We start from the raw sequence: 70,834 nt of genomic DNA, 5'->3' as shown, positions 1-70,834 counted from the left end.
TTGAAAATAAGCTACATTGACTTTTTCTGAACTTAAAAGTGCACAAACAACGATTCTACACGACTGTTTCATTTAGTATTGTGTCAAAAATACTATTGATTATGAAATGTGAAACATTTAATCTCATTGAATTGTCCTTGTCATTTCTCACTATGCCTTTATGAAGCTGTCTTCCAGCTGTGAGAACAAGGAGCTGCTTGTTGAGTTGTAGCAAGAAGAAAGGTCAGCTGGTTATTAATGTCAAACGGGCTCATACTCTGCAGAGCAGATGGTAATCTGACCATTTAATACTTATAATGTCCCTGTAGGATTAATTCGCTTTTGACACGAAATGTTTACAGAGCATTTTACAGAAATGTGGACAACTGATTATTTGATATAACGTGTCATGGTCAAAGCAGGTTGAGAGGAAATTTTATCTAAATGGTTACCCTGGTGACAAGATCATAGGAACATTAAAAATCAAAATGTTCATCATCTGGGCAGCATTAATGTTTCATTAAAAAACATTTTCATTAAAATCTTAATTTTTCATGGGTTCAAGAATGGAAATTTTAGACCAAAATATTTAAGTAAAGTTTAAAAAGTCACATGAACAATTGATAATTGCCCACTGGAAGAATGAGAGCCCATACAAAAAGAAATAGAACCACAGGTAGTTTTCAAAATACCTTGATGGGGACCAAAGTAGTGGTCAAGAAGAACAAGAAAAAGGTTCATGCCCTGTGGACCATTCATTTTCATAGTAAATTTAAGGCCAGTCCCCATTTTTCTACATGGAGTGGTGAGGTAGTAAACAATAATGTTTCTGAGGTTCCTGAATATCCGCAGCAGAACATTTTAAGGGAGTCATCAAAATGAATAGTACTAATTGTCTTGAAATCCAAATATATCCAGTAAATTCCATGAAATCTGCCGTTAGCTGTCAAGATATGTGTTTCTGTGACTTTACAGAAACTCTCTGAAACTGTAGGCTCCATGGATACAGCCGTGATTTGAGTCAAACGAGGATGTCAGCATGCTAACACAGCCACAGTGGCAATCCTAACATGCTGAAGTTAAAGAGGTGCCATGTTTATCATGTTCACAGTTTACAATGTTAGCACTAAACACACAAAGTGGGTAAGAGTAGGTAAGTTGGGAATTAGCAGGTTGAACGCAAAGTTCAGAAACTGCTTCTATTGCATGTGAACGGTGGAAGGGCAAACTTTTTCAAGTTTTGTCACTTGACATCAGCACCTGGGTCACACACGTTTTTGTGAGCGCTGGTTGCAAGGAGTCAGGTTTTTGTTTACCCTTTTTCAGCCACTGTGAGTGGGTGTGTTGTCATGTGCTATCGCACCACACTTCATGTCGTTTGCACCAAATGTTTTCCCGCAGACAGAATGTCAAAGGTGAAGTCTGACCCTGATATTGTCAACCTGTTATAGGATAACCACCATAAGTAGGGTTCATCCGCTGGGGGCCAAAAATATCTGTACAAAATATTATTACAATTTATCCATTAGTTTTTGAGGTATGACATTTCCATGCCTTTGACCAAGCTAAAACCACAGTGGTCCTTTAAGTGTATGATGTAATGCACATATAAATTAAGAGCATGTATGATACCATCTTAATATAACATATCTATATATTTCAACATGATACCAATGTTATGAATAATGCAAAAGGGCAGTAAATATTGTGGGAGAAACAAGTCCTTCGGGTCTGCATGATAAAGCTTGAGGCAGCAGCACATTACTCAGACGTATGATAGCTTTAAATTCATACCTGGGGAAATGGTATGTGCATCTCTTGAGCTTTTCTCTCTCGTTGCCTTATGGTCTAAGATGAAATTTCCCCGGCATCTAAATTATCCACTGCTTTATTATAACATGGGCTCTTATTCAGCCTTTTCTTCCAGGACAAATGTTTCATGAGCGGTCATTAAAATTCAGTTAAACATATACGACGAACTCTGTGGAGAGGTGCATGCTAGTAGCATAAAATATGACCATGACATGTTTGACTTTTGTGGGGAAACGAGGGAATAAGCGCTAACACTTAGTCTGATGTTTATTTGACAAGGCTGTCACTCCAAAAGGAACCCCTGGACTGACCTATAAACACACATCACCTGCAGTTTAAACAATGTCTAGGCTTTAACACTTCATTTTTATGTGAGAACAAGCCTTCCTTTTATTTTCTTCATTGTGTCACTAAAACAGCAGGGTGACGTTTATTTTGAAAAGAACAAGTAGGAACACATCTTTGAAATGACTTTGACCTATGGCTTTCTGTTTAGTTTAAATTAAATAAGGTGGCAGCGGTTGTATCAAAGAGGCCTAGAAGGCCATCAGTAGTGCGTCATTATGTCGGTGGGAAAATGCGGAGGGGGAAGTAAGAAGTGATGAGGGTCACAGCAGGGTCATGACATGAGGAGCGGGGCCAATTGAATGAGAGGACCCCGGGGGCTTCTGCTCATGCATGAACCTTCTCAACCAAACAAGCTATTTCTTCTGAGCACCTCCATTCCAAAACACATACATATATCCAATACGTGGACATCTTAATAGGTCATATCAGTCAAAACATTGGAAATGGTAAATTGTGGTATGTGAAAAAATATGTTCATCTTAAAAGCAAAGACCAATGAAAACTAAAAAAAACCACACTTTTAAAACAAAAGAATTATTAAAGGTCCCATATTGTTTAAATTCACCTTTCCATTTTTAGGCACCTGTTCAAATAAATACTGTTTTTGAACTTTTACCCGAGTCTGTGTCTGCGTTTGGGTCCAATCCAACTCCACCTCACAACAATGTGTTTAGGACCAAGTACAATAACTTCCATTATGTCTGAATTTAGAAGCAGGAAATTGTTGGTCAGCCAGGCGTTTATGTCTTTTAAACATTCTTCAAGTTTTACCAACTGATTTGTTTCATTTGGTTTGATAGAAAGATATAGCTGCGTGGCATCTGCATAACAATGGAAGTTTATGTAGCGCTTCCAGATGATGTCTCCTAATGGAAGCATGTACAAAGTGAAAAGTATTGGGCCTAACACTGAGCCTTGTGGAACTCCATAGCCAACTCTTGTTTGTCTGGAAGAGTCATTGTTGACATGAACAAATTTAAATCTATCTGATAGGTACGATTTGAACCAGTCTAATGCAGTTCCTTTGACCCTTGTAACACCTTCCAAGGATTCTTGTGATCAATTGTATCAAAAGCAGCACTGAGTTCCAGAAGAACAAGTACAGAAACGAGTCCATTATCTGAGGCTATTGGAAGATCGATAGTAACTTTCACCAGAGCTGTTTCTGTGCTATGATGAACTCTAAAGCCTGACTGAAAATCTTCAAACAGACTGTTTCTCTGTAAATGATCACAAAGTTAATTCGCAACAACTTTTTCAAGGATTTTAGAAATAAACGTCAGGTTGGAAATTGGTCTGTAGTTTCCTAAAACAGCTGATCAAGAGTCGGCTTTTTAAGTAAAGGTTTAATTACAGCCACTTTAAAAGCCTTTGGTACATAGTCGGTTACAATAGATAGGTTGATCTGATCTAATATGGAAGTATTAATTAAAGGGAAGGGAAGGCTATGGGATCCAAGACACAGGTAGATGATCCAGATGAGGGAAATAATTGCAGTTAGCTCAGAGAGCTCAACAGGAGAGAAATGTTTAAGGTACAAATTTGGTCTCACTTTCAGGGCTGCTGTGCTGAGCAACACATCAGTGACAGTGGTAGGAAGGGTCTGCCCAATGTTTTCCCTAATGGTAACAATTTGTATGTTTCTAATGACTTTGATGATCCCTTTATCTTTCTTTTATTGTTACCATAAAGTTGACACGATTGGTTTCAAGCAAAATGTTTAATCCACTACTGGATAGATTCCCATGACATTTTGTACAAACATGCATATATCTGCCTCCCCAGGATGAATTGTGATTAGTTTAGTGATACAATGACTTGTCATCTAAAATCAACATCATGTACTGGTGGTAGGAACCATCACATCTGACAAAAGAGTTTCTGTTACGACAGAGCAGTCAGACAATATCAACCAGAAGGATTCTGAGGAAAACTGTAGAATTACAGGTGAAAATATCAATTTAATTCACTACCAGCCATTTCTTCAGCAAAACCATAATCCTGGCCCTTATTTTTTACTAAATGTAAATCTGGTTCATCCCTTTTTGATACACTTCATGGCTGCTGTCTCTTCAAATGTCAACTTTTTGTGAAGTAAGAAAAACTGTTTTGTTTTAATCTTGGTGACAGCGAGTTTTCTAAAAAACCCTTTGACACATCTTCACCAGCAGAGAACAGAGACCAATGAGAGGTGAAATTCTTGGAGCAACATCGAGGTCAAAGTCTGATAAGCCAATACAGTGTTTATGATATTAGTAAGCTAAACTTGCAATAATAAATGTCATATCACTAACCATTACCTCTATTCAAGGACCAACAGACATTTAGCTACATTAGATTATACAATGTAGCAGCAGCTTGTGACATCAGCAACGGCGGGTACGATGGGAAGTAGCCAACATGTTGCACTCTTCTGCCAACGATTCAAAATACACAAGCAATTAAAGAGAATATCAAAATTGAAAATGTGGAAATATCGATATTGAATATTTCTGACTGTGGAGCAGTACAGTACAGTGTAAATGTCTGTAAGTCATCAGTCGGCTCCACTGGTGACCACCTGTACAGTTATTGCCTAGTTGAACTGATCCTGGTCCTCTCAGTGTGATTCCACATCAGAAGCATACCCTTCTCTTTGTCTTGATGTGAACAAGCGCTCTATCAAACTTGCTGTGATGTTCTCTTGCCCGTAATGTTATTACTGCGCTCATCGTATTTCTCCCGGCAGTATCTGCGTCGCCTCTTCCTGCCGAGAACTAACTAAAAACATGTTGGCCTGTGATCTGGCGTACCGGGCTGAACCATTATTTCTTCATTAAACACAGAGCTCGTTTTGGCTGGGAAGAAGATCTTGGAGGTTCCTGTGCAGGATCAGATATCGGTCATCCCGTCAGTATGGTGGAGTCTCTCTGGGTCGCCAGAAGGGGAGAATTCCTAAGAGGAAAATAATGTGTCCATGTCAATGCCAGTCAAGTGTGTCCGCTGATGAGAAAACATGTTTTTAGTTAGGTCTAGACATAATAAACGATGATTAAAGGCCCATAAACAGTCTGACTATGATGGTTAAACAGGAATAAGAAAAATGCAACACACTTAATCGACTGTAACTGCAACTTTGAAGATGAGCTACACAGAGGAAGGACAGCAGTTGTTATAAAAAGTGAAACTGACCCTGCTGGAACATCATAGTAACATATTGTATCTGCTGAGGATATCATATCTGCTATTCATCAAGGATCCTCTTGGCTGGAGAAAATACTTATATTGCATGAACAGCCACCAAAATCATATTTTTAAATAAAAAAAAAAGCTAAACAACAGTTATTTTCAGACAGTTTTAACACTTCTCTTAACAATGGTCTCATATATCATATACTGTGTATATAACTACTGTAAATATTGTATATTACATTATGTAACAAAGGAAAGGTGGGAAGCCAGTTAGCTTTTTTTTACAGTAGACTTTTTGTCATCTCAGAGTCGGATAAGCCAAGGTCTTTATAATAAAATGAATGATGGACATCAAAATACCTAACTCTATAAACTGTCTGTGCATCAGGGCCATATCAAACAAACTTTATGTATTTTTGTGTTTTAGAGTTTATAGCAATCTTAAATAATCACATTCATATTCAGATGTAAAATTTAACCAGCAAATCTGCCAAGCTTGTGGCTTGATTGTGAGCAAGCCGAACCTCACTCCTATTAGAGACTTGAATCTGAACAAATACCTGCTGCCATGAGATGGCTGTGATGAGAGGCAGCAGTGTAAAGGAAAGGGTATCAGTACACTGTACTGACTGCTGTGCATAAAAGAGTTGTCTTCACGCTGTTGTAAATGGCTCAATCAGGTCTGTTCTGTAGCAAAGTAATGCATCAAACTACCAGCAAACATCTCCTGTTGAAGCCAGAGGCATAAATTCTCAAATTAATTTAGTCATATGATTTAGACCATGTGTTGGTGGTGGCCATGATAGATCAGCGCAGGATGCTGTCCTGGGTATTTGTGAATAATTGGGCAAGATCAGCAATAATTAAAAAAAGATCAAGTTGCTGCCTTGTGTGACAGCGCATCTGTCACCAAGGTGGAGTTGTTTGAGGAGGACACTGTTAAAAGGAGACCAGGTAATAACTATATTATAAGGGGTTACACCCTCATGGGGCAGTCTCCACCATTTAGAATTAAAATGAACAAAACGACTCCGATTTTCCAGAGCTATCCAGTCCCAGTGAGTAAGGAGTTGGTAGAGGCCTTGCTGAACCCCTCTGCTGCTGCGACAGCCCTGAGCCAACGCCACCAGGCTCAGGGCTTCATGACTGTCGAGGGCCAGGTCACCGAGGTACGTTTTTAATTTTACTGTGATGAACTGACGGTGACAACCGATGGGTCTGCGGTGTGTATTCTTCTGTTTGTGCTGATCTGGTGCTACTTGTATCCTGATAAGGGGTTTGTGTTGTTTTTTGGGCTAATGTGGTCAGCTGTACAAACTGCGTTAACATCTGTGAAAGACCAGTGATGATTATGCATGCCTTTCGTTTAGTTTTGTTTAGTTAGTTTTAATTTAATGTAATTATTCTATTTTATTTTATTCTATTTTATTGTATATACTGTGCATTTTTATATTTAATATTTTTTACTGTTATTTTATTTATTTTCTGTATCTATAAATGCTGCTGTAGCGGAAAACAAATTCCCCTTGGGGATTAATAAAGTATCTATCTATCTATCTATCTATCTATCTATCTATCTATCTATCTATCTATCTATCTATCTATCTATCTATCTATCTATCTATCTATCTATCTATCTATCTATCTATCTATCTATCTATATCTATCTATCTATCTATCTATCTATCTATCTATCTATCTATAACTGTTTACTATCATCAGTCTTCAGGATCTAGTAGAGGTGTGTATTACTGCAGTAGGCCCAGTCAAAGCTGAACAGTGTAGGCAGAATACACCCACATATATCTGGATTGACACAGACAAGTCACAACAGCGCAAATGAGACACCACCCCTGCAGGAATTAGTGGTAGTCATTTCCAAAGTAGTGTGGTAATCATGCTTGTAAACTTTATAATGAGCCAATACACACAGCAAGAACAAAAATCATGAAAGAATTTAGTTTTTTTTATATCCTAACAGATTTGTTACCAAACAGGAATGTTGCTGTTCAAGTCTTGTTTTCTTGTTTAATCTGAGTTGAAAGGAAATATACTGAAAATACTTTAGAAAAAGAAATTAAAAAGAAGAAATCCATAGGCCTGTGAAATTAACTCATGATCTTTTTGAATGGCTCTCTGTGGTGAAAATGGTTTCCAGTAGGAGAAACACTGTCCCACTGAGGACTCTGACTTCACAGCAGGTAGGCGGTCCATCTCATGTTACTGCAGTTCAAACGTCAGCTGTCATGATGTATGTGTGTGTGTGTGTGTGTGTGTGTGTGTGTGTGTGTGTGTGTGTGTGTGTGTGTGTGTGGACAAGAAAGTACCGACAGTGAAAAACTGCCCTCAAAGAACATATGCACCACATACACAGTGACAGGAGGAAGTGCATTTGCTTAAGTACAATTTCTGAAATTAACATTGGTGTTACTTATATGCACCGAGCGGCCACCAGCCGTGACATCACCCATTGGTTGCCATTGGCTGACATTCTGAAGTTCGCCATTTCACCATCGGCATCTTGCTATTTGGAGCCAGAGGTGTCCATATTTGGACGAGCTGCGGAGGAGCAAGCAGTGGATCTGACTCAATCTGATTGGAAACCCGACGATACTACGTCCCGCCCACGGATAGCAAAACCTGACTGTACCACAGGCCTGTCAATCAAACAGACACGCCCCCAAATATACCACTTTTTGAGGCCTGATGTAATTACTGATGGGATTATTTTCAGATGGACTGCCTGAAACAGAATAATGAGTGACTTTATCGAATGACACCATTATAACTTGTGGACATTTTTTTTTTTAACTTTTATGAGAGAAGTTGAATTGGAGTCTATGTAACCAGAGCCCTCATGGCCCTCGGTGGTATTGCACTATATAGCACTTTTCCATTGGCCTCACTTGTCAGACCCAGAAGCTATGTCCACTTTTATAAACAGTCTATAAACTGCACCTTTTAGCTTCTACATCATTCCATCTCACAGGGGAATACTTTACCTGTTACTGTTACACATCAATTGACACCAGCTGCTGTATTTCAAAATTCAAACATAAAAAACTGTGTATTGAGATGCAGTTATTATAGCATACTCTCTTACTTCCCATAGGACACAGAAAGTGTCCCTGTTGTCCTCTGACTGTCCTCGCAGTCGTGCTGGGGAGTTACATCCAGCTCTCACATCTGAGAGGCGTGAGGTCCGGCTGCAGCTTTAAGCTGCATTCATCGACCTTCACAAAGTTGGAGGTACATTTTTTTAAAACAATTATTCAAAACAATGAGTGTTTGTGAATTATAAAAGGAACACACACAAATGTCTTTGAAAATGATTACACAAAAATGTTTATGAAATGTACAACAAAATGAATACTTAATAAATATTTAATCATGTCACAAATGAAGAGGTAAAGATAAACAAGGTTTTGCATGCAACCTATACTTTTTTTTTTACAATTTAATAAATAAAGTATATATTTTCAAATTAACAGGAAAGAACTTGTTGTCATGAAAGCATATTTTTACCAAGTGAAAACAACTGACCTTATTTCTTATAAAGTCAACTGAAGACATTTTTAGTTGTTTTTTTTAAAATATGTAAACACTGATTTGAAATAATATCAATGGTGAAACCTACATTCTTCTTTAAGGTTAGAAAAAGATTTAGGTTTTGATGTTTGGTGAAAGAAGGAAAATATTTAATGATAACAATGATCTCTCCCTTTTCCTCAGAGCCGTTGCCAGGAGGCTGACAAGAGTAGCAGCAAATAAATGTTCTTGTGTTGAGGGAGAAGTGCACCGAGTCCCAGAACTGAGCTTTGTGGAGCTCCAGGCAGCATAGTTCAGGCTCGGGCCCTTTCCTTGTGTACTGTATCTCTCAGTGTTGGTCAGTTCGATCATGGTAACAACTATCACATGAAATGCAGTTACATGTTGTCCAGACATTCAGAGTCTAAAGAGTATGAATCTCTCTGAATTTGGTGATTTTCCTTTTGCACCATCAGCAGGTCAAAGTTTTCACTTTTACAATCAAATATTTAAAAATCTGCTGAATGCGTTGACACTTAATTTTGCACGCATATTCCTTTGTTCCCAGATGATGCGTCTTATTACCTTCTGAGCAATATTCTATACTATAGTAATGTATACTATTACATACAATATTAATACCCAAATTATTATCTTGCCCCACCAAAAAGTTGACATTTGTGTTTTTTATTGAAATATGTCAACAGCTATTGGAGGGATTCCCATGAAATTTGTTGGACATGATCAAGCCCCCCTGAAAGGACTCAATTTATTTGTCCACTACTTTGATTCATGACCAGATTCCTGCAAGACTGATGACATTGAAACCAAATTTGTGTTTAGTGCTAATTACTTCATGGTAACATGCTCAGAATCAGCATGGATTTAACATTTAACAGGGCACTATAAATTTGAGTTTTGTTTAACTAATATGTTGTTAGTTTGTCTGTGTGTAAACAAGATCTTTATCGTCGCATAATAGAAGTATATTTGTGCTCCTGCAAAAGTCTTTCTAGATTTTAAGGACATCAACAATGATGTTGCAAAGTTCAAGAGAGAAATAAACTCCTTTGTTTATACCCAGCAGTGAGACTCACCCTCAACTCTTTTAAAAACCTCAAGTCGAAGTGCAAAATAACTTCCAGCCTTCCTTCCTCGGGGCTCTGGAAGTGCCGGCGCCTCGGGGCCCGGCCCTCCCAGTCCTGATTGATTCTCTAATAAGGAAGGAACAGCAGCGCCTGGTACTTTAGGTAATTGTCATATTTGTCACCCTCAGAGGCAAGCTGAGGCAGCGAGCCTGAGCAGCTTCTGGCATCTAATTGGACAGAGTTATCAGACGGCGAACAGCGGCAGCCGAGCGGCGAGCGCCTGTGATCCATATCCTGCTCACAACGAGAGTGAAGAGTCGTTAAGAGAGACAGAGAGACATTAGGAGCATCACACACATGCATCACTTCGCACACATCCTCAAAACACATCCACACACACATTCAGTGTACCCTATTGGTTTCAGTGCCAATATGTCAACTCAGATTTATAGCGAGGACTGGTTTATAAATCTGCAGCTGGGATTTCATCCTCTCCTGAAATTTACTCCAGCAGCAACACGTCATTGAAACGGGTCCTACAGGAGGCTCCACTGCTCTCCACGAGGATGACTGAGATCAGAAATATTACCAGACCTTCAGTGTATCAAATTACAATTGTTACATCCAACCAAGAACTGAGGAGTCAGAGTAACAGTGAAAGTGAGGAGCACTTCTCAATACCTTAACATAACAAAGGTTCTTGAAACATGGCCAAGGAAGAGAAGAAATTACTTCACTTCTTACTCTTAAATCAGTGTAATGAATCTTATGTTTAAAAGCCATTCCAGGTAAATGTGGAGGGACATCAGACCATTTCACACTAAAGATTTACAACTGTTTCAGAACGTTGCAGCAGTAAAGACTTTCCTGTCTCAGCTCAACTCAAGCCAGCTCAGCGTGTCACCTGCGACTCAGCTTGTCAAAGTCTAAAGTGGGCAGATGGCAGAATGGGAGAAACGACAGGTCATGTTTTCCTGCTAAGTAGAGAGACACCAACTGCTCTGAAAAAAGAAGGTGGGGATTGACAAAACAAAAGGAGGATCTTCTGTGTCAACTTCATGCCACGAATTAGCATTAGCCCCATGAGTATTCTGTGGAAAAACAGGAGTTAAAAAGAAGTACATTGAGTTGTAACTAACGAGATGATACTCCGTCTCGTTTAGTTGCTTTGGTGTAAACCAGCAAGTTTTGAATCATCTCTTTGTGACTCTTTGGTTTAAACTGGGCTTCAGACATAATGTTGCCTTTTTAATAAACGTATATCATAAGTTTCCCAACATAGTGGAACCACTAGTCAGAACTTGGTGTCAAAGCCTCAAAGGTTCTCAAAGGTTTGCATGATGGAAGGGAAACAGGGCTTTTGTACTCTGTATGTTTTTTTTTTTTTTAGCACTGAAAAATTATGCTACATCTATCTTTGCTTTTTAAGTATGTGAATATGACAGTTTTATATGAAATGGATGACGAGAAGTGGTGTCTTAAATACTCCAGAGAATAAAGTAAGTGTGAGTTGACTGTTCAGTTAAATAAATACATACAGACATAGAATAAAACGAGGTGGAGGAAGCAGCAGAGAGCCTCCTCGACAACATGGAAGGAAGGAGGAGGCTACCTTATTTGAGACTTTGTGATGAAAGAGTTGAACTAATGTGCATGTGTCCTCTGTAATAATTTATGACCCCCTGCAGCTGTGCAAATACCAGTGTCGAGCAACATTCCTCACTGCAAATGACGGCCTGACTTTCGGAATTATAATGACGGATCAGCGCTGGATAATTCATCCGAGGGCCCTAAAATATGCAATTACTCCGCAGTTGCTCCGGATCCATTTGTCACAGCGCTCAGAGATTCGCCCACAAAAGGCAGCACTTTCATCAACACCGCAGTAAAGTGAAGCAATGTTATGGACCCGCATGTTTTGTTGTTTTTCTCCGAGACCAAGACAAAGATCTGAGACAGAACGCATAATGGTGGGAGGAAACTTTGACGAGTTGCAAAATCCCCCCACAGGGAAGAGCCAAGTCTTGAGTTTTCACCTCTCACCCACGACAATAAGGAGCCAGGGAGTAAATGAACAGCTTCCAAACTGCAATCAATCCATCATGAAACAAAGAAAAATCATTCCCCAAAGAAATCCACTGTCCAGGTTTCTTAATGTCTCATTCTGTCAACAGCAATTCTTGGCTCCTGCTGTCTGTTAAGAAATTAGCCTGACTTGACTTCATTTTATTAAAACTATCCATCTTGTGTTCACATCAAATATCTTGTTTTTGGAACAGAATTCTTCTATTAAGATTCACTTAATGACTGTAATAAACAGAGATAATAATCAGCATATGTGCCAGAAGAACTGTTGCCTTCTCTTCTCCACTGCAGGTCGAGTCTCTGATTGTTACATCTTTGTGTCTCAGAGGGACGTAGAAAGTATGAAGGCTGAAATCAACTGATTGCTTCTGTTACTGTAGGTGATCATCTCTTTCTGGGTCAGTGCTCCTCAAACGTTTTCCTTTCCCATTACATCCATCATCCCAGTGAATGGCAGCATCATTAATCGCTGAACATTTCAGTGATGGTGATGGTAAACATTGAAATGTCAAGGAAATTTCAAATTATTTCAGATTATCTTACACATTCATTTAATTAAAAAACAAGTGCTTTTGTATACATTTCCATAAAATATGAGGAAAGGCCTCAACTTGAACAAGCTCTTGTAGCGCTAAAATTTTTAATCTTTTTATCAAAAAATTTTAATCAAAGAAAATAAATCCTCTTTGTCCTCATTTTCTATTAAAGGTCTTCACGACAATACAATCTCATCAGAGGCTGAATTATAAAATGAGAGGGGGATGCAAAAGACTGAAACTAATTTAGCCATTAAATATGAAAAAGAACACTACCAACCCAGTATCATGTCAACACATGTTATACACCCAGCGGTCCACTAGAGGACAGCATGTTAGTGTCTCTGTTTTGATTGGTGTGAAAAACCATGTGGTTATTTAGGGGGGAAAAAACACTCCTAATTATCATGAGGAAAACAAAACCAGGAGAGTTACTCACGAAAAATGAAGATTCCGTTAAAAGAAATATACGTCATTGACTGCTGGACTCAAACTCTGTTCTCCTGAGAAAAAGTCTGTTTTTTTACTGATCCAATCTTCCTGCTTCCTCACAGACTGTCGCACTTTTGTACCTCATCAAATGACCCGCATCGGATCACCTTCGTGCGTCTACTTTTCACGCCAAGGCGAGGCCAACCGTCACACTGACACGCTGTCCTTCTCGTGGACTGGCGGGTGTATTGCACGCTGATCGCATTTAAATGTCAGTGGCCCTCTAGTCATTCGTTCTTGTTCCCCGTCAGATTAGTTTACTTTTATCACTGGACAGGTCATTTATACTTCTTCAGCATTGCCATTGATTCATAATGCAGTTATTGTAACTTCATATTTTGGCACTGAACTCTCCTTTGGATACAAAATGGTTTCCAACAATAAAAAATATAATTTGTGTAAATCCAAGGAAAAATGGAGGTCTTTAGATGCCAACACAACTATGAAAAAAAAACTGCATCCAAATTGTACATATAACTTCACATAACCGAATCATCGCTACTTTGAAATACTCCAAAAAAAACACTCGCTGGCAGTCCCAAATGTCGGTGCACATCTCACCTCTTAAACCTCAGGCATTGTTTTGTTTATTTCTTTATTTTAATTTCTACCTGTAAACGTCCTCAGATTCAGTCAGTGGCAGCTCCACAACTGTAGGGCCCAACCATCCGGGGCTCTATGGATAAGAGGTACAAATTTGAAATTGAATAAGTCTCCTCTTCCTCATCAGCGGGCAAGAGTGACACTTTCAAACCTCCAACAAAACAAAAAAAATTAGATTTTGAATTGTGTCTAATCAAAACTGTAAATTAGAGAACAGATGACAGGCTCAGGGAGGTTTATATAACAACATCTCTCTGGGGTGACTTTTCATCGTTCGAGTTACTGTGTTTTTATGACAGTTATGACTTCCTGGTACAAAAACCTCTCGGGTGGAAAGAGTTGATGGACTCAGGGCAGCATCTGCTTGAGATAAACTCGTCCTAGTGACATAGATAGAGTGAGAAATCACACATTGAGATTATGAGGTGAAGAAAACACATTATCTCTAAATTCTGTAAAACATCAGTGTCCAAAACCTTCGAAAGAGATGAAAATTAAATAAGGGCACAGAGTTGAAACCAAATCCATCCATCAGTGTGTTTGTTGTTCTGACCTCTGTGGAGTCTCAGCAGTGCTATAGACCAAAAACAGCTCATCAGCAAACACATCAGAGTTTATTTACTCCTGCTAACCCACTCAGCGGCGTCTCCATACAGCAGATGAAGCCTGCTCCTTTGATATCCATTACCGTATTATTCGCCAGTAATATCTCTGCCGGCATTATGGCTGTAATTATGACTGTCATTCAAGCCAGGCTTTTAACATAATTGAGTCATAAGAAATTAGCATAAAGGCTAATTTGTTTGATTATGCGTGAATTTGGGGAATTATGGGGCTAAATGATGACGGCTGTGTGGCAGGTTAAAAATGAGCTGCGGGGAAATAGTTTAAGGAGCTCTGAGGAGAAGTGCAGCGATGCAGCCGCTGTTCATAATGTGTCCGTCATGCTGGCAGATCACCGCCGTCCTGACAAAACCTCATATATCCAATCTTTGACTTTCATGCTTTAATATCAGAAGATAGATGGCACACTCCTCCCTAAAGGTCACCAACTGATATTTTGGAGACAAACAAGACACAATGCTTGGTCTCAAAGGGTTTAATCCTAATATTAATATAACGAGATATGAATCTATGCTGGTGAAGTGATATCTATTTAAAGTAAGACTAAAATCATACTTTTTAAGTCTTCAAATCGCCGCATGGTTGAAATTTATTAATTCATTGCCATGTTATCCTGTTGTCATTTTGTCTCCTATTGGGTTTTTTTGTTGTTGTTTTTTTTTATTGAATGAAGCGCCACAGTTATGAACTGCATAAGAGTCAGGAGGTGCTCGGGGTTGATGGTGGACGTGCAAAGCGCTTGACTCTTTTTTGCATGCAACCTTCTGTCTCTGGTTGCATTTAGTCCAACAGACCTCAACTGTTCCTCAGCACCTAAAATCAGTCATTAGAAGTAACATTTTATTAAACAGAAGAAGAATGCAGTAATACCAAATGCTAACACACAGTGACGTCATCCACTGGTTTGTGAACTGCCGCCCTGAAGCCTTGAGTTCAGTATTTTTTATGTCACTATCTTGTTATTTTAGAGCCAGAAGTGACCATATTTGGACGAGCAGCGGAGGAGCTGATTGGTAACCTGAAGACACTACACCCGCCTACCTGCAGCCCAACGTGGCTGCGCCACTGGCCTGTCAATCAAACAGACATGCACCCTAACTAACCGTTTTGAGGCATAATATATAATTAATGATAAAATATTATTTTTAGACGGAGCACCAGAAAACCATTAAGAAGGAGTTACTTTAATGAATGGTACCATTATGACCTGTGGAAAAAAATGTGTCACTTTGTATTACATGAGAGAAGTTGACGGGAGTATATGTAGCCAGAGCCTTTTTGGAGCCATCGGTGGTATTGCACTTTAAGGCATTTCCACATTAACTTAACCCTCGTGTTGTCCTTGGATCAAAATGACCCGCAGCTGTGTTCAACCAAGTTCTATTTTATTTTCATATTTGTGGGGGATCATTTGAGGCTGTGAGGGTTTCTTTAAAGAATGATGACCAATGATCCCAAAAAATATAGAAATAAAATAGAACTTGGTTGAAAACAGCTGCGGGTCATTTTGACCCGAGGACAACAGGAGGGTTAACCATTTAGACCGGGCTGACTATTTGACTGAGAGGTCTGTGGTGCAGTCAGCTTTCCACTACAGTTATGGTATTGTATTTAGTCTGATATATTTAAAAAATGTTATTGCGGTCTGTTAGGTAGTGAGTCACTTGCTAAATTTTGAAAACAAGAAAGCCACATAAAGTAATAGATAGAAGAGCCAGTGGATTATTTGCTGGTGTTTTCTTACAAGTAAAGTTCCTTTGGATGGATGGATGGATGGATGGATGGATTTGACATGTGATTCAAATCCCTGTGATATCAATGTTTCTTGATCTCTTCTTCAGAATACCCACTTCTGCTCTGTTTTTCATGCTGTGCAGTCAAACATGAGCTCTTCCCACCCCAAAATCTGCCCAGGTTTTGGGTGCAATCAGCTTCCAACTGAACCCTGATTTTCCAGCAAGTGCAAAAAAAAATGTCACCAACAAGAATCAAAATGTCCTTTCAATTCTCTCTTTCAATGTTCAGCTCTGGCCTTGGATGTCATACCCCGAGGTCTGTCTTTGGTTGACAGCTCAGTTTTCTTTTGCAGACCCAATTTTCCAACCAAACACATAAATGGAAAGAAGATTTCCCGGTAGGACATTTAATTTCAACAGACCGACGTGAATTCATCCACAACTTTGTGGCCATTTCTACATGGATTTGTTCTGTTGAGAACTTCTCACCATCTTCACTGAGAACTTGGTATCTGCTGTCAGTGGAGGTGCTCGATCTCTAAAGTACAAGTAGATCAGTGAAACATTACTGACAGTTAGTTGGCTTTCGAAAACCAAGGAAACATGTTTTTTTTTTTTACACTGAGATCAAAGTTTAACACAGAAAAAGGAAAGAAGCTGAAATTTAATTACGTTGTACTTATGATGAAAGAGAGTTTGAAAAAGCAACAACTTCAAATCCATTTTATTACCACTTTCATTCCACACTTAACGATGGATAGATTGATTTATACACAGAGGGTTTTCTGTAAAACTTAATTAACACGGTTGCTGCAGGGCTGCAAAGTAATGAAACATATTACAACATTACAGCAACGTAGGTGGGAAATGAGCTGCTGGTTTAAGTTTAGATGAAGCAGCTTTTTTACCTAAAGGGAGCATTTATGAAACAGTTTTACTCTGAATTGGTGGTTAGAGTTACACATCCCACGACCACACACACGCAGAAAAACTAACACTGATAGAAATAAGTGTCACTTTTGTTTACTTATCAAGCAGGAAAAAGAAAACAAACTTTGTCGTGCATTTGAATAAAACATTTTGTTTATTAGTTTTGCTGTTGAAATGGATAAAATTCTAATAAGATTTTTTTTTTTGCCATTACAGTTTTGACAGAAACTACATCAAAGAATAATTCCAATGCTAAACTTCAAGTGTGGATGTGTTTTCAAGGGAGATGCTTTGCATTTTGCAACTATAACAACAAAGTAAACCCAATATATATTTATATTTATAATTATATTTTTTTTTTTTTGCATTCTTGGAACCCCCTGGTTCTAGTGATGGGAAATTTTGATGCTATAGCACACAGTGAAATCTTAGTAAATGCAGTTCTGCCATCTTTGTGGCAATCAAAACTGAACTGGCCTGCAAACAGAGTCCTGACCCTGATCCAGCACCTTTGAAATGAACTGGAACAGCGACAGTGAGCTAGTCCTTATCGCCCAGCATCAGTGTCACACATCACTCATGCTCTCGTGGCTGAATGGAAGCTCATCCTTCTAGCTAGATTCCTAAATCCTTTGGAAACGCCTGAAAACAGAAGAGTGGAGGCTGGTTCGAAGCACATTAATGGGCACAGTTTTGAAACAAGGTATTGAAACATCAAAAGAGTGAAGAGTGTTGTCTGTCCACATACTTTTGGTCGTGTATTGTAAATTCCTATCCAACTAAAAGTAACACAATAATTGTCCCAAACCCGCCCACCTTCATCTCTTGAGTCTGAGAGTTGAGCAGCGTTGAAGCAACAGCGTCTCTTCCCAGAGTCTGGGGTTGTGGCGTGCTGTGGAAGGCTTTGTGTCCTGCAACAAACTGATACTCAGAGTCAGTGAAGCGCACGAATCCAATTTGCTGTATGGGAGCATTAGAGTATTAGACTCCTGTGTTAATTTCTTTCTGAAATGACTTCCAGTCTGTTGTGTGTGCACCCTGGGACACAGAGTAAGAGAGACAGAGAGAGGTGAAGGGAGGAAAAGGGAGAAAAAATGGAGAAAGAATCAGCGAAAACAGGGAGAACAAGATGGAGAGATGAGTAATGATCTACTAAAGTAAAGGTTTCAGTTCTATTATCAATACAGAATGCGAAGATGTATTTAAAGATAAATGTAATGTGTCAGGAGGGCATCTTCTTTGTACACAATCTATGGGAGGCCACAATAAAGTAAAATGATTTCTTCAACTAAAATCAGACGAAACCTGTCTGTTGGACTGTTTGTGTATTCATGCTGATGGAACATTTTTCATTAGGTTCATTAGTGTGGTCTCAGCTGCCCTTTCATTTTAGCCTGTTTGATTTCCGGTGGGTGTTAAATCCTACTGTTTATCAAAGCCGTTGGCATCAGACAAATATGCACAAGGGACTCTTTGGTGCTTGAACTCGGGTCAGAAAGGAGGTCATGCGACAGAGTAGATCAACTGCAAAAGTCCAAGTAGGGAAGAGATCGAGGTGGTTGGATGGAAAAAAGCAGGAATTTCACTCAGGAAGCCGATGTTTGTGTCCATGAGAAAGCAAAAGTCAACATGGGTTTCTGTCACGTAAGTAAGTTACGTATTTATATAAGTGACGTACGAAACATTACTTACAAAAAAAAATGTCATATTTTAACCAAAACCATGATCTTTTCATAACCAAGAAGTAGTTTTTTCTCCCAAAACCTAAACAAATTGTTTCAGGTGTCAAATTAACCCAAAAACCCAATCTTATTCTAATCCTAGCTGAAGGAACCTTGTGTATTTCTGAGACATTTTAAGGTTGTGACAAAATTTTATGAGATGAGAACGATCTTGTGAATTCTAATCCTGAAAAGCTCAATGTGCCAAAACATTAAACTTCATCCAAGTTGCATCAGACCTTTGAGAACTCGTGTTTCTCTTCTTTCTTTGGTTGCAGTCGTCTTGCTCGTACCTCACTAGAATACATGTGTGTCTCCTTGTGTTGTTCTTGACGCACAATAATGAATGAACATGCGCTGACCCAACACGTCTGTATTAACGTCTAAGTGCACATCTATTTTCCTGCTGCTGAGAGTCTATTGAAAGACAAGTTGCTGGACGTCAGACTTCTTCGTCTGACACTGTGTTTCTCAAGTCAAGCAAATCCTGGCTGTAAGTCAGCAGAGTCTCATGCAGCTTTAACTCTCATCTGTCTGTCCCCAGTTTAATGGACTGTACGTAAAGTGAAGTGCTTGAATGTGTTAATGGCTGTAGTTTGTTGCCGTACTCCACTCTGAGCTGAGGATCCATCACGGGGAAACATGGATGAGTTTCTTTCACCGTCGTCTGATTGAATAAACACTCGCTGTGAGCTGCAAACACAGACTGACTGATGCTCCCTCGCTTCAGCTTCGTGGGTGGGAGGGTCTGGTTGTTCACGCAACCACTGACCTCAAAATCAAATAGCTCATCTTTAAGGTGAAAGGAGAGGGAAGAAAGAAGAAAGTGCCTCTAATGTTCAGCACTACTGTGACAACAGTTGAGTAGTATCTTCAGTGTTTCTGTAGGATCTTGCCAAGCCTGAGAAATAGCCTTGGTGATGTCACGATGTCATCCGTTACAGCTCGACTTAGAGACTAGAGATCTTTACTAGAAAGCTTGCATTACAAAGTGAATTTTGGAATTTGGAAGATGTAGAGTCCCAACCTGGCTCCAGGCTGCACGAAGGAGTAATGTGATTTTACAGAACTAAAGAGGAAATGAATGTCACGACAAACAAAACAACAATAAAACCAAACGAGGTGGAAGAGGGGAAGGAGGGAAGGACCAGGTGACAGCCACTAGATAAAACAGTGAAGCTACACTCAATGAGCAGGATCAGTGTGAGGGATTTATGGGTATCTAGTGGAGGTTGCAGACTGAAACCACCTGAACACCCCTCGCCTCACCCTCCCCTTCAAGCATGCTCTTTAGAGCCAGTGTTTGGTTTGCACCTTCTGAGCTACTGTAGAAACATGGCAGTCCAACATAGAAGAGAAGAGGCTCATTCTCAGGTAATGAAAGGTAACAAAACCACGATGATTCTTAGTTTCAGTGATTATTCACTAATGAAAACATCAGTATGAATATCATATTAATTCTACACACTGGACCTTTAATCTCCAATGATGGCCCAACTCAGCCAACCGAACTCCTGCACGGAGAGGCCTGCCCAGAGGATCGTTACAGCAGCTGTTTGCAAGGCAGTGATTGTCTATTAACAGACATTATCAAGTGGCACAATGGGAATGTTTTTAGAGCTCAACCCAGGCGCTAAAAATCAGGATATCTCTGCATTTGTCGCTTTGACTTGGACCATTTTCTGTGTTTTGAGTCTCCCAACATTGTGGAAGTATGAAATACCGAATCACTGGAGGTGTCCTTTAAGTGCTGAAACCTTGGAAACCTTAAGACCAAAGAAAATGTGGAACTATGCAGATACTGTATGTCTGGTCTGCACTGTAACTTTATGTTTGTGTTTTGCCATTTTTCTGGTTGCTTCTATACACCGACCAACCACCAGAATAGAGAGTACTTGTTAAAATAAAATTTAAAAAAATTCTGTGACTTTCTGTATTTCTTTTACAGTGTGCATAATCAGATTTCAAATAAACCAAAGGAAATTCAATAGTTCAGAAACTTTGTCCTGTTTTTGCAGGTGATGTTTTGTGTTATTTTCAGCTATCAAAAGCTCTGGAAAAGAAATGTAATGGGTAAAAATCTTGCACCTTGATTTATCATCTGAATTTCATCAACACGGTCCTTTATTTTGAAAACCGGCTTAACAGAACCGGGCTGCCAACATTTAACAGTTCAGTTCAGGACGTGTTGTGATGCAGGAGTCTCTGTTAACCACTAGGTGGAGGTGTTACTCTGTTTGTCAGGCTAGGTGCCGCTGTGTGGTGATGCCTGTAGTAGCACTGTGACACCGCTGGGTGGCACAAGAAGACATGTCCATTCATTCAACTGGATATTCTCATTTAACTATCAAACAGGCAGGATGAAGGATATGTATACGATATGTGCACATTTACTTTGAGATACTTTATTTAGGTAAATCTGAATACATCCACTTTTGAATTTACCTTTCAGGATAAATTGTTACATGAAAATGTTACACAATAACCTGAAATGCATTATTAAAGATTACACCAATAATTCACAACTTGTTTTGATTCGTGATATTTTACAAACAAACAGCGTCCAGGTGGGTAGATGAGTTTTCAGCCTCTCAGATGGTTTAATTTCCAAAATGATGTCCAAAATATAACCAAAAATAGAATTATTACTATTTATTTATTTTTTCATTCTTCTCACATCAAGCATCTCATTAACCATCATATGTATGCAATACAGTCTGCAGATGTGACCCTCTGCAGGGGCCAGGCCCCTGGATTGGGACCAAATTAGCTAACCATAACTTAAGTTAGACTTGCTCCACTTCAACCAGCTACAACAGTGAAATGCTGCTTTCACACTGATGCATCAATATGCACTGATAATGTCATATAACTTTATATAACATAAGTCTGAGATCTTTACATCTCTCTAGACATATCTTTCTAGGGGGCGCTGTTACAGTACAGGCCTGTCACTGCACCTTCTGTTGTAAGCACTGGCCTGTTAAGACGGAAGAGCTTAAAGGTGTCATGATACTCTTTGTGCTTTAGACAGATCACATTAATTTTCCTTTACGTTGCTCATTCTTTATCAAAATAAATAAGTATGCGGGGAAAATTCCTTAAAAAATGTTTTTCACTAGACTTGTTTTTCACTTTTTTCATGCAGTTATGTGGTGATGCTGAGCTCTGCATTAGTCAGTTTAATATTCAACCACTTTCAAATATGTAACATGTAGTCTGTCTTTTATTTTGAATTTAGGGAATTAAACATGTTTTATCAATGTGGAGTCGTTAAATGCACTGATTTCTTTTCATTGTATTTTTTTCTATTTTTTTCATTGACCACAAATCATACATACAAACTTTGTCAGGATGTGACTTTGTGACGGTTGCAAAGAGAGGAAATAAAAGTTATTTTAACACAACTATTTTACTTGTCTTTTTTCACCGACACTAATCAATCGGAAACACAGATCATCCTGCAGTAGTAAAACAACAAAATGCCCTCCTACCTATCTGGCTAATTGGGACACAGAGTTGTTAATGGCCACACATCAATAGCCAATCAGGAGATCCGAGATTAGTTGTTGCTGAGAAGAGCAAGAGCAGAGCTCTGGCTGCTATTGGCTTGGGCTGAACTTGTTTTAGTGATTCCTGAACAGATGATGAGCCTGCGCCCATATGGCAGACCTCTGGGACCCCTTTGTGCTGTGACTGATGTGACTCCCATCAACTTTAAAGGCTTCCTCCATCACTTTAAGAGCACCCCACCCCCACCACCATCCTCTGCTGCTGCTGCTGCTGTTGCTGCTGCTGCTGCTGATCTGCAGGATGAATGGGGAGTCAGCTCCACCTTGATCTGGCAAAGTGTGCCTTTTGTTTTGTATACAGCCCCCCCTCCTCCCTCCCGCTCCCTCCTCCTCTTCCTCACCCCTGCAGCCTGCACACACTCAAAGCTCCAGACTTTGTTTTTGGTGAAAGGGGCCTTCTCAAATGTCCCGTGCAGCCAACAGCAGCTGCTCCTGGACCTCGCCATTCTCTGGCACAAAGGAGGAGAGAGGGCCGGGGTCTCGGTGCTCCTTTGTGCGGAGCCCCTCCCGTCGTTTTTCTGCTCTTTGTGCCCATTGATGAGGGTGTAGAAGTGTTGGCTGTGGCTTTTGTGTGAGTTTTGTTTTGGTGAGGGTGAGCAGTGGATGGGGAGGGTGGGGAGGGGAGACATGCACATTTAGCCATCTGATCTTCCTTTTCAGCACACACACAGATACAGACAAGTGTTGTGTAACTCCATCTCAACTCTGGTCTCGAGTCCACATTATTCCATGAATGATGGTGAATTTGGACACAAGTCAGTCTAGAAATATGGTCAAATCTATTTTGTCAAATATCTTTTTAAAAGCTTTAAAAGTTGACCTTGATTTAAATGTACTTTTTTGTCAAATTATTTCCAAGAGAGAACGTTGATGCTCTATAGTCCTAATCTGCTTTATTGCCCATTTAAAACACATACACAGTGTTGATATAGCATCTGAGCTGAAGGCCCTTGAGTGCCACAGCACTGAATGGAGACACAGACCAGTGTTTTGGCAACAGCTGGCAGTGTGTCAACTCTCTGGGTCCACTTTGTCTTAACAAGCTGCAACTGTGGACATAAACAGACAAACACCTTGTTTTTATTTTTATTTATATGCACTTAAAGATCAAATCTAATGCACCGTATACTTTCATTCCCAGCAAACTATTTGATGAGCTTTAGATAAGGCAGAAGCAGGAACACAATCTCTGTTATTATATTGGAGCTCTGAACTGAATAATTATATCTAAATGTAAATAAACAGCAGTTTGGTTCAGATGTCATTCTACCAATCAGAGCGCAGCATCCCGAGGGCTTCAGGTTTGCTAATGTAATTAGTGATTAGATTAATTATGAGCTGGAGCAAGTTGGACTGATGGAGATCAGAGCCAGAAATTAGCATCAACAGCTGACGGCTGGGAGAACGGCGGGGGGGTTGGCGTGTGCACATGCACAGATCTGACTGAGTGTACACACTCAGAAAAACACATGAGTGTGTGGTTTAACCCTCAGCCTGCTCTGACCTGCAGCAGACTTATGGTAATGACGGAGGAAGATATTAGCATCGTTAAAAATTGTATTAGCATTGTTGTCAGACAGAGTAAGTCAGCAGACTTTAACAACTGGAACTTTTGGATCCATCTTCTGATGCATTTTTCTGCAGCTTTATTTTTCTAGAGTAACCAGATAGACGTGAAATGTAATGTACAATAATTCACCTCTGGCAAAATCCATCACATAACAATAACACTGTTGACTGTGTTTCTTGGTTTGTTTGTATATAATATATATATATATATATATATAGATATATACTGTACTGTATATACTGTATATACTGTGCATTTTATATTTTATATTTATATTTTATATTTTTACTACTATTTTACTGCTATTTTATTGCTTTTCTATTATTCTATTATTATCTATTGCTTCCTGTATGCTGCTGTAGCAAAAAGATTTCCCCTCGGGGATTAATAAAGTAACTACCTAACCTAACCTAATGTTTAACTTTGTTACGGCTCCAAGAGGAGTGAATGCTTTGTAGTTTTAGATACATGCTGCCATGAAAGTCAGGAAAAATAAACAGATAAACTAACAAACAAACAAATATAAATAAGTGAAAATTAATTTTAGGTTTTAGATTGAAAAGCTGATGCCAGTATCCGAGTCAACCGTCCAACCAAAACACCAACAAAATGCAAGAACACACACACACACACACACACACACACACACACACACACACACACACACACACACACACACACACACACACTCAGCCTCCAGCCCTTCATTACCATCTGCTGCAGCTCTCCAGCACAGAAAAGACTGTGGGAGGAGGAGAAGGAGGCTTTTATATTGAAAGGACACTTGAGAAGCAGCATGTGGCTGCAGCAGCAGAGCTCCTAATAGCTGGGGTTGAGACAGAGGGCAGCTGAGGTTGGTCAGGGTTCACAGGGACGAACAGAAAATCCACTTTGAGTGATGTTCACAGGTGTATTTTTCAACTGTGCACTTCCAGGTGAGCTGTTCTCACCCAATTCCAGTGGTTGTCATGCAAAGCTACGCTAACCACGCCCCGACTTCAGCGCTGCACACAGGCATGACATTGATCCTATCATCAGGATTACAGTGAAAATCCATTTCCCAAGATGTCTGTAGCTGAGCTCAGTTCAGTCCAGTGATGTAAGAGTAAGTGCTGCAGCTCCGTCCTGTTGTGTTGTGACTTCAGTTGTGTTTCTGCTGACTGTCGGGGACCTGGTTGTTAATCAGGATTTGGTTCTGAATGGATGAATGGCAGAAGGCTTGTGCCAGGCACAGGGCCTCCCTCCTCCCCCTCCTCCCCTTCCTCCCCCTCCCCCTCTCTTCCTTTCTCCTTGTCATTAGATTGGACAGCAGATGGAGTGAGTGCTGGATTGGTTGCCGTGGAGATGTAAAGGAGTGATAGCGATTCAGCTGGTCCTGTTGGTCCATTTTGTTTCCCCTTTATTGACATAAAGGGTTTGTGGGGGTGATGGTGTGCACACGTAGATGTGCAACAAAGAGAAAGATGAAGCTTCTTTACGTGCAACTGTACTGATTTAGCTCAACCACTTCTTCTTTAGTGTATTTTGGTTTAACTTCCTATTCTGGTGAAACGTTGGAATATGACAACTTGTAACCAAAAAAAAGATTGTGGGGTAAGAAGTGTGTGTGTGTGTGTGTGTGTGTGTGTGTGTGTGTGTGTGTGTGTGTGTGTGTGTGTGTCACTGCAGGACATGGGGGCTGCAGCAGCTGTTGACGCCACAATAGTTCACAGTGACAGGCTGCATGCAGGTCAGAGTGACTTTAGAGTTCGAATCCAAACACACAAAAGCCTCTTAAATGTTCTGAATTGCAAATTTGAAAAAGAAAATAAAAACCAAAGTGTGCCAGGAGCAAAAGATCACCTCCATTAAGTTGCAGCTTCTGTTTAGTTCATGTTTCTTTTCTTCTTCTTTTTTTACAGTGAATACAATAAAACACAGTTACCATGCTTCTAACAATAAGTAGTTTTGCAGTTAACACTTGTAGTCACTCAAACAACATGTCATCAACTGGGAGTCACTGGGATATTTAAATCTTAAATAAACTTTCTTTCAATCAACTCATTTTAAAGGACCATAGCTTATAAAAAAAAAATATATATATATATAAAACAAGATGAAGTTCTGTCAGACTACGAGATTCTGCAGCAATTTGACTGTGTAAAAGCTCTCGAAGTAGGAAAAGCGTGCCCCTCTGTTTTAGGTAAAAACTGCAGAACATACAGAGCATCCAGAAAGTATTCACAGCGCTTCACTTTTTACACATTTTATGTTACAACCTTATTCCAAAATGGATTAAATTCATTTTTTCCCTCAACATTCTACACACAATACCACATAATGACAAAATGAAAAAAGTTTGTTTAAAATTTTTGCAAATCTATTAAAAATAAAGAACGAAAATATAACACGTACATAAGTATTCACAGCCTTTGCTCAATACTTTGTTGAAGCACCTTTGGCAGAAATTATAGCCTCAAGTCTTTTTGAGTATGATGCTACAAGCTTGGCTCCTATTTTTGGGCAGTTTGTCCCGTCCTTCTTTGCAGGACCTCTCCAGCTCCATCAGGTTGGATACCACAAGGCATCTGTGAGCTAAATATGCAGCTACAGCTAGCAGGTGGTTAGCTTAGCCACAAAACAATAAATATAATTTTTGAACTGCTCTAACAAGATAAACGTGTTATTTAGGGAGCTTTAAAGGTGCTGGTATGGTGTTTGTTACTAGTTTGATGGAGATGGCCCGTTCTTTGTGCTAAGCTAATATAGTGTATACTTATTGTATACTTTTTTTGGTTGGCCTTTATTTCTGTAGCTAAAATTGTTTTTGTTGCTGACCCATCTACACCCGGTAGATCAGTAACTCCTGTGTCTTTGAGGTAAAACTGGTTTTGTAGGAAGAGTCTGGTGTCCTTGAAGAGAGGGACATAACAGTGCCGTTCCCCCGAGGAAAAGCACGTGATGACAAGGTAAAGTGGTGAACAAATCATCATACATGTATGTCACTGTTCTTTTGGAAAAGTTAGACAACAAGGCTAAAAAAGAAGTCCCACAAAATCAAGTTCTAAGAACTGTTATGGTTCTCAGTTCCTGCAGTCAAGACACAAAAAATGTGGGAACTACTTCATCTTTTAATTATTTAAACTATAACAAAGTCCCTGCAGTCAGAAAGTATCTTATGGAGCTCTGGTTCCTAACCTTGTTTTGCCTGTGACCCCCTAAAATATTTCTTCTTAAGGGCGCTATAGTCAGTTTGTTTACCAGTTGTGAACACTTTATTAGTGCATGTGAATGGGATGAACTAATGTTGTCCCCTGTAATCAAAGTCATTGTCCGTAAGACTTTAAAAAAAAAAAAAAATACTTTGAAATTTAATAGAAAGAAAAATAATGAAAAACATTTGTATTTGTAGGTTTTTCTTCAGCATCAAAGCATCCAGTGATCTCTGCACATCCAAACAGGAGCAACTAACAACTGATTCAGAAAAAAGTTAATGGCACTAATTTGTCAAAATTTGTAAAATGAGTTTCAGAGAGAACAGCAGCACATTGATGAGTTTAGAGGTTGCAGCTCGCCTGTTAGCATTGTTGTCTCTCTGAGGTCTATGTTGGTGTTAATAGCATATCTCCATAAGATTGGAAAAGACATTTTTAACTTCTTCTTATTGCACACAAAAGTCCAACTTCACACTGTGCTGATACAGTGAGGGAAGTAAAGAACAATTCAGTGTAAAAAGAAATTCAGATTCACAGTGAAATAAGGACTGGATTTAGATTGCAGGAGGAACAGCAGGTCAGCAGAGGACAAGAGGAGGTGGTTTTAACTGGAATTATTAATGGAGAGGGAGTGAACATGCCATGACGAAGTAATACCGGTAATCAATAAGAAATGTATTGTCATAATTTTGCATTTTGCTTCAATGTTCTTTATCCGTCTCCCTCAGTTTGCAAAAAGAAATGATTTCAACCTTCTGGTCTCTCTGCATGTTTCCTAAAGTGTGTGACTATTCTTTGAAGCCTTCTATATAGACAAATAAAACAAAGCCTTACGCACCTGCTCGGTATGACATTCAACCACTCACATTTTAGTTGGTACATTTAATAACTGAATAATTCCCTCTGCTTCTTCATGGGAGAAATTACAACAAATGGTGTGTAAAAGTAGACTGAGGTAATTATATAAGATGACTGATTTGTCCAGACTCAGATTTAAATGCACAGGAATCAAAATAAAAGATTTGACCACAGGGAAGGTCCACAAACCAAATAACCACTAGTGAGCAAAAATGAATTCAAATATTTTATTTGTAGGTTTTCATCTTACAAAAAATAGATATAAAGAGAACAAATTATTTAATTTGTCATCAAGCTGAAGGGAAAGTTCCTTCAAGAAATAGAACATTTTCATTTTGTTTTTTTTCTCTCTGTTTCACATTTAAATATTCAGTCAGATTAACATAATTGTATTTTTATTTTTTTATTTTAACACTTTTACATTTTTCTTAAGTTAAATATCTAAAGTGAAACCTTTAGGTTATTTTTTAAGTCATATTTGTGTCGTTGTTAAATTTCTAAAGTGAAACCTTTAGAGAATTAAGACAATTCTGGAAAGTGGGAAAGATTTCCGCTGATTGCAACTGTTGTCATGTTGCTCAGCAAAGAGGCCATCTTTAAAAAGTCCCTTTTTAAGAAGTCCTCTTTCTCAGCACCGCTTCTTCTCCTACTGCGCGTGCTTGAACGTGCGACATTTGCTCTGTGGGACCACAGGACGCAGAACTCGCTTCTCCTTCCTCTCCAAACCTCATCCGCACAAAGAATGAGGGTCGATGTGTCGCTCTTGTGGCATACCTGACCTCATTCACATAAAGAATGAGAGTCATCTTGGCATGGACGGGACAAGAGGCGACGGTTCACGGGGGCCCCCTCGGGCCGGCGCCGTGCTGCCTGGACGGGAATCCTCCTCAGGAGTATCCAGGGATGAGCAGAAACAGGGTCATCCTGGTCATCAGGATGAGTATTTCCAGGTAAGAAGCTTCGCAGCATCTGAGCAGGTGAGGAGCCAAGTCCCAGATCAACGCTCGGGGAGGCTGATCTCAGGAACCCAGTCGTTCAGACGGCGGCTCTCCTCACAGAACAGGTGCAGCTTCTCCAGAGCAGGGTCCTCCCAAGACCCGTCAGCTGGGTTCTGTTCAAACAAGAGAGGGGAAGTACATTTAGTCACGTGTTTCCTTCCAAAAAGCACCACATATTCAGACTGGACATGCTTTCGGATCAGACGGTCTCCTCCACTCAGCTCTGCGTACCGTGATGAGGACGCAGTGGGCATCTTCAAGCTGCTCCGCCTTGTCTCCAACGATCTCAGCCAGACGCTGCATGTCGCTCACTCTGACGATGCTGATGTCGTTGTCGAAGCAGAAGGACTGGATGAGGGTGAAGTGGATCTGGAGAGCGATGTCACAATCGAACTCCTCATCCACGGCCAGGACGCAGAAAGACACGCTGTCCGGGTCACTGTGGACAAAGAAAAGTCAACTCTGGTTAGCTGCTGTTGGATGTCGATCAAGGTGATTGTTTAAAGAAGATGCAAAAGTCACATATAAGTTCTGTTCAGTTTACTTACTCAGTCATGATTTTGGCGCTCTCGTAGACTCCAACAGTGAGTCGGTCTTCGCTCTGAGCGCAGAGCAGAGCTTCCTTCAGAGATTTTCCAGGAGACTGCATGGTTCAGCTCAAGTGGTTTAGAAAGTCCAAAGAAGAGTGTTTGTGCTGCTGCCAGGAGTCTTCCAGCATTTATACTGCAAAGTCGGCACACGCTCACTTCCTGATTGGCTGATTGGAGCACAATGGCAACAAGAGACCAGCAGCACCCACCCCACCCTCAGGGACGCGTGCCTATAGAAAAGTCTCAGAAAGTCGGGGGCAGCTTTGGTTGAAAGGATGAGATGTAGAAACTCTCTGACCTCTAAATGATTCTTTCAGCTTACAGGACTAATGAAACCACACAGGAAGACCAAACTGCTGTGATCAAAGTCCGCAAAGTTCTGCAAGATTTAGAAGCGACCGCTGACTCCAATTCAAATTGTATGAGGGGGATACAAAAATGCATTTACATCTGCAATACTTTGCATTACAGCTACACATTTAATGAACCATAATGTTGCAGTGTAGATTTTTTAGTTTCACTTTTTGATGATCCATGCAGCCATTTATTTCCATTTATTTAGAAATGATATGACTGTAATCCATCGAAGTGAACATATACAACTTATTAAAGTTAATTTAGTTTAATCATTATACCATAATAATGTATTTTGGACGTTTCCACTCTATCTGCTCTTAATACATTTTCATAAAGTGAAACTTTAATTGCGTTACCACTCAGTGAAAATATAACTGTGGCCAAGACTGATGCAGATCTGATGTTCACAATGATGGTTTATACAACTCGAGCTACTTGCTAATGATTTTCTTACTGTACAGGGGATTAATGGAAATCAATGGCTGCCTGGAGCAGTTCAAAACAGCACCAGTGAAACTGTCAAGAAATGCTACACTTCTGTTGTCCATTGACATTGTTTCATATTTCAAGACTGAAGAAACAGATGTTTAAATGTTTTCCCTCACAATCAACTAAGCAATTGACTTTCAGTCATTCACCGAGTCTGATTTCATTTTTGTAAAAGTTAAATTGTTGTTATGAGGAAACACAGTTCAGACTTTAGTTTTAACTGAAAGCACTGTACCTTTTGTAAAAATGACTTAAATGCACAAATCAAACACATATCACATGTTGCTGGTTTATTTTCACATTGTGTGGAAATGAATGGAAGCCAAAAGCTGACTGTGGTGAAAATCTTAAAAGTGATTTTGAATCTTGAAATGTGAAACAGAATGAACAGAAAATGTCGCTCCTCTGAAAGGTTTCACCTGATACAACTTCCTTGTAGCTAAAGGTTGTTGTTTTTCTGTCTGATGAAAACCTAAAAGATAAAAGTCTGAGTTTCAGGTTGTTCTCATTGTTCTGGTTAAAGTTGATCAAATTAAGTTACTTAAATCCTTAATATTTTATTCCTGAATATTGATGTAGACAAAAGCTGTCTGTAAAAATTCTATAAATATCAAAATTAAGTAGCTAACAGCATGTTACTGAAAATACGTGAATAGATAATTAGTAAAATATACATGGTTTGTATAAGGAAACTAAAACGTGCAATAACACTGACAAGTCCCTTACATTCCTTTTAACACGTTTCATACCCCAGATACTGAGAGAATAAAATGAAATCATTAAAACTGAAAATCAGCACCATGTATCGGAAAGCTGCATCAACCTGCAGCTTCTCTGTGTTCTTTTATTTTTAGGCCAGGATATCCACCATCTCAGCTGTACTGGATGTCAGACAGACTTTTACAACTCATGACCAATTTCACGGCATAGACTGTTTCTGTAGATTAGGTAGTGGCACGCGCCGGTGCTTTGCATGCGTAAAGACGTTCCTCACTTGAGGCGCGTGGCATCTGGAGATGGCCGCATGCTTTATCTCTCAGTCGGCATCACTCTCCACAGCAACCGGGAGATATACCATCTGTCCCTCGGGGGGAAGGTGATGGGACGATGGACAAAGGAAGGCGGGCAGCACCTGCTGGGCGTAATGGCTGCAATGTTTAATTCCGCTGCAAATATCATTAATAGGTTTGAATTCTGAGTTGAATAAAATGCAGAAACGTAACTACGTCACACTTCAGTTCAGTGGGTTTTATATTTATTGTATTTATGGCACGAAAGGGAACTTATTTAATCAATGAAAAATTATTCAGTAGGATATTGTATTTTCATTTCATAAAACATGGGACTATTTTCTTTAGACGTAAGCCACATCAGGACACACTAGAATCCAAATATTTGAACAACTTTGACTATCTTGCCATCTTTCGACACTTTCCGTCATTGCGGAGACACGATGGGCTCTGCTGACGGAGGACACCATAAAAGAGCTTTGACCACCAACACCTGTCGCGCGCTGCCGGGGAGGCCTCCGTCTGCCAGATGTGCTCCAGCAACAATAGGTTGGTATCGATTTGCACGCGCCTGCCCTGTGGCTGTGCAAGCTGATCCTTCCGAACATAGATCAGTGTTTGAGTCTCTATCAGCTGCTTCCAAATCAAACTTTGGACCAAATTGATGCCTTTCAATGTGCAGATGAGTTTAACAGCATGCGGACTGAAGCTGAAAGCGACGTGTCGACGTAAACAAACAACACCGTTGCTGCAATAGTTTGCAGATAAGCGTTTTGTTGTCAAACACAACACTTTCAACATTCTTGCATGTGTTTACATCTCAAACTGAAAGTGGTTTTTATCTGCCTTTCACGCATGGCAACTTTTGGAGATAACACTTTTCATTGTGGAAGTTTGGACCATAAGCTCTCCTCTTTGGCATTAAAATGTAATCAAAACTCAGACAACAGACTGTCGAATGTGAAGACTTGCAGACAAAAGCTCGGCGCGCCCTGCGGTCGAGGTTGACCTGGGTTTATAGGAGAGGGTGGCGGGAGGGGGAGGGAAAGGGGGGGGGGGTCACTCATAGCGACAGTACTCCATCTGCCGCTCTGCCTTCCGTAGAACAATAGCGCTGAATCAATCACCGCCAACCTGTGTCTCCTGCACCGCCTCCCAACTCCACCCCTCTCACCCCCCTCTATTTAGGCAGCAGTGGCAGCAGGCCTGACCTGATGCAGGATGGGGTTTAGATTATTATGCAGATTAAATAGCACCAAATAAACACGAGATGTTGAAGAGAATCAGCTTTATCAGTGAACCAAGTGAAATACAGCCGTGCGTAAAAGTTTGCCCATGGTAACTGTTATGGATAATTCATTAAAAAAAAAAAACATAAAAAAAAAAAAAAACTGTCAGAGGTATGTTTATTTAGAACTACATAAAGACATTTAATGGATGCCAAATACTAAATATTATTAAGTAAACCCGGTCTGTTACGCAGAAACTGATTAACCGGTAGAACAGATGAAGTATAGCCTTGTGTAAAAGTTTCGTTCTGCATTAAAGTGAAGGGTAATTCATAGAAAGTTGCCAGGGGCATTCAGACCCCAGATAAATACAGTTATTGAAGCTGTGCACCAAATACCAAACAGAAGTGCAATAAACTTTTGCAGTTCTTCCTGCAGAGTTCAGTCCATGTGGCTCCTCAACTCCCCAGAGTAAATAAATAAAAGCAGAGCAAGGTTTCTGTGGCCAGCTGATGGCCACGTGGTCCGCATGGGCCAGTAGTGCAGATTGCGCAGCACGCACAGCGTGCTGGCACGCGCTGGTCATTTGCATTTGTATGGGGGACCATAATAATAGAGGGGCTTCTGTGCGCACAATGGGGCCGTTTTGTGGCCAGCTTCTAGTCCACAGATGGCACCATCCACCTGCCCTTCCTCTCTGCAGCTCGGGGAGTGAGGTCGGGGGAGGGGGCTTCACACTTTCCCCATGTTGCTACTGAAATACTATCAACACAAGTTTGAAATTTAAGAAAGATCATTGAGTCTGTTAAGTTTAAGTTCACAGGGTTTTTATGTTTGGAAAGTGTTTTTTTTTTGGTGCTACTATGGCTAGAAATGACCTCTGTACACTTTCTGAGTTACAACTGATTGTAAAATCCCTTCCAACAGAGTTATCATAACTAGATGTATGCATGTAAAAGTGCATCCGTTGTGTAGTATCTAGAATGCTGAGTCGTACTTTACACGAAAACGCTGCAGAGTAATCAAACTTTTTCTTTTAATGAAGCTATTTTTAGTTGCAGGCTGCAGGCTGCAGAGGGGAGCGTGCGTGGCTCGATGACCCCCATCAATCTGCCACGAGCCAGAGTGTGACAATAGTATTATCATACCAATACACCATTCAGCTTTAGCCAATCAGGGCGCAGCCCTTTCACTGCGCCGCACGAGCTGCAGGGTATAAAAGAGGAGGACTGCAGCTTTGGAAGCACTCTGTTCTCTCTCGGATTTACTCTCCGAACGAACTCTCTGAAATTCTCTCCCGTTGCGGAATATCTTCATCATCTTCATCATGACTCTTGAGGAGGTCCTGATCCAGAAACCCACCGAGCGTGCTCAGTGCACCGGCAAAGCCATGGAGGAGGTCCTGGTGACCGCTAAAGACAACGAGTCCCTCACCGTCGGAGTCTACGAGTGCGCAAAAGTTATGAATCTGTAAGTATGACACTCCGCTAAAGATATACAACCACTTCAAATTTAATGATTTAAAGCACTTTGATTTGTGTTGTGGATGTAATGTAATTGTTGTTGTGCTTTTTTATGTCTCCACAGTGACCCGGACAGCGTGTCTTTCTGCGTCCTGGCCGTGGATGAGGAGTTCGATTGTGACATCGCTCTCCAGATCCACTTCACCCTCATCCAGTCCTTCTGCTTCGACAACGACATCAGCATCGTCAGAGTGAGCGACATGCAGCGTCTGGCTGAGATCGTTGGAGACAAGGCGGAGCAGCTTGAAGATGTCCACTGCGTCCTCATCACGGTACGCAGAGCTGAGTGGAGGAGACCGTCTGATCCGAAAGCATGTCCAGTCTGAATATGTGGTGCTTTTTGGAAGGAAACACGTGACTAAATGTACTTCCCCTCTCTTGTTTGAACAGAACCCAGCTGACGGGTCTTGGGAGGACCCTGCTCTGGAGAAGCTGCACCTGTTCTGTGAGGAGAGCCGCCGTCTGAACGACTGGGTTCCTGAGATCAGCCTCCCCGAGCGTTGATCTGGGACTTGGCTCCTCACCTGCTCAGATGCTGCGAAGCTTCTTACCTGGAAATACTCATCCTGATGACCAGGATGACCCTGTTTCTGCTCATCCCTGGATACTCCTGAGGAGGATTCCCGTCCAGGCAGCACGGCGCCGGCCCGAGGGGGCCCCCGTGAACCGTCGCCTCTTGTCCCGTCCATGCCAAGATGACTCTCATTCTTTATGTGAATGAGGTCAGGTATGCCACAAGAGCGACACATCGACCCTCATTCTTTGTGCGGATGAGGTTTGGAGAGGAAGGAGAAGCGAGTTCTGCGTCCTGTGGTCCCACAGAGCAAATGTCGCACGTTCAAGCACGCGCAGTAGGAGAAGAAGCGGTGCTGAGAAAGAGGACTTCTTAAAAAGGGACTTTTTAAAGATGGCCTCTTTGCTGAGCAACATGACAACAGTTGCAATCAGCGGAAATCTTTCCCACTTTCCAGAATTGTCTTAATTCTCTAAAGGTTTCACTTTAGAAATTTAACAATGACACAAATATTCTAAAATATAAAAACAAAACTTGATGGAGAGTCTGTACCCTAAAGGTTTCACTTTAGAAAAAGGCTAAATTAAGTAAATGTTCAAAATTTTGAGAATTTGTTAGATTGTTTTATGAACACTTCATTATGTATTGGAGACAGAAATGTTTCAAAGTAAACATTTGACTTACAATGTTCTGATCTTGTTGGAACGATGCTGGAAACAAACTAATGTATGTCTTTCTAACAGTATAACAGTAGAAATGATTGGAAACTGTAAGTGGAAGATGTTCAATAAAATGAAAAAAAAAAAAAAAGTTCTTGAGTTGTGTTTTCACTTTCTTTTACAAAGTTGGGTTTTCTGATCGAGTTGTGTGTTTTGTGTGTTTTTGGAGGAGACGGTGAAGGGTCAGAGAGGAGGGGGGCGGGGAGGGAGGGGGGGGGTATGAAACTAACAAAAGTTTCAAATTCAGCAGATTTGCATGGGAGGCGCTAAGGCTCGCTGTTGTCCCTATTGGAGAGGAAAAAAAACAACAACCACCTCTGCGGTCCCTCCTCCCGCAGACCTCAATCTGCATGTGTAAGGCGCAGCGCACAATAGCGGAGCTCCCGGCCTGTCAGCTCCAGTGCGGACCGCACAGAGCGCCTATTGTCTCGCCTGCAGATGTCTCCGCGGCCACGCTGCGCCATCTGCCGCTTTCCTGCAGGTGGGGGTCGGGCAGGGCTGGGCTGGGCTGGGCTGGGAGGAGTCGGGGGTGAGTCAGTCCAGTGCTGGAGGGGGGCTGGGGGTGGGTCTGGCTGGTTTGGACCGGTTGTGGACATGAGAGGGGGGGGGGGTACTGAGTATCATCTGGTGTCCTGCCAGCTGCTGTCGGGACTATTATTTACTGGCAGCCACTTGGTGAAACTTTGGTAAACTGGCCACAAAGCTGTTTGGGTGCAGCAGCAGCAGCAGCAGCAGCAGCAGCAGCAGCAGCCACCTGCTCTGCTCACAGACAATGAAATCTCTGTGACGCATCGCTTCTTTTTAACCATTTTCTTTATCTTTCCATGAACAATGAGTCTTTTCAAGAGACAAAGGTGGTTTATGGGTTTAACTTTGAGTCGGTAAGTATTGAAACGTTCAAATCAGTAGCGCCAACATTCGCTTGGCAATTAGTTGTGTCAATCCATTATTTGATGGGTTTAAAATAAATCATTACCGATGTCCGTGCTGTTGTTGATACAGGTTTTTGTTGTGGGTCTGTTAGGTTAGGTAGGTAGGTAGGTTAGGTCTGTTAGGTTAGGTAGGTAGGTAGGTAGGTTAGGTCTGTTTGCCTCCTAGAGCTTGTAAAGAGCTTCTTTTTGTTGTTGTTGAAATGATGAGTCCCAAAAAACACCAAATCACCTTTTTTCTTTAATGTACTGCAAACTTTTCCCCTCTTCAGGCCTCTAAAACCCAAACAATTTGATAGGGATACATCACTCCTTATTTGTATTCATAACAACGTGAATAACTTTTTACTTTTGCCTAAGTTCATCAGGCACTTTTACTTTTATCTAAGGCTATCACAAAAAGTTGCATCGTAGGACTAAAACAAATGTATCAAAAGCTACGAACTGAAAAAAAAAAATCGACAATATCAAATGTTAAATAATGATACAAAATATGTCTGCTATTTGTTACACGTTATTGGTATAAAAGAAGTTTGTATAAAAATTGTGCGGAACAGTCTGCTATGAAAGCACACAGAACTTGGAGGTGTGCCGGAGGCCCTTGTAGGCCCGGAGCCCCTCCCTCTTGGGGTCCCTCACCATCCCCCGGACCACCGGAGGACAGTCGTAGCCTCTCCTCTTCTGGGCTCGGTGCAGCAGGATGCGGTAAACGCCGGTGATGGGGCTGCGGCTGTCTTTGAGCTGATTGTTCCGCAGGATCTCCGTGGTGACGCCGATCTCCTCCAGCGACTTGCTGACCTCCTCTTCCTCCTCCGGGTCGCCGCAATTCAAGTCCTGCAGGCTCAGCGGAGGGCTCCCCGGGTCGGCAGACACCAATGACCAGGGGAACTCCACAGGTAAGAGCCAATCGCAGCCCAGCATCTGGTCGACGGCGTAGCGATCTTCGGGGGCTGTTTTCAAGATGCCCCTGATGAGCCTTTGACAAGGCCCGGGCACCCAGGGGGGGATGGCGTAGGTGCCTTCAATGATGCTGCGCCGCAGCTTGCCGATGGTTTCGGCACGGAACGGCATGGTGCCGGTCACCATGAAGAAGAGCAGGATCCCCATGGCCCACACGTCTACCGGAGGCCCCAGGTAGCACTCGTCCTTGAAAAGCTCCGGGGCGGCGTAGGGTGGAGAGCCACAGAAGGTGTCCAGGGCGTTGTTGCGGTTGGACACCCAAGTGCTGAATCCGAAGTCAGCCACCTTCACGCAGCCGCCGGTGGTGAACAGAACGTTCTCCGCCTTCAGGTCCCGGTGGATGATGTTGACGTTGTGCTGCGCAAAAAAAACAACAACATACGATGCTGGTTTGGTACTTTGAAAGAGTCAATCTGCGGTGACACATTCTCTGATAGAAGAAGGGATGTGTGTCAGTCGTTCTGTTCAACTGATGAGATATTCACAGCTTTATAAATGATGATTTAGAATGATAATAAAGTTACTGTTTAGTCTTAAACATGTTTCATTTCAACAGGACTGATTAGCAAACTAACAGCATGATGAGAAGAACATGATGAAAAGAACATGATGAGGAGAACATGATGAGGAGAACATGATGAGAAGAACATGACGAGGAGAACATGATGAAAAGAACATGATGAGAAGAACATGATGAGGAGAACATGGTGAGGAGAACATGATGAGGAGAACATGATGAGGAGAACATGATGAGGAGAACATGATGAGAAGAACATGATGAGGAGAACATGATGAGGAGAACATGATGAGAAGAACATGATGAGGAGAACATGATGAGGAGAACATGATGAGAAGAACATGATGAGGAGAACATGATGAGAAGAACATGATGAGGAGAACATGATGAGAAGAACATGAGGAGAACATGATGAAAAGAACATGATGAGAAGAACATGATGAGGAGAACATGATGAGAAGAACATGATGAGGAGAACATGATGAGGAGAACATGATGAGAAGAACATGATGAGGAGAACATGATGAGGAGAACATGATGAGAAGAACATGATGAGGAGAACATGATGAGAAGAACATGAGGAGAACATGATGAGAAGAACATGATGAGGAGAACATGATGAGAAGAACATGATGAGGAGAACATGATGAGGAGAACATGATGAGGAGAACATGATGAGAAGAACATGATGAGGAGAACATAATGAGGAGAACATGATGAGGAGAACATGATGAGGAGAACATAATGAGGAGAACATGATGAGAAGAACATGATGAGGAGAACATGATGAGAAGAACATGATGAGGAGAACATGATGAGAAGAACATGATGAGGAGAACATGATGAGAAGAACATGATGAGGAGAACATAATGAGGAGAACATGATGAGAAGAACATGATGAGGAGAACATGATGAGGAGAACATGATGTAGCTCAGACAGGTTCCAACGTCACTCACCATGTATTTGATGGCAGAGAGGATCTGGGCGAAGGTGATCTGGCTGAGGTTTTCGGAGAGTTTTCCATCGCTGCAGATCTTGTTGTGGAGGTCTCCTCCTCCTGCGTACTCCAGCACCAGGTAGAGGCGGCTCGGCGTCTCCACCACCTCGTACAGACGGACCACGTTGGGGTGCTGCAGGGACTCCATGCTGGTGATCTCCCTGGAGAGCAGGCGCTGGGCCTGAGCGTCCAGACGCAACCTGTCCAGGATCTTCAGGGCCACTTTGTCTGAAAGAGGAATGGATGAGGGGACAGAGAGACATTTAACAACAGTCTGCTGTTTTTTTCTTTTGGTCCTTTAAGTAATATTTTCCAACAAAGTGCCAAATATCACCAGGTTGCATTTGAGAATTTATTACTTTCCTCTTGTTTCATCGTGAGGAGTGTTTGGACTGTTGGTCAGAGTGGCCAAAAAGGTCTCAAGTCATTATCTTTGTACTTAAATGCAATAGGCATTTATTAAGCAAAAATCCCAAACAATCTGTGGTTCCAGCTTTTTAAATAAGAACGTCCTGAGACTCCTCAGGGGTACATCACTGCAAACTGAATGTTCCTTGGTTGACTTTTAGGAAAAGGAAGAAGGAAGAGGAAGAGAAAGATTAACAGTTCTTCCTTCACAAAAAAAAACAACGTATCTATTCATTGATCTCTTTAAAAAAAAACAACAACAACAACGTTGTTCCGGCTGGAAGCAGGTATTTATGTAACCCACGCACCTGAACATATTACTTGAAATGTTCCTTCTCTGTTTGGTTTATAATTTGTAAAATTAATAAAACGTTTTTAAAAAGAAAAGGCAAATAAACGACCCTTTTGTTGTGTTCGCACTCTCATTACAAATATTGGAACAGTTGCAGCAGATGTCCGTCATTCGGCCCGGAGTGTGTTAAAGGGTTGAGGATGCTGATATGGGTTTGGGTCTCAATTTTAGGCCTGTGATGAACTGTACTAACAATAAAGATGCGTCAGCCATGTTTTAAACTTTTCCTCGTGGTATTTAATGAGTGACTGCAACCAATTCAAGCTGTCAAACTGTTCAGCGTATTCCTTAAGCTATTAATCAGGTGTTCTGGGAAGGATCACAGGCGAGGCCACAGGGAAGAGCTGAAGGTCTAACGGTTAGATAATCAGAGGCGCTTGTCCGTCTACCTCTGGTCAGAGCGTGGAAAGCCAGTTTGACCCTGGAGAAGGTCCCGCAGCCGATCTCTCCGCGGATCTTGTAGAATCCAACCCTGCGTCCGATGATCAGCTCCTTGATGGTGTTCTCGTCCTTGCACATGTCGGTGGTGAGCTTTTGCAGCGGGGTGAGGGGCAGCGGGGGTTCGCTCTCTTCATCATCAACGCCGCCTTGAGAGCTGTCCGTCAGGCTGTAGAGGCTGTGGTGGAAAGGGCTGTTGGTCACCTGGTACCGGCCTCCATGCATCTCTGCAGCAGGCTGAAGATAATGGCATCTGCAAAAACACCAACAACACGATTTTGAGTCATTACCAGCTCGTGATTTGTAAACGCTCTTATTTGTGTGTACAGAAGAACACGGCACGTTCAGGTTTTTCCATAAATTAAGCCCTGAATTTTTACATTATTGAAGGGAATCATATTTCTTCATTAACCACTTGAACCAAATCTTCCTGCAGTTCTTGGTGATGTCTGAACATGATGCACTTATTTTTCCTCAAGACTACACCAATACATTAGATGCAAACTCTACAAGCAACACTTTGTACACATTTCATTGTAATTTTACCAATATGTAAAAAGACATCAAGAACATATATGGGAGAAAATACAATACAATTCTGAAGTTTTCTTACCAATTTTGAAAATTGCTCTTCTGTTTCAAAAAGTGGCTCCAGTCTATTTGCAAAGAATACACAAAAATTGAAAAAAATAAATAAAAAAAAGAGTTTTTCTTTTGGCACAGCAGGACCCAGAAAAAAAACCGTCTTCGCTTACATGCTGAAGTCAGAACGACGGCGTCGTCGTCTCCCTCCGGGCTCTCTAACAGGCTACTGAACACCGACGGCTGACGACGCTGCAGGCAGCAGAAGAGGGGGCGCGCTGGTTTGAGCCATCGACCATCATCCAGTGGGCATCGCTGGCCACGCCCCCTCACCTCTCCCCGTCTGAACACTCCTCTCGTCACAGAGGAACAAAAGATGACGGTGGTGTCGTGAACTCTGATCCACTTTTAATTTAGGTCTTTCACAATCGCTTCAAATGACCTACGTCAGTTCATGGCGGCAAAAAAAAAAGAAGAGGCAAAACCTCACAACGCATGACAAACCTACACACATATGGGTATTTTCAGTGTATGTGGTCAGCATATGCGGATTTAGTAGAAGGCACCCGTGTGTGATCAGGCTGATCTCCTGGTTTTTGTGACGATTGAAATGTTACGCAATGGTCTTAGCCAATGTTCCCGTAGAGATTAGCTCTCTGTCCCCTTTAGACGCTGGCTGAACAGCGCAGATAAAGAGATTATAAAACACGAGCCTCACCGGGCAGAGCATCTTCACCCAGGTGCCGTCGCCGCGAGGAGCAGTGGGCGGAAAACCGGGACACAACACTCGAAAGGCATCAGGACATTTTCAAGGGCACGTTTCAATGTTACTTGGAGACGATTTGACCTCATCACAGAGAGATCTGTCTTTCATTCAGCTCTGGATTCTAATAAAAGTGTTGACACATGTTTACCACATGTTGCAACATATGATCACCTGGGGAAGATATGTGAAAAATATGCCTTCATACATTATGTCATTAAAACGCTCCAAAGCCAAATGTTTCCCACGGGCCAAATGCATGCTTCACATGTGCACAATCACATGTGCGTGTGGTCACATGTCACAAATTTTTGCACATGCGGTTTTCCTGTAAGGGTGGGCGCCACACAGTGGAAGTATTCTGAAATATTCCTGAAGTGTGGTTGACTGTCAACCTCCCGGTGATGACAGTAGTCCTGGAAGTGTTTCCAGTCTTCGCGCATCACTTAAGCTTGCCAGCGGCTGGCAGTTTGATATTTAGCATACAGATGAGAGTGCTATCAATTGGCGTGTCTAACTCTTGGCAAGAGACCTAGAGAGCATAATTCCTCAGCGTAATGCTCAGATAATAATTTTCAGACTTTCAACAATCAATTTCAGCCTCCAATGTTCAGCATCAACTGAAACTCTGAATGAATCTCTAAGCTTAAATGAAAAAAAAAACAAACAGGGGAGATGAGTCATAGTTTAATTCATTCTTTGAATGAAAAGACATAAACAGATTTAATTCCCTGAATGAGATTGGCCCTCAGCTATGTGATTCACTCAGAAGTGTGTTCCCCCTCATGTACGCTTCCTCCAGCTCTCCCTCCCTGCAGGCATCTAATTGGATTAAAGCCTCAGACGGAAATACGGCGTGCGTTAAAACGAGCTCTCAGCACACGATCACCTGCAAGCAGGGGAATGAAACTGCATAAAGTACACCTGTAAAAAAACGTGAAGAATTATCTTTGCTTTTGAAATGAACACTGAGGTTCCTTGCAGAGGGGATTCATGCACCTGCGGAGCTGCCGGCCTGTAAACCAGCTACAGCTTTCTTCTCTTCAGGCGGCTCTCGATGACGCTGCCGGAGCGCTGAACCTCTTCCAGCTCTCTGATTCTCTGACGCAGATCCGCAATCTCCTTGTTCTTCTCCTCCTGGAAGAACTGCAGCTTCTGAGTATACAAACATACACGCACACACAAACACACAAACACACACAAACACATTACTCACAGGCGCTCATGGAATATATTAATTAAGACATTGAGTTGCAGATTGATTATCACACTTTGTTTTGTGCCTTACTAATAAAGAATATTTAATAAACGTCTACAACGGGTACAAAACAGGATGTAAAAGGCTGTGTGTGTGTGTGTGTGTGTGTGTGTGTGTGTGCTGCTCACCCTTTTGAAGATACTCTGTTGAAGATGCTCAGAACCACGTTGCTGCTGCTGCTGCTGACTCAGCTGAGCTGTACTCTGAACTCTGGCTAACTTTGCACCAAACTGCAAAAACACACAGAGCAACAGTCATTTGAAAAAGCTTTCCTAAAAACACTGAACACTGGTGTGAACTTGATTTGAAACGATCAGCCCTGTGTTTTCTAAACATGCACCCGTTACTGTCCTGCACCAGCTACATTCACACCGCTGGTCGTTGACAGGATTTTACAGAAACAATTCATCAGTGCAAGTTTAATATCTGCTGTTGAAAATCAATGAACCTTCAAGCAGCCCGACTTTACTTAAAGCTGATTATTATCAAATTGTCTCGTTAGGTTGTCAGCTAAAGACAACAGTGATTCCTTAACACTGACAAACAAACACATAGATCCCCGTTTGTCAGAAACATCCTCGTGTTTGAAAGCATCTTTCTACGTACCTCCATCTGTAACTTCAGGAGTTCGCTCTGCCTCTCCCTCTCCTGATCCTTCATCCTCTTCCTCATCTCCTCCTCATCCAGGTCCTTTTTCTCCAGCAGCTTCTTCACTTCGGCGTCTTTAATTTCCACTGCAAACCAAATAAACCACAAGGACCATCCAAATGCAAAAAAAAAAATAAAAAAATCTGTTTTTGGATGATTACATTTCCGTCCTGCTGTGACGCTGTGAGCTGATATGAGAATGACATGTTTAGGACTTTTTGTTATGAAACTAAAATAATGCCACATGGACAACATTTTACTGATAGACTGAAGAAATAGATATGTTAGATATAAATGTAATATGGGCGCTTATCTTGTATATGTGATGTATCAGTAGGCCCAGAAACATCCAATCACTTTGCATAGAGTATTTGTATATTGCTGTATTGGTCATTTTACTGAAGTAAAGAGTCTGAATACTTCTTCCACTGCTGCTTGGTGACAACATGTGAGATTACAGTTAGAAACGACATCATCTTGCCGACTCCTTTTCTATTGGGGTTATTTTTCTTTTTTGTGATGTGCATTTCCAATTTCAGCGTCGCTTTAATGTGAAGCTGCTGCTTTCAGCAAACTCTGCAGAAAAAAATGAATAAATAAAAAAAATAAAATCGCTATTTCGGTTTCTGACAACAAACCATTAAGTCTCCAACATGGTACATGTCATATTCATATAAAACTAACATTTTGATGTGTAATCTTTTTATATTATAATAAAATGTTGACACTGTTGAACATTTTTAGTTTTTGTTGACTGAAACTATTTTTCAGTCTGAAGGTTTTCTTTGTTGATTGATTATTTTTTTTTTGTCCTGAGATGAAAAGTCTGAAAAGGTCAATGGGAGAACCCTCAAATGGATCATTTTATAAAAGACAGTCATGACTTCAAGGGAACGCACTGAAGTCTGTGAGGGCGTAAGAGCGGCATTGGAACTGAATTTATATGAGTGTTAATGTTAAACACTCACCCAGCCAGATTTAAAGTACATCAGTAGCAGCAAAATGTGGTCGCAAAAAAAAGAAAAGTCCTGGTTTGGTCAATCTGACTGGTATATTATTACATATGACATCATTAGATTACTAATAGTGAAGCTTCAGTGTAAACAGCATGTTACTGTTGTAGCTGCTGCAGGTGGAGCTAGTTTGAACTACTTTATATCCAGTTTTATTCTCAGAGGCAGCAGATAAATATTGAGGGGTAAACAGATGACTACTGGGGCAGGAAAGAAGAAAAACAGCTCTGATAAACAAATCAGTTTCCAGCTTTTTCTCTAATTACTGTTTGGTGGAGCTGCAGAATAAAGTTAAACACTGGTTTAATATTTAACATGTCAAACCAACAATAATGTGTTGTATTTTAAAAGCTCGTTATATTATCCATTGTGTCACGTAACTAAAGCTGCCAGATAAATGTAGCGGGATGGCACACTGTGACTTCACCCTGTTCCATGTATCAGTCAGTGTCTGCAGCTCTGACATCTTCCTGCACTCATACAGTGAGAGTCCACTTCCACCGGTGTTGGTCTGTGAGGGTGTCGTGGTTTCACTGGGACTTACGTTGATTGAAAGCCTCCCTGTGCTTGTCCTCCGTCTCTCTCCTGCACTGCTGTCTTACAGCCTCTAGCTCCCTCTTGTGTCTCTCTTCCTCTGCAGCCATCTTACTGAGCAGCCGCTGAACTTCAGCCTCTCCAACCTGATAACAACACAAATAACTGCGGTTTGAAAAATCCCGGTAAGGAGGCGTTTGCAATGCACCTGCAGCCCACAGATGTTTTCACTTCTGTTGCCTGGTTTGAGCGCTGCTTAACAAGAGCAGACATGTTCATCCTGAACTTGACTGACAGCTCCCTCACTTACCTGTTGCAGCGGGTTGGCTAGATCTGTGAGCATTGGGAAGAATTTACACACTTAACACTGTTATTAATTTAGCGTGGTGATGAAACTCTAAACGTAGCAGCACAGTTTCTACCTGAATACAGGTCTGATCAGCCAGAGTGAATGGAAACACCTGAGTGTGTGTGTGTGTGTGTGTGTGTGTGTGTGTGTGTGTGTGTGTGTGTGTGTGTGTGTGTACACGCATCCTTACCTCTACTGCTTTCTTATTCTGTTGTTTCAGATCCGCATTTTTATTCTTGAGTTGTTCGTTTTCCACTGAAACATGAACAGTCGTGCTGAGAAACATTACCCTTACATATGATTTCATAAAATGATGAAGACTATTATGATGATGCTGTTATTTTGTTAAGTCTCTGATGATATCTCTTCTTTATGTGTTTATTTTCTTCTTCTATCTATTTAGTTTCATGTTTTATTAAGAAATATAATTCTATTGTTAAATAAGTATCACTCATCAAACTTGCCCAGAGATGTTTTCACTCATAAATACAAACAACAGCAACAATATTTCTAGTGAGTGTTGAAAAAAAACCCAACACTTTTAATGTTTCTTTTTGACAAACAGATGTGTAATTTTGTTGTTGATATGTTCTAAATGAAGACAAGTTCATCAGGTTCTTCCAGTTACCTCTGAGGTTGCACTGCTCCTGAAGAGTCTGCTGAAGTCCGTTCAGTGTGACGAGGAGGCTTCCTTTCTCTGCAACAGGTGGATCACGATGTCAGGATTATATTTGATTGTTTTTAGGTCCCAAACATATGTTATTGTACAAATATGAATCCAGTCAATGGGGGTTAGAACGTTTTTTTTTAACCACGACATTTTTCTTCTGTGGGTAGAAACTGTACACTATACAGGAAGGAATAAACTCTCCCATCTTGTACTTTACATCTAGATTAGTGTAAATGTTAACTATGTGCAAGCATTAAACCTCAGTCTGGCACAATAAGTTCATTAGGCAATCAGGTCATTGTTGCTTGGAATGTAATTTGTTATGTATGTAATGCAGAAAAAAAGGAGAAAAAAAACAATAGATAAAGCTAATCAAGTATCATAATATACAAACTTAAGCAAACATTTGCTGAATTGGAGCAGGTGCCGGATTAAATGTGGATATAGCTATTCCAGCGTCCAAGTACATCGTAAGTACTTTTATTTAAATTTACTCAATTTAATATTTCGAACAGCTTTTGTCTGGTTATATTCCTCAATATATGAGCCAACCTCAGCTTCAAATGTATTCAAATTGAAGATCCCAATTGCATCCTGAAAACAAGAACAGTCTTGACTTGTCAGTTGGCAAAATCACCAGCAGAGGGAGACACACAAACACAACATCAGGCACCAAAAGGCTTTTAAATCATAGCAAACAAACACGTTATCAAAAACAGAAAAAAAGCAGCTTTAATACAGCCATGATGTGAAGACCCAAACTCACCCTCGGTCAGACTCTTCTCTTTGGTCTGACAGGATTTCACCAGTCGGTTTGAATCCTCCAACATGATTTCCAACAAGCTGTTTTTTCCATTTACTTCTGTAATCTTCTGTTTAGAAACAGTAAAAGAGAAAATGTTCCCCAACATCCTCACAAACAGGTACAACAAAGTACAATATATGACAGGACACCATCTGGTACTCTGTATTCAATCTTAGACAGTAGGGGCATTGTTTAAATTGTAGTTTTATACATATTTGATCCGGTTACTGTTATTTATAGCTGTTTCGTGTCCCTTATTTCTTTCTTGTTTTATCTGACAAAACAGACGCCAGCAGGCAGGAACTGAAATTGCACACTAAGATACAAACGAGTGAAAAGGAGCTGACATCAGTTACTTGGACCATTACAGTAACGATATTACAGTAACCTAGTTTGACATTGTAAAATTGTGACAAAGGTTATAACTTTGTTCCCCGAACTTCTCCTCACACGTTTTACTCATGAGCACACCTCGGCTAGCAATTTAGCTGGCTAACTTTACCTGTTCCAGTTGACCAAACTCCTCCATCAGCTTGTCAAGATTAATGCAGTTTAACTTTATCATTTTTTTTTTTTTGTCCAAGAAAGAGAAACAACTGTCGCAAATATAAATAATACTGTTTCAATTTCAACTCAGTGGTACAGCTGCTAATGACCTATGAAGCTATAACGTGTCCAAGAGCTGCGTCACGGCCGCGCAGGGAGCTCGCGCGCAGGGAGCTCGCGCCCACGGGAATTTGTCCATTTCTAATGATCTGATTATATTTGTTGAAGACCTCAGCACGTCTATTCAGTCTGTAAGGAGGCTTTAGGTTTGGAGAACTTTAACATCTCCTTTTAACAATGTCAAAACGGTCTATAGGCTATATTTTACAGCGCAATTCATTTAATGTCACTCATGCACATGGGTCAATAACTTACCGCTGCAGGAGTTTCAATATTACTTCATTACATTTTGCTCATAGATGTGCTCACATTTGCTTCCTTATAATTATAACAGAGGACCTTTATCTTTAGTTTTGTATTTTGTGTGTATCAATCCATGTATAGACAGTCTGTGGTATCAATGCCATTCTGCAATATAAAAATAATTAGGCTGCCTTCCTCCACCTCTGAGTACACTTGAAAAAAAAAAAAGATCAAGACAGATGAAGGAAAAACATAGTTTTTTTTTATTATTGCAAAACTTTGGAACTGTTGAAATGCAATAACTGGACAAGTTTAGCACTAATCACTGTGTCCCCACCAACTCTCAATAAAAACTTTAACAGTCCATGCAATTGATTATATGTACATATATATAGATATATATACTGATCATCCTTAAACTTTTTGCTGTAAACTATAAAAACATTTCAGAAAAATATGTGGAGCACAATATGGCCTCAAAGTAAGATAAGCATTTTATATCATACTCCATTCTTTTACATACTTTTTCTTTTCTTCCAGAGTCCATATTGACACAGGTTGTGTATTTAAAAAAAGCAAGATATTCATTATTTACAGTAACATTTGCATTGTAGAAATACTGATCCTAAAGCTTGACAAGGAATGAAAACATGAAAAGCTTTCAAATGTTGGATTCATAAAAATAGGGCACATGATCATTTGTCGACATATTTCACATGGTACTACACATGGCCCGATTTCATCAACAAAACCTTTTGATATGTAAACAAATTACAATTAACGACACACTTATTTAAAGCTACATTTGTCAGCATTTTTATATCAATGCTGAAAATAAATGACAACCTGTATGTAAAAGTTGTCACTCTTAAAAGGGAATTGAAGAGAAGAGCCTTTTAACACCAAATGGCAGACAGACAAATAGCAGCTGGTGAGGAAAGTGGCATATTCAGCAGCTAAAAAGCAACAACATTTTCAGCCATAACATATCCACTAAAACAATGTCATGGGGCATTTAAGTGTTTGCCATGTTTCTTGGGAGCTATTGTAAACACTAGTGGGGAAAAAAGTTGGTTAATTCTGCTTTACCAAAGACAGTTATTTAAAATGTAATGTTGCAGACTTTGTTTTTGAATATTAAAATATTGAGGCAGTTGACAGCTTCAGCTTTGAACCGTTCCCTTTTCCACAACTAGAGTAAAACACACGGTTGTGTGCCCATTCTTTGTCCGTTGCTCTTACCTAACTCCAACCATGTCAAACTTCCAGCCCTGTCCCAGGATGCAATGGAGGTCAGAGGAGGTAGAGGTGGTGGAAAGACCCCCTAAACTATTTTAGGCGAGCTGACATTCAACAGTCAACCTCCAAGATTGTCCTGCTTTTAAGTAAATAGTTTTTGACTTTGATCACTGATTTACGGTGTAATGCTTGCCAAAAGGTCAGGTGTCAGGTAGCCGTCTGGTGACGGCATGATCTTTGGAATTATCAGTTGGGGGGCTGGTGTCGAGTTCGGTGTTAGTAAGAGGCTGTTCTCTCTGTCAACACCCTCCACCACAGTGTAGACAGGAGTAGGGGGTAACAGGGACATGGGAAGGGTATATGATTCTTGGTGAGCTGACGGAGAGGGTGCAGCGCTCAGCTCTACTCCTGTCTGGTAGGGTTCATTCAAATCCGCTGTGGGTAATTTTGGACTCGTTTTCCCTGCGTTGAACTCTGAGGTGTAGTCTCTGAAATCGCAAAGGAGCTGGAACGCTCCCGTTTCTTTCTCTTTCTCCACCACACCTTTCTCCGTGTCTTTGCTGGTGCTTTTCTCCACTTCACTCTGTTCCTCAGGTGACAGCAGCACCTTGCCAGATGACCTCACCTCACTCACCTGGGTGTACAGTGCTTCTCGGCCCGGGGCTACTAAAGGAGGCCCCCCAATGCTGGAGCTTTGGACCGGGGAGCTTGACTCAGAGGCTGCTGGGCATGATGATTCCTTATTGAGGGTCTGGTTGGGCATGAGAGGATGGAAAGGTGATGCTTCCGGGTCACTGGGGAGATCTGGTTCACAGCAGCTGGCGCGGCCCGAGTCATCGTCTCTGAAGCCAATTGTGAGTGGAGAGCAGTTTGAGGGCAGGCAGCGGTCCACAAGACAGTCCGTGTCCAAGTCTGTCAGTCTGTCATTGTGCTCCTCGATGTCAAGATCGATGAATTCCACCCAGGGATCGTTGTTGTACAGCTCCGGCCTCAGATCAGGGGGTCCATCCAGGATTGATGTCAATTCCCGAAGCTTACCTTTCTGTGAGATAAAGAAAATAGAATTGCTACAGTCAAGAAGCCACATTTATCTGGCGAGTTAGCTTCACTGTTTAAGGTGTTATTACAGTTTATTTCGACTTTGGCAAGAATTTCCCATATGCAATATATAATTGTATGCACCAAGTTGCTGAGCGCTGTGATTGTGGTTAGATCATTGAAAAGACATCAGACCAGTCAAAAACACAAATGATCAGACAGGTTTACTCAAACTTGTTTGAAAGACAACCAAGACAAACCATAAAATGACTATACGAACTTTTCAAAACTGGGATATCTTCATTCAGATAGTTAACAACATTTTGGGTGTACTCAAAAATTCATTGGTTTGTAAAATCGAGCTCAATCGGCTTCTTTAAAACCTGCCTGTTCATGTTTCTTTCTCCCATTAGACTTGACTGAGTGACTTTGATGAGTGTAACTTTATTTTAACTGATAGAAATGATGACCAGCACCCAAGTTTCTGATAAACTTGAATCATCTACTACGAGTCAGTTCAACCAAAGTACACAAAACATGTTTTCTCACTTATTATAGGCCACAACACAATCACAAGAAAGGCAAAACCAACAGAACGAGCAAGTACCCACTCTCCTGCCCCAGCAGACACCTACTAATGTATTACCGAACCTTTCAAAGCCCAAAGCACAACGAAAATAGGCGAAACAAACAACCAAACAGACAATCAAAGGAGATGAATGGCACACAATCCTTTTAGCTATTGGCTGATGAGACTTTAGTTGCCATCATCAACACAATGGAATCAAAGCAACTTTGGGTTTTCCTTGAGGAGGCTTAATTAATTTGAATTTCATCAGTTCAACTAAATGCCTCCACATAAATGACCTCCGCTGTCAATAACAACTGAACATAAAGATATACTTAGCAACGTGTGGTGCCACTCATTGGTTTGCACTGAAACCGGTTTGAAGCACAGAGTTGCAACTTGTGGTCTGCGCCAAGGTGACAATGACAAAACTACCGTGTTGAAATTCACGGACTACATGAATAGTACGTGTACTAACATAAGATACAGCATACGTGAACTTGTCCCATTAGCAACTAAGTTAAGCGAGCTAGTGTGTGCTAAATGACTCCCAGCGAGCTCGTAACTAGGTTATAACAAGCTTAGAAGGGCCGACGAGAACGGTAAGAGCTGCCTCGCCTGCTAAAGCGGTTCATCAACTAGACTGTGCGCCACCTATTTCAGATGGACAACCAAATGTCACTTTGTAGTTTAACTACCGCTTTACACTACTGTGCTGTTAACTTTGGAAACATATCAAGTGTCATAACATGTGGGTGAATAGGGTGAGTACCTTAAGAAGTTCAGGGTCAATTCCTCTTATTTTAGGTCCAGGAACAGGAGGCAAAAGAATAATCATCAACCTTAGAAAAGAAAAGAAGAAGAATGTTAAGTTCCCCATAACATATAAAGGAACACAGGAAACAAGCTTGATATCAGACCTCAGTCTAACACAACAGACATAGAAAAGGTTTGACTGGTCAAAACCTTTCAATGACACCCCTGCACTACACAGACACTGACGTTTTTCCAAGGTCAAACAGCCCAAACAGTGCACTGATCAATGAGAAGCACATTTAAAAGATTTTCAACACCTTCCAGGTTTGCACAGACATCCTAATGAGTGTAAAATACTTACTTTTCTTGCTGTGATATGATAACTAACATCAAGATGGCCACTAAACACAAGGCACCAAAGATGAGCAAAGCCACCACCGGGAATCTTGAAACTGGGGGGGAAAAAGTGCACAAAACTTCACACAAACTTCATAGAATAGATCCTTAAATCATACTTAAAAATATTTTATATAAAAAAAAATACAGTTGTTGTCAGTAATAATTATAACAGATCATGCGGAGGGAGCTTTCAGGTAATTGTAGGTAGCAGCAATATTCGGATGTTTAATCATGGTGACAAGGACATTCAGCTACAGCCTCTACATGCCTAATGTGGATTTGGAAGTCCTTTGTAAGAACATCTGTAACCTCATTGGCCATCAAAAGCCTGTGAAGCAGTGAGATTACCTTTTGTTGGAATATGGACGAATATGGAGTTGCTAAATTCTCCAAACTCTTTTCCACTGAGCATTTTGCAGCGAACCCGAACCTCGTGATTGACGCTAGTTTGAAGCCCGTACAGGGAGCGATGTGTGCTTTTCACCGGGCCAACCTGTGGTGAAGAAAATAAGGTTCAGATACCTGATGGAGCGCCACACCATCATAACCTCCTCCTCTACAAAACATGAATGTTTACTTTGACAAATGGCTTGCTATGAAATCCAATTACGGTATAACAGATTGAAGAAGACACCCACCGCTTCCCATTGATCAGAGTTGACGTCGCGGTACTGGACGTCGTACTGCAGCGTCATCCATCCCATCTCCACGTCTGCAGACTGTGGAGGCTTCCAGCTCAAGATTATGTCGTAGTAATTGCCGGTCAAACTCACATTCAGCAGCGTCCAGTTCAGGCGGACGGGAGGATCTGGTTGCACTGCGAACAGAGAATCTTTTTAGAGCAGATTTATTATTTACAACAGAGTTGGAGTCAGAAAGTCCTCCACTGGACTGAATTAGTTCATTTATTGAGTAGAACAAGACCACTTGTCTTTATCAAGATCACTGTCCTTGACTGTCTTTTTCTAACACACTCTTAAAAAGCAAGTAGAAACTGCCATCTTTAAAACGACTACGGGTCTCTCTAATATAAACAAAAATACTCCTGATTATGGTTGTTAGAAAGTCAGACACTAGAGGAACAAAAGCTGGCCTGTAAGTTTGGGTCCCGCATTGGTTTTATTTTTCACCAAACAGTTTCTTATGACCAGTCAGGATTTGTTTGCAGCTTTTAAAGGTGGGATTTAGGATAAATATTTCCCACAGTGCTCTGTGCTGGTTATTGAGCTTAACATGGAAAACCTTCTATGACTATACACGTGTTTTCTAATGAGCCTTTATCATCTTTCTCTACGCGGCATCATGACAGACGGTGAGGCAGTAAACTCACCGATGTCTTGAACATGAAAGAGGTTCTCGTCATAGAGGACGGCTTCATCCCGAGAGCGGAGCTGGATGCTGTAATATGTCCAGACGGATGTGTGGTTTTCATTGAAAAAGCACTCGTTTGGCCTCGTGGTGCTGTAGTGAGGACATTCACTCCAATTTTTGGGAGAGGCAGAGGGGGGTCTGCAAGATGGGGGACAGGAAACACATCTTCAGTCAGCCAGAAAATCGACTTAACGAAGCAGTTTTTATGTTTACAGCTTTAGGTAAGCCAAAAGTATTCATACCCCTGAAAAAAATCAAGTTCAATTTATGAGATGAAAATATGTCTCCAGAGTACACATTTTTCCTAACAAATATCTGGAAAGATGAAAAACAGTGACAAAAGAATGACCCAAGTGAAAAGGTTAGCGGTGACTCAAAGAAACCAATAGGAGTCATCGTCTGAATATTCAAAGCTTTTTGGATAATTGTGAGAATATATGCTAAAGATTCAATAAGCCAATAAACCTGACTAAATTAAACAGCGTTTCTACACAGAAAATGTTTCTGCTGTGTTATTCAGCCATCCGGCGCCTGACGGATTACATGCTCTCCTGTTTCAATCATCTCTCAAGCTGCAGAACAGCTTGTGTTTTACTTGCAGTATCTGCCTGCAAACATGGCCCGAAGCACATTCATACACTTTGAGTCTATTTGCTTGCCTTTCTCCTGTGTAACTACAGTCAACATTGTGAAGGAATTCTTTATTCATCTTTGGGTCTCCCTGTTTTATCATCCGATCTCCGTTTCATCCAGTTTGCCTCACTCATGTGGTCACCTTGTCTTTTAGGACTCTGCGTTGCCATAAGGCAAAGTCTGTCATGCTTATAGACATAGAAAGTCTCGTGTTTAAAGGTTTACCAAGTTTCAAGGGTGAGACAGGAACCTGTTGAACCTATCTGGAAATATTCAACAATCTAGGGAACAAAATTACCCGGACCTGGGAGGTTAGGAACCCAGAGATGTACTGGCTAAACACTTTTTCAGTTGATGCCGTGTCCCTCCTTGAACATAGCTGTTTTGACACTCAAGGCATTCTCTTTTGACTTGTTCACTCCAGTGCAAACATTTCTATCACAAACATGGGTGGCCTTCAGCTTAACATTGTTCTTGAACACAGGTTGTGTTCAAGAACTGAAGATTCTGTTGTGGCTCTACTAACATGCTGCTCACACCGTCATTTTCTTTTGTTCCTTCTTTGTAGTATTTCGTTCTCTTTTTCTTTTGTTACCTCAGGTTACTTTGAAAGCGCAGTTGAGATAACATATCTCTGTTAGTAACAATGTACTATGTAATGTCTTTCCCTCTCACTTTATGTTAATGTAGAAAATGCGGAGATCTCCCGGCTCTGACAGGTTTTGAAAAGTGCCGACACTCCATCTGCAGCGGAAAGTTTCCATGTCGGCGGAGACGCAACCAGTGAGGTGTGGGTGTCTCTGGGGGAGGACTGCAGAAAAACATAGAGAGAGAAAGAGACAGGAAACATTAACTGTCTAATTACATGTTAAATGGTTAAGATATGTTTGTCTTTCGTCTCTTTGTAAATGACTTATTGTTGCGTTTGAGGATGGCTGAGCTGCAACTACAGCTGCGGCATCATGACTGTAACTTGACTCGAGGGCAGCCCGGCCAGAAGCAGCGTGTCAGCCTTTTCCTGGAAGTCATTTTACTGCTCTTTGACAGAAAGCTGCAGCCGCAGAGTCCCACTGCCAACGCTGTCGTGGAACAGCTATTTGCCTTCGCTGTGCTCAGAAAAGCACTTGCACAGAAAGAACCTTCTGGATCTTGTTATATTGCCTGCTTAAACTCAAACCATGTGTTCACGGAGACAGCGTTTCTACAGCTTTCGTGCAGCAGACTTCAGCTCAGTCCCAAATCCTTTCTATACGTGTTGTGTTTACACTGCAAAAGTGACATTTCATTGTAGGAAACAATCCAAAACACAATGCAAAAGACTGCAACAAAACATTTTGTTTTATATGAAGTTTAACTGTCCTAATAATTATGCACTTGCATTTTTTGAAAATGAAATGCTAAATCAGTGTCCTATGATCACTGCTGTACAATATTTTTTGCATACAGTTAGCATTTTGGCAAAACTCTTATTTTTCTGAAATGCTTGCAGTAATGCATCCATTAATGAATGCGTGGGAAGTTCATTTTTCGCCAATAAAGCATGGAGCTATGCTTTATGCTACATGCATTCATATCACCATCTAAAAGGATTGTTTCACCCACACCGTTGAGATATCCTGACAAAACTGCTGATGCATATGGGATTTCTATTGTGGTGGTCACAACACTGAAAAATGTACCTAAAAATTGTGCATTGTTTGTTTGAGTAGAAGCTGGTTGTGAGTGGTTTCCTAAAATATTTCAAAAATGTGTAATTTGTACTGCAGTTGTACATATAATGTTACAGGATCTTTGAAAGTTTCAACTCCACGTAATGACAAATTTCTTATTTTTCAGTTTCAAGAGTAAATTAAGGATTAATTACATTTCAACTATATGTCCACTTACTAGCTCTTCCTGTCCCTTTAACCCTCCTGTTGTCCTCGGGTCAAAATGACCCGCAGCTGTGTTCAACCAAGTTCTATTTTATTTCTATATTTTTTGGGATCATTGGTCATCATTCTTTAAAGAAACCCTCACAGCCTCCTTGTCACCAATGATCCCAAAAAATATGAAAATAAAATAGAACTTGGTTGAACACAGCTGCGGGTCATTTTGACCCGAGGACAACACGAGGGTTAAATCACATCTCATATTCTTTATCAATAGATATTGTTTGCTCAAAATCAATCTGCGTGACTAGTTGCTGCTCGAGCCAAGTCTGGAAATATGTTCGTTTAATGTGGGTGAACTAGCCCTTTAAGCAAAGAGCTGAAGTAGTTGTTTGACAAACACATCTGATTTTATGATCTGGGGGACTGTAACTGATCTCATCAACATTTCAGGGAGGATCAACACACACATGTCGGGGCTGGCTGAGTACTGAGAAGAGCCGGGACAAAACGGCTCATTCATAGCGGAGAGGCAGCGCTCGGAACAGATGATGAATACCTCTGGCCTGCTTCAGGGGGAGTTACGGGTTAAAAATAACCTGTTTACCAGATCCCCAACTCCTCCTCGGAACTGTGCTTAGTCAGCGTTAAGAGAAAAATCAATCTGACACCCTATTTGACATGCAATGCAGAGTGTTTCTGTGGTTCACCTTAAAGTGACAAATGAGGCCATGCTTGTGTGTAACTGAGAAAATGGGATAAAAAGATAGTAAACGAATTAGGTAAAACCATTTTTTTGGGTGGGTGTAAGTGCTCTGGTGCATTTCTGTTTGTGGTTTTATTGTTATTTTACTCGAGAGTGAGAGCAGTGGTGCAGTACATTTTCCCAGGCACTGTGCCAACACATAGCACATAGATCATAAAATCGTGCCGCTGTTATCACTTCATGGTCTGTACCATTTGTCCCGAGATGTCTCTGGTATAAATCTTCCTGGCAAATCAAAGACAAAGGCTGCTCTATGGCACTATTGGATTGATGAAGTAATCAAATAACTTGAGGACGGAAATTCATTGTTGACCTCAGGAAGAGAAACAGTAGTTTGACAGAATAATCGTATGAATTCATTGGTTAAATTGATTTCATCGAAAAAAAAAAACTAACAAAAGGCATTCACATCTAATATTTCAGTTCCTCAATGAATTTTCCAGTGATTTTACATGGTTATAGATTTTAGCGATTCAACAAATTAAATAACAGAGTGACAGAGGGTTTAATTGATTTTGTCCACTTCACCATGTGTACCACTGTTTCTGAAAGAAACACCAGCAAAGTATCGCCACATTTATTGTTTTATTTTCATTTAAAGAAAACATAAATTCGGTGATTATATTACACGACAAGATTGAAGCATTCAACAGACCAATGGTGACCTCATTAGTCAGTCACGAAGTCATTCATAGGTCATTCATAATCATAGGTCTGGCCTCGCTATAGCAATCCAGCCAGAAAGTAAACATCTTTTGTCTCCATGAGTGGATAGTATAGAAACAACAATAAAAATTATGTTGTCAGGGAAAAGTTTTACTGATGTGTAACTTGCCTCGTGTCAATCAATAATTTGATTGAAGTTTCTTCATTATGTGAATAGAAAGTAAGGGCGCTATTACTTCCACCATAAAAATAATTTTGAAGAGTCAGGGTTATTGATTTGATGATAATTGCTACTATTTTGCAGATGTACCTTACATAGAAAATGTATATTTATCTTATAGGCATGTTAATATTCAGAATTAGCCTGATGTTACCAGGTCTAATTCACTGTATGTACGGGTTCCCCACATAGAGAACTGTTTCCTGTCATTGCATTCTACTGGGCCTGTACTCGGGTTCATTTTAAAACTGTTGGAGCGGCCTTTAGCTGATCGGTACTGACCACCATATGTGCTGAAACTTAGCCAACCACAATGGTCTGTTTCCTTTCAAAATGGCTGGACAAACATGAACGCAAACATGAATGCAAACAGGGTTTCCAGACTATAATCGAAGCGAAGAAAGCTGAAGGTGTGAGCAACAGTTGGGTAACACAAGGACAGGAAGAATACCAGAAAAAGTAGTCTGAAGTACTTTCACCCTCACATGCTAAAACCATAGCACTGCTTACAATGCAACATGAATTATGATCCAAATATATAATATACAGAGCAGAAATATTACTCAATAACAGAAAATTAATCTGTAGTCATTTTAATAACCATATTATTGATTTGCTGGTTGCAGTCTCTTAAATGTGCAGCTCTCCTGCTTCAATTGGTCTGAGTGAATTTTGAGCTATAAAAGCTCGTGGTGAGCAAACAGGACGCTGCAAGGATCCAATACTATGAAAGATATCAGAGCATAATCAGTAATTTTAGTTTTGAAGCATACTTCAACGATAATTGCATTTTCAAGGCTGATTTTACTTTCAAGTTAAGTTTTTTATGCAGGACTCAGTATTTCGCTCTAAATCCTTATCCACCACTGACTGAGTGAAAAAGAAAGATAAAGAAGACAGGAAAACTTGTATTGCTCCATAATGCCTCTGTTATACTCGGTACATTTTAATACACATATATCATGTGTATCTGGGTCTCTCGTGGTTAGAATAACTGAATAATCTGCAAACTGACAGGCGTCACTTTTGTGCTTGTGCGTCAATGTAAATGCTGCTATGTTTGCTCAGCAGCTGCCAAGCACAGGTCACTTCTGGTGCAAGTAAACATGCGAGCAGTAGACGTGGAGTGTGCTCTGAACAAAGTCGGCGGAGACACAAAACAGACAATTTCCTTTGAAGTAATATTCATTTACAATGTCTTCCCATTCCAGGACTCCAGGGTTTCTGAATGGCCACGCGCCCACAGAGTAAACATGTTTACAGCGTGGTTTTTCTCCGAGTGCTACTGACGCAGTCTATTTCATGGTGAAGCAAAACATCCTCACTCGATCTGTTTTGATAAGCCCACATGTGGTTCCTTTCAGCTGTGATTTTGAAAGGAACCAGGAAACACCAGTAAATCCTTTTAAGGACTAAGTCATACATTCGGCAGATGCCGTGAATTATCAGCTGGAACACAGTTTATTGTCTCTTTGCTTATGCAATCTCTTGATGGTAATTAGTGTGTGTTTTTCCTGTTATTGCATCTATTAACATTTGCACTGTGTGCCGCTGGGAAGCCTTCATTAATGTCTTTCCTGTGAGCACACAGGGCAAACGGTTATTTGGAGAGTCACATGTTCAGACATCAATCTGCACTCTCTGGGGGAAATGCCTTATGCTCTGCATTTAGAAAAGCCATTTCCTTCCCTGGCTGAGGGCCACAATGCTCTCATCAGTGATTATAGTTGAGAACCTTTTACAAACCTAACAAGCTTTATGGACGAAATGTGGATAGAAAATAAGGTTGTACACGCCTGAGAGCACACAGTGACAGTATAACCGCTCCACTCAAGAGATGGAATTACATTAGGAGCCAATGTCCTGAATCCTAAATGATATAAACAGTGGTTTCAGGTAGTGAGAGGGAAAAAACACTTGCTCACCCCTCCAGAGACCATTTAATTCCTGGAAATAGAACCTCCGGTGGCCGGTGCTTGAATATAGCTGGGAAGTGAGAGGAGTTATTTTGGGCGGTCTGTGTTAAAAAAAGAAAACTCCCATTCTTTTTTCAATAAGCTCTCAAACCTGAGTGATCATATTTTTATTCCTACCTGCCGATCTAACCCAAAGAGCATACCAGTGACAAATAAAGCACTGGCCGGTAGGAGGTAAAAAAAAAAAAAATCCATTATGATGCAGTAATGTGGTACAGATTGGATTTAGTTTCGCCACAAAAACAACTTGTTTAAGTTGAGGGAATGTTCAGGGGTAAAAATTTTTTAAATTAGTTTGAAAAGATAGAGAATCTTTGTCGTCATGGTTACTAATAACAAAGGCATGGTTGAGGTTATAGAACAATTATGTTTCAAAGAGACAATGTTGACTATCAGTGTAAAATGGGAATCAAACCATGTTAAAGTCAGATCCATCCACCCTGATCTCGTCCCACTCGGTTATTTGGCTCTGTGAGGTCATCTGACTTCCTCCTTTGCTCTCATCATACTAACTACGAAAAGTAGAGGCCGCTCTCACAATAGAACTTAAAGGGGGTCAGAACTTTATTTGCTCATGTCACTTGATTGACATACTGTAGGAAAATGAGCAGCTCAAAGCCTGTGCACATAAACTCATAAGTAGAATAGCGTTTCAGTAAAAAAAAACATCCCATCACCAAGACCAGGCGAAACGTACACATTAAATACAAGACAAAAACTCATTTTCTTCAGTATTTGAGTTTTAATGCTGTTTAGAATCAGAATCAACTTGTGCATCACTGAAAGCTTCAATGTAGTGTTCCCGTGTTGCTGTGTGACACATGCAGAGGTAAAAGCTCATTGTTTGAATTGTTTCTAAGCTAAACACTTTTCATGGTAGAAACAAATCATGAGCACAACATTGATTTTATCTTGTAAGTTTATATAAAAAGAACTAAACAGATCGCAACATCGTCATTCATTTAGAGATATGCCTCTGCTGTGCTCTGTTCACAAAGTATTTCCACAGGCCCAAGTACATATATTCTATTTTCTTGTTCTGTCTGGGAAGATGTTAAAAAATACAGGTGTTGATACGTCATAGAAACTTGTGGAAAATAGCAAATATTAACATTTGAGAAGCTGGCACTGGTGTACAGAGCCCCTAAAGGGTCACGGGGGAGGATTTCATGGACTACTTTTGTGTTCCCTCACAATACTTTTCTTCATCCGTTCGCTCTGAGCCACATGTCTGTTTGCACTCAGCTGCTCTGGTCATCATGAACAGTCGTGTGTCTATTTGTCAGAATGCAACAAGAGACATTTCATTGCGTTTTACATGTCTAGACCACATTGGTCCTGGTGTGGAACTAGAAGGACTATACTTATACAGATCAAACCTGGACTACTTTATCATAAAGTGTGTAGCTCAGAACTCAAAGTCATTTCCTTAACCTGCCCCTTAAACACTGATTTGAAATCTACGAATGAGAAGCTGACTTCATTCCCTGGCTTTTACGATTATGGCCGGGACACATTCGTTTTTAATGGTTGTAACACATGCTTTCACAGAAGAATCGCAAATTCAAACAGTAACATCTGGAAATATCCATAACACTGCAGCCTGAACCACAGCAGCAGTTAAAGACCAAACAATAACCAATATAACCACAGCTTCACCCACGGCAGACGGAGCAGCTGCAGCTCTGCTCACAACAAGAAGCTGAATACTGTCGGGGATCGGCCTTTTAACATGAATGAGAACTAAATGCACAACTTGTCACATCGTCTCTAATTCCCGTAGCACCTGAGTGTTATAGCTGACACACTACTTTTCATGAGGTACAGAGCAGCTGAATGCAAACAGACATGTGGCTCAGAGCGAACGGAAGAAGAAAAGTATTGCGAGGTAATGCAAAAGTACTGCGAGGGATTGCAAAAGTATTCGTGAAAAAAAAAATCCTCCCCCATGACCCTTTAGGGGCTCCGTACTAGTGAGTCTTTGGTGTTGTTCTTTAAAAAAGACTAAATTATTAATCAGCTATCAAACTTGATACCAATTAATTCAATATCACTGACTAACTGACTAAATCAGCAAATGATTTCAGTTCAAGAGTACTGGATGACATGAAAGGGCCAGCTGGGTGTCAGTAGGGGCCCAGGAATTACTTTTTTATCTTGGTGCTTATCTGCCTACGGCTATAAAGCTCTGGAAAGCCAAAAGAATGTGTTTTCCTACTGTCATGTCATTTTGATTTGAATCTCTTACCAAAGTTTGAGATGCAGGCAGTGATTGAGAAATCTGCAGGTCATTAAAAGTTGGCAAACTCTGCATAAGAAACAATACTTCGCTGAAGCACCGCTGATCTTTGAAAAGAAACTGATCGCTCTCGCTTTCATGTTTTCTGCAGTGAAAAAACACTCCTGTCCAAACACAGTGGCCTTGTTCAATCCTACATGAAGGCACAGAACAAAAAGAGAACATGAATAAGCAGCAGGAGAACATGTCGTGTCTCCACACCTCCACTAACTTTCTGAGAATTATGTAACAAGTCAAAGGACCGGATCAATCCCAACCTGGTCTGTGGATATAAGACGGCTCATGTATGCAAATATACAGCCTATCCTCTTCCATTGGGAGGGTGTTTGTTAGAAAGCTGGGCCTCTACACACTAAACAGCTTCCCATTGTTCAGCAGTGGAGTGTTCTCTGCTCTCCTGAATTCCTGGGAATCCACTTCACAAGAAATCTACTGGCCGTTCGCTATGGCTCTCTACGGAGGGCTTCACTGTTGCACAACACATTTTATGTTAATTTATGCAAGTATGCGACCATAAATCTTTTGAAATTGTCCTGTGGCAAATCAAAAACAGATTTATCTCAGATGTTACTTTCATCAAGTCGATTTTTTTTTAGTTTTTCTCCAAACCAAACACATCAGAAGACATCAAATAAAGCAAAGAGAGCTTCAGCAGTGCCCGACATTAAAGTTGCAAACACCATACGTCAGTGCGATTTGCACATGAACCATATTTTCAAACCTGGTTGAAGTTTTTTTTTGGTGCAAAGTAAGTCAGCTGAAAAAAAATGTTCAAAAACACACCTTGTTCAGAGGCTGACTCCAGCGCTGAAGCAGTGACGATGTGAAGGAGGAAGAGGAGTGTGGAGAGAGCATCAGCCATGGTGACGAGCTGTGGAGGGAACATAAGTGTTAGTTTCTTGGTGCAGTCCACCCAGCTGACCCACACAACCCACTGAAGCAAATCCCAGCCTACTACGAGCAGTAAACAGGGACGCTGCGACCGGTTAAGCCAATTTCAAAGCAAATGTCAAACGTTAGACAGATTATAAGTTTACAACTTTGAGAAATTGCTGATTCTGTGATTTACATCTATATTGTACTGTACTATTGCTTCAAATTCACTCAGCTTTTACGTTTAAACTAACACTTCAACTTTTTCCATAAACTTTAAAACAACAGGTGACCAACCGAAGGGAATCAGGGAAGCTAACAGACTGTCTTCTTTTAAGTAACACTTAAAAAATAACGGTTTTACACTTGCCTTTTACTGATTTCACTTTTTATTGATTTATTGCTTGTTTTATCTTTTTTTTGTCATCTTTTTTTCTGTTATATTATTTTATTAACTGCTGCTTATTGTTTTTTTTATGTACGTCAAGTGCTTTGTAACCTGATTTTGACAAGTGTTTTCTAATTAAAAGGTATTATCAATATCAATTTTATTACAATTATTATTATTATTAATATTATCATTATTATTATTTATTTGATGTGCCACTTAAACATCTCTCTGAAATCGTCTTTCAGTTTTTACAGGTGAAGTTCCGGTGGGATTTGGTGCCGGCTCAAGTGACACTTTAACTCCTTTTCATTCCTCGCCCTTTACGTTTTCATTTTAACGTTGGACTGAGTTTTATTCGGCATTTACACTTTAAATTAAAACCTCGGTTTCTTTCAGCACTTTTACTGCTTTCAGAAATGTGCTTGGTCCTGCGGAGGAGGTGTACTGTGGGTTTTTAGACCTTTGTCACTGCAAGTCGGCCTTTTCACTTTCTTCTATATTGTCATTTGATACATGTAACTATAAGAAAATAGTCATTTGTAAATAATCTGTAATTCTGTTCAAACTATCACATCCATTTATGAGTGTTTCAATTTAAGGTGCAACTTTGTTTCCTTTATTATCTTTCATAATCGAAATACTTAACATGTAAATACATCAAATTCTCTTTGGATGTTTTCAGCTCATGTTTCAACATGAATAAATATAATATTCCTGTTATGTTTTAAAGCAATTTGGAATAATAAAAAAATAAAAAAAAATACAACTAATGAATCAGAGTACACCTCACTCCTTTGACGGCAGGGAAGATCAGCGGGTTGAAATCAGAATGTGAGCATGTTTTATTCATCATTTTTCTTTCTTGGTATTTCCATCGTTTATCCCTCCTGAGGAGGCACGTTTCAAAACAGTCAACACTTTTGTTCTGAACGTGACATCCCTCCCCAGCCGCCAGCGCTGGGTTCCTGCCAGGTCTTATGAAATCCATGGCTACTATGTTCTTGGCTGTATTTAGATCTTGTTTACTGACAAGATTTTTTTTAACATGATGCGTAGTCAGAAATTTCTTTCCCAAATGCTTCACAATGTTTTTGTCATGTACAATGTAATAATATAAGATACAATAAGAACAGCCATTGTCATTTCTTAGGTTTCATTGACAACTCAGCACCTGTATGGTAAAATTATGAGAATTTCAGGTCCTACAAATTGCGTCAAGGGTCAAATGTTTGAGAACATTGTATACGGCCTGAAAAAAGAAAGAAAAGAGAGTGTATGTGTGAGGATGAATGAGAAAGCATTCCACACACTATCAAATGTTTTCAACCCCAACTGTCACTTTAAGTGCTGAAATCAATTCATCATGTCGGGCAATTGAAAATGTCTTGAGTTATTTCTGTTTTTATACGGAATAATTTGTCTCTTGAATTGAATGAAATACCTCACTGCTTTATTAAATGTGCCCTTTAACCTATACACAGTCTCATCCACGTAATAAACCATACATAATGAAATATTTGATCCATCCATCCATTATCTATACCCACTTCATCCTGAACAGGGTCACGGGGGGGCTGGAGCCTATCCCAGCTCCCATTGGGCGAAGGCAGGGTACACCCTGGACAGATCACCAGTCCATCACAAGACCAACACGTAGAGACAGACGGAAACAAAGACCATTCACGCTCTCATTCACACCTAATGGCAATTTATAGAACCACCAATTAACCTGAGTTGCATGTTTTTGGATGGTGGGAGGAAGCCAGAGTACCCGGAGAGAACCCGCAGGGAGAACATGCAAACTCTGCACGGAAAGGCCCAGGCCGGGAATCAAACTCGGAACCTTGTTGCTGTGAGGCGACCGTGCTAACCACTGTGCCGCCGAAAAATGTTATGTGCATATTTATTTTCTCTCTCAGTGCCCCCAATGTCCTCCTTTTGAATCCTCATGCCTACGGATACTGACTCATGTTCTTCAGCTTTGATGATTGAGTTTCACTGGTTTCTGCTCAAGTCCTCTGTCTTGTTAGTTTATCATCTTTGCTCTGAATTCCAGAGCTTTTTGTTGCGGTGCAGGTGAAAGATGTGCAGCATAATTGCACTATGCTATTAGGGGTGGATATGTGTATTTGATGTGTATTTGACACTATTTTTTCTTAACTGAGGTTAAAATACATATTAGTATGTGTGATTTCCTTGATTCAAAGAATTTGACAATTTCCGAAGGAAGCTTATCTTTTAAAGTCTAATCTTATACAAAACATGTAAAAATAAAGTTCTAGGACAAAATTAATAATATACAGAGAAATATTAAATGGAAATATAGAAATAATGGAAGGAACTAATCAGTCAAACATATAATGTTCCTATCATCTCCAACATATGGACCAGCATCACTCTGTGTTACATTCAAGACTCGTCACAAGAGCAATATGCACAAAATAATTAGAAGTGCACGTTTTATTATTATTACTTAATGACAAGGCCAGGAGTGAGAATGATGTTCATTTTCACGAACATAAACTTGGCTGCTATTTTGTAATCTGTTTCCCACAGTTGGTCCATACACAGTTAGGAACACAGACAGGTTCCGTCGTCTGGGAAGTCTCGTGGTGTTTCAGACTAAACTACACTCACACCTGCAGATAACACAGTTTGTATCGGCGAACAGATGGAGACTCAACAGTCACATTCAAGGACAAGACAAAGTTTATAAACGGTCTTTTACAGCCACGTGCTTCCTGTTTTCTGATGAACAATACACCTCGTCTTTTTCTTTATTTTCTCAACCTCAATAGTTTTGTTTTAATGTTAAACTGCATCAGTTGTTTCAGCACATGCCCAGAAATGACGTAATTATGTTTGCAGCCTAGTGTCTGTAGTAATTCTGACAGGAGCAAAGGAGGAAGTCAGGTGACGTCGTTCTGACAGCACAAAGTCCAGGTAGGAGGAGGTCGGAGTGGATGAATACGTCAATAAAACGCAGGAGACCGCAGTTCATTTCTCACTTTGAGATTGTTTCTTTGAACAATGAGCGTTATATAACCACGTGTTTACAATTGTATCCATGACGTCCTCCATTTTAACAGCGTGCTTATTTGAATACATCCTGGATTGTTCCCTAGCTCTATTAAATGACTCTATTAAAAATAATCATGTAATATTGTAGAGCCATGACAATTCTGGGACCTACGACTGGGTCGTGGAACATTAAGGATGAAAAGCTCTTAAAGACTTATTAACAGATTGATAAACAGCAGCTCACAGCATGCCCCCGTTTTATTCTTCAACTTCAAAACAGAAAAATGACGAGTAAATCCTGATTTACTGTCTCATTAACCGCTGAAGCTATATGGAGAAGAAACCACAAATATGAAATGACTTTGGGGTGAGAACATAATATTTTAGTATCAGGACAGATGTGTTTCACTTTGAGCAAACAGAAAACTAAATAACTTGACAGGGGAAATCCATATCGGGTAAAAAGGCAGAACAATTCATCTTGAAAGCTTCGATGCAAAATGTTGTTACTGTTTCAGTTCCTGGAGGTTATTAACTGCAAAGGTGGGTGGTTGTGTAAGAATGCTCCACCCATCAAGGCAATTCTGTGTGCATCGGCATATGTGTATCAGGACTTTAAAGGGAGTGTTCAAATGCTTCGTTTATGCTCTGCACTTCTTAATGAGGTCATTTAAAGCCGCAACATGTAAAAAAAAAAAAAAAAAAAAATAGTCATTTTTGACTTCCTTTCAGGTATCAGAAGACGGTATTTAATGCATGCAAGAGAAAAGTTAAAGCTGCACTGTTGTTTTTGTTACTTGAGTTTTTAGGGGGGGTTGGTGCATGCTTGTTTTGATTGATTTTGTTTTTGGTAAAAGATTAAGCTTTAAACACAGCATATCACCTTGTGAAGATATTATGAAAAGCTGTTCCAGCAAACAGTTGTCCAACCCAGAGCACCGTTAGCATTCATTAGCATGCACCATTCACTGTGTTTCTGAGCACCAGCAGGTACTACAGTCCTGAAACTCTCCTTCTATCGTTTGTTCTCCGGCAACTCCTGAGAATAACAATTCTGTCCACCAGCAGCTATACTCACTAACTTCATCTGTTCACTAAAACTACATCATATTTTGTTGGCATACATCCAGAGTTAATACCTTGAGCTGTAAAATGCCATAACTAGTCACTTTTGAAAGTAGGCCATTGTTTACGGTTTCAATTTATAATTACTTGATGAATCTATAGATTAATATATTGTTTTGTTGATTCATTGTTTATTCTATTAAAACATGTTGTTGTTGTTTTTTTCAAGTCAATAAAAAGAGGGAGGAGAACCTGGAACTAGAGGATGTTTTTTTCCCTTTTCCTTTTTCCTTTAACATTTTGTTTTTATTTTTTTTTAAATTTATATATATATATATGTAACAGGCTGTTGTTCCCTTAAACTTAAACTTAGTTGCAGTCTCTTATCCCGTTTGTTTGCCCAGTTGGGGCTCTGACCTTTTTTACCCTCCGTATTATCTCACATTGGACACAACTAATGAAGGAGAATGTAAATAAGAATACAACTCTGACACAGTAACACAAAAATGAGTGTATAAACAGTCAAGATTTCACTTCATTTATCATTTGCTCGTGATTACAGCTTTATAAGAGCCGCAAAAACAAACAGAACCGCAGAGGACAGAAGTAACTCACCGCTGCGCTGAAGTGGACTCCGGTCTGCTCCCGGTCCGGGACGGACTCCCACGGAAAACAGCAACAAGAGGGAACTTAGAAAAAACGAACTCCGACGGTGCACTGCTGCGTAGACTGTCTGTTGACCAGCTGTGTTCACCGACAGCGACTCAGGCTGGAAACGCTGTCGAAGAACACCTTCCTGCCCGCCAGCCCGCCCGTCTGACTGCCTGTTCGGAGCAGCAGCACAGATGTAAAGTGTTGATGTCGTTAAGAAGCAGAGAGCGGGGCGCCATCTGCTGGTGGAGTCTGAGTACAGCAGAACAGCCAACAGTGGGGGAGGTTCGACATACTGAGGTCATGAGTCACTTGATAGACTCCACCAAGGCACCAAAAATGAAAGCCTCAAAGTATTATTTGGAGTTTTGTTTTTTTAATATTGGCTAAATTGCTACGGCAGTTATGCCAGCTTTGTTCTTAAGTGTTAAAACTGGTTTCAAAGCCCTCTAAACAGCTATTTATTTATTTTTTAAAGTGCACTTTAAGAATACTAAGTATTAAAAGATACCAGAAAAAAAATAAAATATACACTATATCTAGTGTTTCTTCTTGAGGAATGTAAACACCCCCTAAGTATAGCTGCAGCAGGCAGTAAATGCACAGTACTCAGCACCACTTTATACTAGCAAACAGTATCAGGAAAGCTACACCTACACTGTTACTGTTTAAAGATCCACTCCAGAGATGTTTGAAGACACCTGCTTTGAATTATAATGTGTGTCTGCCACAACAAAAAAATCAGTTAGTTAAGAAGATTTCCTTCCTTCCTCATTAAAAACCTAAAGTCTCTATTGACACAGAGGCCTCTGTTTTTCATTTCAAAGGTTTAAACTGCGCACTGTCCTTCAAAAGTTGTGAGTGAATCATAGTAGCGTGTATGTATGCTTGAAAAACAATAAGAAAACAAAAATTTGTTTTCATTCTATGTCAAATTAATATTAAAACAGACTTCAAGAGATTATTCTGCAATAAACAAGTAAAGGAAGAAGAAACAAAACATATTTAGGAGTGAATTTTTGTATAGATAATTGTCTGAAGTTTTATGTGCTCGATTATTTTTGCTGGAATTGTTGACATTAGGTGCACATGTATTTTCTACATGTCTTTACAATGTGGTTATTTGTGTGGTTATTTACATCAGCGGTTTCAATAATAAAACTAATGATGGCTGTATTCTATTTGGCTGCTTCAGTTTCTGTTTCTTGGTATTTCTTGCTTACTCTGACACTTTCATGGCTTTCTATGAAAAAAATGAAGCCATTGTTTGAAGAGGTATTCCTATTCTTTGCCCCAGTTTTCTGACAGGAGGCTATATTAATTGCGATACTTACACATTTGGCAATCAAATATCAGCTAAACATCAACTAAATACAGTGGTATGAACTGCTCAAATTTATCTTTGAAATGTAGTATTTTACATCATTTATATATTTTCAACAAGTTATTTTATATCGCTGGTATTGTTAAGTGCATGCTCTGATGTTTCGTGCCAAAATTGAATGCCAGTAGAAACTATAATCATCCTCACAAAATAACTGAAGGACTCTGAACCACTATTGAGACTGTTTGTTTACATGTAATGTCACTACTCCCCCGGTTTAGAGCAGCATTTCCAGCTGGTGGAGTCACATTTCAGAGCCTGTCCAGTCAGTAGTACATGTGAGTCGGTGAGACTCAGATGACAGCAACAACTTGTTTTTGACTGAGCAGCTCCCAGACTCTATGGACCACCCACACATTCAGCACATGCTTTACATAGCACACACACACAGAGACAGACAGACAGGCAAACACACACACACACACACACACACACACACACACACACACACACACACACACACACACACACACACACTGCAGCAGTGTGTGTGTCTCTTTGGTGTTGTTATTCTGTAACTTGTACTTTTAGCTCAATACAATACTTTGATATTTTTGCCTATATTGAAACCAATATGTCCTTAAATATATATATATATAGGACAGCGCAAAACAGAAAATAATGTTGCTAAAAGTTGGACATATCACCGAGGAGAAGTAGTAGGCCTACTTCTTGGCCAGTAGAGGGCAGACAAGGGTCAAAACAAGCCAACATCCGTTAATAATAGTAACTCCTGACTTCACTTTTTTTACCTGTTGTGAATGAGTTTAATGACATATTACATTATGTTATCTTAAATTATCTTATATTATTTACAAAATAATGAAGAAAATATAAGGGCAGAAGATGTGACTCGACGAGAATACACAAAATAAATTATAGTAGTTGTAGTGTACACCACTGGCCAAACGTTTTGAGAATGACACAAATGTTAATTTTCACAAAGTCTACGGCCTCCATTTTTATGATGGCAATTTACATATACTCCAGAATGTTATAAAAAGTGATCAGATAAATTGCAATACATTGCAAAGTCCCTCTTTGCCATGAAAATGAACTTAATCCCAATTAAAACATTTCCACTGCATTTCAGCCCTGCCACAAAAGGACCAGCTGACATCATGTCAGTGATTCTCTCGTTAGCTGGAGATCACTCAGTCATGCTGATTGAGTTAGAATAACAGACTGGAAGCTTTAAAAGGAGGGTGGTGCTTGAAATTATTGTTCTTCCTCTGTTAATCATGATTAGGAACCACGTGCAGTCATTATTGCTTTGCACAAAAAGGGCTTCACAGGCAAGGATAACTGCTGGTAAGATTGCACCTCAATCAACCATTTATCGGATCATCGAGAACTTCAAGGAGAGAGGTTCAATTTTTGTGAAGAAGGCTTCAGGGCGCCCAAGAAAGTCCAGCGAGCGCCAGGACCGTCTCCTACAGTTGATTCAGCTGCGGGATCGGGGCACCACCAGTGCAGAGCTTGCTCAGGAATGGCAGCAGGCAGGTGTGACTGCATCTGCATGCACAGTGAGGCGAAGACTTTTGGAGGATGGCCTGGTGTCAAGAAGGGCAGCAAAGAAGCCACTTTTCTCCAGGAAAAACATCAAGGACAGACTGATATTCTGCAAAAGGTACCGGCATTGGACTGCTGAGGACCAGGGTAAAGTCATTTTCTCTGATGAATCACCTTTCCGATTGTTTGGGGCATCCGGAAAAAAGCTTGTCCGGAGAAGAAAAGGTGAGCGCTACCATCAGTCCTGTGTCATGCCAACAGTAAAGCATCCTGAGACCATTCATGTGTGGGGTTACTCCTCAGCCAAGGGAGTGGGCTCACTCACAATGTTGCATAAGAACACAGCCATGAATAAAGAATGGTATCAAAACATCCTCCGAGAGCAACTTCTCCCAACCATCCAACAACAGTTTGCTGATGAACAATGCCTTTCCCAGCATGATGGAGCACCTTGCCATACGGCAGAAATGATAACTAAGTGGCTCGGGGAACAAAACATAGAAATGTTGGGTCCATGGCCAGGAAACTCCCCAGACCTTAATCCCATTGAGAACTTGTGGTCAATCCTCAAGAGGCGGGTGGACAAACAAAAACCTACAAATTCTGACAAACTCCAAGCATTGATTATGCAAGAATGGGCTGCCATCAGTCAGGATGTGGCCCAGAAGTTAATCGACAGCATGACAGGGTGAATTGCAGAGGTCTTGAAAAAGAAGGGCCAACAC

The 70,834-nt window shown here is 40.5% G+C and overlaps 5 protein-coding genes across 6 annotated transcripts; 1 reads left to right on the top strand and 4 right to left on the bottom strand.

Annotated features, from left to right (window-relative positions):
* Positions 1 to 28,335: 28,335 nt before the first annotated feature.
* On the bottom strand, positions 28,336 to 29,494 carry LOC138204150 (growth arrest and DNA damage-inducible protein GADD45 gamma-like). The gene is made up of 3 exons (XM_069159304.1): positions 29,394 to 29,494; positions 29,077 to 29,284; positions 28,336 to 28,958 (listed from the first exon to the last, which is right to left on the bottom strand). The coding sequence occupies exons 1-3, from the start codon at positions 29,492 to 29,494 to the stop codon at positions 28,845 to 28,847; spliced, it is 423 nt and encodes a 140-aa protein (XP_069015405.1). The 3' UTR covers positions 28,336 to 28,844.
* A 4,286-nt stretch (positions 29,495 to 33,780) lies between these two features.
* Positions 33,781 to 35,345, top strand: LOC138204140 (growth arrest and DNA damage-inducible protein GADD45 gamma-like). Its single transcript, XM_069159296.1, has 3 exons — positions 33,781 to 33,990; positions 34,108 to 34,315; positions 34,434 to 35,345. The coding sequence occupies exons 1-3, from the start codon at positions 33,848 to 33,850 to the stop codon at positions 34,545 to 34,547; spliced, it is 465 nt and encodes a 154-aa protein (XP_069015397.1). The 5' UTR covers positions 33,781 to 33,847; the 3' UTR covers positions 34,548 to 35,345.
* A 1,421-nt stretch (positions 35,346 to 36,766) lies between these two features.
* nim1kb (NIM1 serine/threonine protein kinase) lies at positions 36,767 to 40,104 on the bottom strand. Its single transcript, XM_069159284.1, has 3 exons — positions 39,831 to 40,104; positions 38,641 to 38,909; positions 36,767 to 37,522 (listed from the first exon to the last, which is right to left on the bottom strand). Exons 1-3 carry the CDS (start codon positions 40,102 to 40,104, stop codon positions 36,767 to 36,769), a joined length of 1,299 nt encoding a protein of 432 aa, XP_069015385.1.
* A 2,122-nt stretch (positions 40,105 to 42,226) lies between these two features.
* Positions 42,227 to 47,066, bottom strand: LOC138204122 (coiled-coil domain-containing protein 152). Its single transcript, XM_069159272.1, has 8 exons — positions 47,004 to 47,066; positions 46,463 to 46,568; positions 45,655 to 45,723; positions 45,217 to 45,281; positions 44,688 to 44,823; positions 43,089 to 43,216; positions 42,611 to 42,712; positions 42,227 to 42,379 (listed from the first exon to the last, which is right to left on the bottom strand). Exons 1-8 carry the CDS (start codon positions 47,064 to 47,066, stop codon positions 42,251 to 42,253), a joined length of 798 nt encoding a protein of 265 aa, XP_069015373.1. The 3' UTR covers positions 42,227 to 42,250.
* A 584-nt stretch (positions 47,067 to 47,650) lies between these two features.
* Positions 47,651 to 67,380, bottom strand: LOC138205189 (growth hormone receptor-like). Of its 2 annotated transcripts, XM_069160964.1 has the most exons (9): positions 67,178 to 67,380; positions 61,996 to 62,083; positions 54,090 to 54,225; positions 52,741 to 52,919; positions 52,049 to 52,227; positions 51,759 to 51,903; positions 51,373 to 51,463; positions 51,028 to 51,097; positions 47,651 to 49,691 (listed from the first exon to the last, which is right to left on the bottom strand). In XM_069160964.1, exons 2-9 carry the CDS (start codon positions 62,072 to 62,074, stop codon positions 48,825 to 48,827), a joined length of 1,746 nt encoding a protein of 581 aa, XP_069017065.1. In that variant the 5' UTR covers positions 62,075 to 62,083; positions 67,178 to 67,380; the 3' UTR covers positions 47,651 to 48,824. The 2 variants fall into 2 exon arrangements, with proteins under 2 accessions (XP_069017065.1, XP_069017056.1); XM_069160955.1 differs by lacking the exon at positions 67,178 to 67,380 and having other exon boundaries at positions 61,996 to 62,098.
* Positions 67,381 to 70,834: the final 3,454 nt, after the last annotated feature.

Source organism: Embiotoca jacksoni, unplaced genomic scaffold (genome assembly GCF_022577435.1).
Source record: "Embiotoca jacksoni isolate LCO1_2020_lvr unplaced genomic scaffold, fEmbJac1.0.p SCAF_10, whole genome shotgun sequence".
Lineage (NCBI taxonomy): Eukaryota > Metazoa > Chordata > Actinopteri > Embiotocidae > Embiotoca > Embiotoca jacksoni.
Note: the sequence above shows the minus strand (reverse complement) of the source record. Positions and strands in the feature narration are given on the sequence as shown.

Bases quoted from the DNA above. Each gene is read 5' to 3' on its own strand.
- LOC138204150 (XM_069159304.1), bottom strand. From the start codon at position 29,494: ATGCAGTCTCCTGGAAAATCTCTGAAGGAAGCTCTGCTCTGCGCTCAG. The intron at 29,285-29,393 runs GTAAGTAAACTG...CTTTGTCCACAG, and splicing joins AGCGCCAAAATCATGACTGA to TGACCCGGACAGCGTGTCTT. The intron at 28,959-29,076 runs GTACGCAGAGCT...TTGTTTGAACAG, and splicing joins CCCACTGCGTCCTCATCACG to AACCCAGCTGACGGGTCTTG.
- LOC138204140 (XM_069159296.1), top strand. From the start codon at position 33,848: ATGACTCTTGAGGAGGTCCTGATCCAGAAACCCACCGAGCGTGCTCAG. The intron at 33,991-34,107 runs GTAAGTATGACA...ATGTCTCCACAG, and splicing joins TGCGCAAAAGTTATGAATCT to TGACCCGGACAGCGTGTCTT. The intron at 34,316-34,433 runs GTACGCAGAGCT...TTGTTTGAACAG, and splicing joins TCCACTGCGTCCTCATCACG to AACCCAGCTGACGGGTCTTG.
- nim1kb (XM_069159284.1), bottom strand. From the start codon at position 40,104: ATGCATGGAGGCCGGTACCAGGTGACCAACAGCCCTTTCCACCACAGC. The intron at 38,910-39,830 runs GTAGACGGACAA...TTCCTCTTTCAG, and splicing joins TTTCCACGCTCTGACCAGAG to ACAAAGTGGCCCTGAAGATC. The intron at 37,523-38,640 runs GTGAGTGACGTT...TTTTTTGCGCAG, and splicing joins TCTCTGCCATCAAATACATG to CACAACGTCAACATCATCCA.
- LOC138204122 (XM_069159272.1), bottom strand. From the start codon at position 47,066: ATGATAAAGTTAAACTGCATTAATCTTGACAAGCTGATGGAGGAGTTT. The intron at 43,217-44,687 runs GTAAGTCCCAGT...TTTGGTTTGCAG, and splicing joins CAGGGAGGCTTTCAATCAAC to TGGAAATTAAAGACGCCGAA. The intron at 42,380-42,610 runs GTGAGCAGCACA...TTGTATACTCAG, and splicing joins AACAGAGTATCTTCAAAAGG to AAGCTGCAGTTCTTCCAGGA.
- LOC138205189 (XM_069160955.1), bottom strand. From the start codon at position 62,098: ATGTTCCCTCCACAGCTCGTCACCATGGCTGATGCTCTCTCCACACTC. The intron at 52,920-54,089 runs GTGAGAGGGAAA...CCCATCTTGCAG, and splicing joins ATTTTCTACATTAACATAAA to ACCCCCCTCTGCCTCTCCCA. The intron at 52,228-52,740 runs GTGAGTTTACTG...CTCTGTTCGCAG, and splicing joins CTTTCATGTTCAAGACATCG to TGCAACCAGATCCTCCCGTC.